The sequence below is a fragment of the Salmo salar genome, chromosome 24, assembly GCF_965601325.2.
Source record: "Salmo salar chromosome 24, fSalSal1, whole genome shotgun sequence".
Lineage (NCBI taxonomy): Eukaryota > Metazoa > Chordata > Actinopteri > Salmoniformes > Salmonidae > Salmo > Salmo salar.
Window position 1 is genome coordinate 17230443 of NC_138314.1, and position 60948 is coordinate 17291390.

The 60948-nt window shown below is 42.3% G+C and overlaps 3 protein-coding genes across 10 annotated transcripts in view; all 3 read left to right on the forward strand.

The window, feature by feature from the left end:
* Window positions 1–1988, forward strand: part of LOC106585006 (transforming acidic coiled-coil-containing protein 1) — a 38705-nt gene extending 36717 nt beyond the window's left edge. For all 3 annotated transcript variants that reach the window (XM_082968535.1, XM_082968534.1, XM_082968533.1), the window contains exon 15: window positions 1118–1988. The gene's annotated coding sequence lies outside the window, so the exon portion shown is untranslated. The remainder of the gene's footprint in view (window positions 1–1117) is intronic.
* A 3457-nt stretch (window positions 1989–5445) lies between these two features.
* Window positions 5446–28089, forward strand: LOC106585005 (pleckstrin homology domain-containing family A member 2). 5 transcript variants are annotated; one of them, XR_006761821.2, is made up of 14 exons: window positions 5446–5684; window positions 7713–7877; window positions 10455–10511; window positions 10617–10665; window positions 15553–15650; window positions 20011–20139; window positions 20245–20346; window positions 20427–20495; window positions 20788–20858; window positions 20958–21021; window positions 21489–21572; window positions 21751–24531; window positions 24828–24983; window positions 27475–28089. XR_006761821.2 is itself a non-coding variant. In XM_014170730.3 (12 exons), the coding sequence occupies exons 2-12, from the start codon at window positions 7737–7739 to the stop codon at window positions 22219–22221; spliced, it is 1335 nt and encodes a 444-aa protein (XP_014026205.2). In that variant the 5' UTR covers window positions 5446–5684; window positions 7713–7736; the 3' UTR covers window positions 22222–24564. The 5 variants fall into 5 exon arrangements, 3 of the variants coding, with proteins under 3 accessions (XP_014026205.2, XP_014026206.2, XP_014026207.2); XR_014382511.1 differs by having other exon boundaries at window positions 24828–28089; XM_014170730.3 differs by lacking the exons at window positions 24828–24983; window positions 27475–28089 and having other exon boundaries at window positions 21751–24564.
* Window positions 28090–29404: 1315 nt separating this feature from the next.
* On the forward strand, window positions 29405–54089 carry LOC106585003 (T-box transcription factor TBX5). Of its 2 annotated transcripts, none has more exons than XM_014170729.3 (9): window positions 29405–29584; window positions 36508–36677; window positions 37519–37613; window positions 44226–44345; window positions 46147–46294; window positions 46840–46992; window positions 49181–49272; window positions 51182–51408; window positions 51580–54089. In XM_014170729.3, exons 2-9 carry the CDS (start codon window positions 36543–36545, stop codon window positions 52134–52136), a joined length of 1527 nt encoding a protein of 508 aa, XP_014026204.1. In that variant the 5' UTR covers window positions 29405–29584; window positions 36508–36542; the 3' UTR covers window positions 52137–54089. The 2 variants fall into 2 exon arrangements, with proteins under 2 accessions (XP_014026204.1, XP_014026203.1); XM_014170728.3 differs by lacking the exon at window positions 29405–29584 and adding an exon at window positions 34699–35107.
* Window positions 54090–60948: the final 6859 nt, after the last annotated feature.

Sequence of the window (60948 nt, forward strand, 5' to 3'; positions counted from 1 at the left end):
ATGTTACTCTTTGCCAACGTTACTACATATTGCATTGTTTACAAGGAGTGCATGGGCGAATTGAGTTATAGCACACGTGCACTTCACAGCAATAGCGTTCCCAAATTGAAATATGCAAATACCTGCTAGAACACGACACTATGATTATTTTGCTCCCATTGAAAACAACACAGATTAACTATCTTTGACTATACACAGCAAAAAGTAGAGCACAGACGTACAAGTGCCGAAATCCACATCGACCCCTAAACTTGCCTCCTATAGACACTTCTGTAGATCTGAAATTATTAGATTGCAAAAATATTAAATTCCACAAAGATCCGCAAGGTATACTTTTTAGACTTCAATTGTATATTATCGGTGTTCTAGCTACTGTGGAACTGACACGAACACATCTTGTACAAAACAGATTTTAAAGCTAAATAAACACGAGTCTTTATGCTACTATACTATTTCACACACTAAATCAATGACCACAGAAATTCGATAATAGAGTACATGTACACGTATTTCTCTCTCGCTTTTGTCAGCAGTCGCTCTCCCTCTCTCTCTCCGCGCCCTGTAATCACTGTGTCATCATCTCTCAGGATTCTGGATAAATTCCCAGCAGTTTTTATCAACCACAATTGGGAGTCCTATAGGGCGGCCCAGCGTCGTCCTTCATTGTAAATCATTTATTTAACTAGACAAGTCAGTTAAGAACAAATTCTTATTTATAATGACAGCTTACCGTGGAACACTGGGTTAACTGCCTTGTTCAGGGGCAGAAAGAGATTTTAACTCAGGGATTCGATCCAGCAACCTTTAGGGTTACTGGCCTAACACGCTAACCACTAGGCTACCTGCCACTAACTGACTTGCCTAGTTAAATAAAGGTTAAATAAAAATTTTGTAAAAAAAATAGTTATGTGATTGCTGTATATAAAAGTACCATGTATGTCAAATGTGTATGTATATGTAGCTGAAAAGCTGTAAAATAAAAAGTGTCCTCCGAAGAGGACAATAAAAAATATCTCATTCCTCACAGCTTTCCTCTCACTCTCCTTCCCTCCCCACTCCTCTCTCCCCTCTCTCCTTTCCTCACACTCCTCTCTCCTCCCTCCCTCCTGTGTTTCAGACACGGTGATGAAGTCATGCTCCTACAAAGCATTCTGTGATAAGGCCCACAGTGGCAACTCTGGAGCCAAGATGGAGTGTTGTTTCACTGATGACTGCAATGGGCCTCATAAGGGCCACCAGCACGGGGAGCACAAAAACACAGCTGGAGCCCTGGGAGCCAGCCCTGCTCTGCTACTTGGGGCTCTGATGCTCCGCATGGCCCTCAGCAGGTTCTAAACTCCTGATCATAAATACATTCATCCCTTTACTATCCATCTATCCATGTATTCATTATTTCATACAGCCCTACCACGAAACCATTTATCCATCCATCCCCTCGGAGTGTGTCTGCAGAATGCTGATGAGCCAGGGTTTGGTGAATCATACAGGGATTAGTAAGAGTGTGTGTGATGCCTGTGGTGGGGGGGTCATAAAAGCACATTCAATCAAGTTTAAAGACAGATGGAACTGATGTATCACTCCATATGACTCAGCTCTGTCAGAGATGTGTGTCCGTAACCAGTCATATGTACAAACTGAGATGTTTGATATGATCAGAGAGAGGATGGAACTCCTGTAGTGTCTGTAGACTCTGGGTGGATGTGAGCCAGGCTGGGGTTAGAACTGTAGATGTATATACAATGTTTATACCTGGGGCAGATCTAAAATGTCACCCATGGTAGCCTGTGTGTATGTATGATACTGTTGGTTAGTGCTGGGCTCCCAGTAGGCCTAGTGTTGGGCTCGTTCCCACAGTGACCACATACGCTAGTGCACTCTTCAGCCTTCAGACTCCAATCATCATGAATTAAATAGGTACTTGTTGGTCCATTGTTAATATTGTTATGCTTCAATACTTATTTATAAATAAACATGCTATTACACCCTTACATTTCCCTTCTAACTCTCAGCAGTTGGTTTTGTTGTGTGTGTGTAGCGTGCTACAGTGTGAGACTGTCAGTGGGTGGCATCAGTGGAAATGTTAAGACCGTAGGTTTAGACTCCCTCCTCCATTTCTGTGACCTCTGACCTAGTTACAGGCCACATGACAGGACGTGAGGTCACACACACACACACATGCACGAACACACACACACATATGCACGAACACACACACACACACACACACACACACACATTTCCTCCTCACACCTCCAGTCTGTCTCTAGTGAATGCTGACTTCTCTGTCTCTGTCTCAGACTGTATAATCACTTGGTGAAGGGAAGGCTTATATAAGGACAGTTGGACAAGGCAGAGAGAACAACTGGTCTAGACAACGATACAGATCGCACCCGCTAATCACCCCATTCAGACAGAATATCTACCCCATTTAGGCTAGTCACAGTAGCTCTGCGCACCGTAGCATACTGTTACTGTAATTTCTATTTCCCTGTTAGCCTAGTCTCTCCTCCGTCTGAGGCCATGTCTCTCTCCCTCCTCTGTCATAAATACAAGTCAGCTGAGCGAAGAGAGAAAGAGAGAGACAGAGAGGGGAGGGGGGGGGGTGAAATTCTGAATCATATGATGTGACTTTGACCCAGTTCCCATAGCAATGCTGCCAGCTGAGAGATGGAGAAGGAAGGAAAGAGATAAATGGTTAGAATATCGCTCTGTTTATGAGAATTTATCATAAATGCATGGTTAAAAATGTAATGAACAAGTAAAACTAACCTACAGTTGAAGTCGGAAGTGTACATACACCTTAGCCAAATACATTTAAACTCAGTTTTTCACAATTCCTTACATTTAATCCTAGTAAAAATCCCCCGTTTTAGGTCAGTTAGGATCACCACTTTATTTTGAGAATGTGAAATCTCAGAATATGAATGATTTATTTCAGCTTTTATTTCTTTCATTACATTCCCAGTGGGTCAGGAGTTTACATACACTCAATTAGTATTTGGTAGCATTGGCTTTAAATTGTTTAACTTGGGTCAAATGTTTCGGGTAGACTTCCACAAGCTTCCCACAATAAGTTGGGTGAATTTTGGCCCATTCCTCCTGACAGAGCTGGTGTAACTAAGTCAGGTTTGTAGGCCTCCTTGCTCGCACACGCTTTTTCAGTTCTGCCCACACATTTTCTATAGGCTTGAGGTCAGAGCGTTGTGATGGCCACTCCAATACCTTGACTTTGTCCTTAAGCCATTTTGCCACAACTTTGGAAGTATGCTTGGGGTCATTGTTCATTTGGAAGACCCATTTGCAACCAAGCTTTAACTTCCTGTCTTGAGATGCTGCTTCAATATATCCACATAATGTTCCTGCCTCATGATGCCATCTATTTTGTGAAGTGTACCAGTGCCTCATGCAGCAAAGCACCCCCACAACAGGATGCTGCCACCCGCGTGCTTCACGGTTGGGATGGTGTTCTTCGGCTTGCAAGCCTCCCCCTTTTTCCTCCAAACATAACGATGGTCATTATGGCCAAACAGTTCTATTTTTGTTTCATCAGACCAGAGGACATTTCTCCAAAAAATACAGTTGCAAACCGTAGTCTGGCTTTTTTATGGCGGTTTTGGAGCAGTGGCTTCTTCCTTGCTGAGCGGCCTTTCAAGTTATGTCGATATAGGACTTGTTTTACTGTGGATATAGATACTTTTGTACCTGTTTCCTCCAGCATCTTCACAAGGTCCTTTGCTGTTGTTCTGGGATTGATTTGCACTTTTCGCACCAAAGTACGTTCATCTCTACGAGACAGAACGTGTCTCCTTCCTGAGCGGTATGACGGCTGCACGGTCCCATGGTGTTTATACTTGCGTACTATTGTTTATACAGATGAATGTGGTACCTTCAGGCGTTTGGAAATTGCTCCCAAGGATGAAACAGACTTGTGGAGGTCTACAATTTATTTTTCTGATGTCTTGGCTGATTTCTTTTGATTTTCCCATGATGTCAAGCAAAGAGACACTGAGTTTGAAGGTAGGCCTTGAAATACATCCACAGATACACCTCCAATTGACTCAAATGATGTCAATTAGCCTATCAGAAGCTTCTAAAGCCATGTCATCGTTTTCTGGAATTTTCAAAACTGTTTAAAGGCACAGTCAACTTAGTGTATGTAAAATTCTGACCCACTGGAATTGTGATACAGTGAATTATAAGTGAAATAATCTGTCTGTAAACAATTGTTGGAAAAATTACTTGTGTCATGCACAAAGTAGATGTCCTTACCGACTTGCCAAAACTATAATTTGTTAACAAGAAATGTGTGGAGTGATTGAAAAACGAGTTTTAATGACTCCAACCTAAGTGTATGTAAACATCCGACTTTAACTGTTTGTAATAGCCGTGCTTGACTTTGGCAGGAGCTCACCGGAGCTGGGTACCGGCTACAGCACCTCAAATTTTCTACTGCTTGAGCTCCTTTTCCTCTTATAGAATATTAGCTCAAAAGTGTTGTGGAGCTCCTGCACCTAAATACAAACAGTACTGGCACCCAACATGAGTACCTGCACCTATTTCAGTCCAAGTCAAGTACTGGTAATAGCCTATAGGTTATCTAAATAAAGTATAGGTCGGTACACAATCTATTTGACTGTATATCAGATGTATAGGAAGCATACCTGTGTATTATGAAGTGAGTGGTACACCTATTATTAATCAATTGTGTAAAAAGTACCCAGTTGTCATACTTGAGTAAAAGTAAAGATACCTTAACAGAAAATGACTCAAGTAAAAGTGAAAGTCACCCAGTAAAATACTACTTGAGTAAAAGTCTAAAAGTATTTGGATGTAAATATACTTAAGTATCAAAAGTAAATGTAATTGCTAAAATATACTAAGTACCAAAAGTAAAAGTACAAATCATTTCAAATTCCTTATATTATGCAAACCAGATGGCGCCATATTATAGTTTTTTTTAATTTACAGAAAGCCAGGGGGCACACTCCAACACTCAGACATAATTTACAAACGAAGCATGTGTTTAGTGAGGCCGCCAGATCAGAGGCAGTAGGGATGGCGCCTTGATAAGCGTGTGAATTGGACCCTTTTCCTGTCCTGCTAAGCATTCAAAATGTAACGAGTACTTTTGGGTGTCAGGGAAAATGTATGTTGTAAAAAGTTAATTATTTTCTTTGGGAATGTAGTGAAGTAAAAGTTGTAACAAATATAAATAGTAAAGTAAAGTACAGATACCCCCCAAAAACACTTAAATAGTACTTGATAGTATTTTTACTTAGGTACTTTACACCACGGCTATTAATGTTTGATGACCCAGCACAATGACAGCCATGAAAACTGTTAAAACCTAAAGTCAACAACAGAGAGATCAGCGGCAGCGCCAGTCAAGAGTCTGGCTACCCAAACTCCTTGCTTCAGCCTGACAAATTCAAGAGTTCATGTCAACGCAGTTCCTCATACTGTAGCTACTGCAAAAAACGACAAGAGACTAGATCATTTCCGGGATTGGTTCATTCTAATCGCGAGCCCTACCAGGAAAGAAGCCTCAGCTGACAGCGGTGTTCGGGTGCCGCATACATTTCAGATAGTAGACAGATGTCAACTAAGAGTAACAACAGATTTAAACGAGACGTGTTTTACTCTTTGCGACACTTGGGACGCACGCACACTGAACAGTAAAACGGGTAAGTTTTGTGTGTCTGTATGTGTGTGTTGGGGGGAGTAGCCTAGGTGTGGCAGACATACCTAGAGTTGTGGTTGGCAGATCGTTTCAGCATTAAACTTTCATGTCATCTCAACCTGATGCTAAATCATGCTTCATTGGGCGGAATAGTTATTCTCCATACAAGTCGACAACTAGTGAAATAACTGACAGAGTATCTAGCCTACAGAACATAGCCCACTGAGCACCTGATCAAATAATAATGTAGGCATATCTATGATACAGGATGGGTTCCACGTGGATCTGATCCTTCTGGATTAGACACACGGTAACAGTGACACTAATACTCAGATTGTTCACTTGTCAAATAAAAAACAACGATTGCAAAGCTAAACAAACCATACAACTCTATGCACAATAACTATTTTTAACATTTTCCACATAAAATTGTACAAAAACACGTTTACTTGAAGAACAGTGCAGATGTAAAGTTTGGTAACAGAATGATGTTTTGTGCTGTCATTCTGTTACCAAACATTACATCTGTACTGTTGGAATGCACCGTGGAATTACCCTCCTATAGTATTCATATGTAGCCTCTATTTCTGTATCTGCTCCTCATTCTGTTTGGGGAATAATAGCTGTGCATTAATAAACAAAACTTTATGATTCACACTAATCAGTAGGGTTGTGACAATTATGGAATTTGGGGTAACAATTAATTGTCATGCAAATGGTAACTGTTGTCGTAATTGTTTTGAGCTTGTGATGCATCTTTTGAAAATTGCCTACTACTTGCCTAATGAATATCACAGCTTGGTGACACCCCTGTCTCAAAACTGGTTTTGACCGCATTGAACTTTTGGAAATGAAGCTTCTCCTCCCGACCGTGCCGTTCTGCTCGTAAGATGACTACCAACTTTACCCAATTCATGTAAAAATGAAAACTGCTATTGGGTGAACTATATCTACTAGAATATAAAGTTGAACCTCCCCTTCTCCTAAAATACATGTATTAAGATTTTTGTTGTTGTTGTTCAGGGTTATTGTCATTAATTGTCGGTTAAACAATTATAGGATAACTTTGCCAGCCCTGCGAATAAGGCCTACATAGACAGCATGGTACCAAACACGAAGCCCTTTTAACCCAATAATAATGTAATGCTAAGTTTAAATGCATCAAATGTCCCATGTCTTGTAAAGATTGAGAACTACTTAAAGTTTGCCATAGATGCCAATATATAGTTTCAGACTTGGTCACTCCTGCTATGCTAAATGCCTGAAACAGATGTTTTTTCTGATGTCAAAGCAGGGGTGTGTGTGTGTGTGTGTGTGTGTGTGTGTGTGCGCGCGCTCGTGTGTGTGTGTTAATTTCTTTCTTTCCTTAAACAACACCATGAACACAATGTTCTTCATATTGCTGTTCCAGAGGAAAGGTTGTGTTAGCATGCTTATGTGACCAGGTAGGTGCATCTACTGTACAAACAGGCATCAGTCAGGATGATGTCATGTCCTCAGCATGTCAGTCAGTCTCTCTGACAAGAGTTAGGTTGTCCTCTAATTAATGTTCATTCCCTTGTCACTCTCTGACCTGAACCCCCCCCCCCCCCCCCCCCACTCTCTCTCTCTCCCTCCCCCCTTTTTCTCATCTCTATCTCTCCCTTCCTCTCTTTCTCTGCCCCCCCCCATATCTATCTGACCAGATGAAATGTGCCTGTATGCAGATCTGTTTAGTAGTCTATAATTTCCAGCTGTGGTGAATCCTCTGGTTAGCAGCACAGCCTGAGGTCTTATGCTTAGCTAGGCTGCCTCAATAACGTCACATGAAAAACTGCTGTGTGTGTGTGTGTGTGTGTGTGTGTGTGTGTGTGTGTGTGTGTGTGTGACATGACTGCTCGCTCTCTTCCTCTCTTTCGGGCAAATTTACTGCCTACTGTTGCTCTAAAAGAGGATTTGGGTTTTCTGAAGAATTAGATGCCTGTGTCATTACTGTGCAAGATTTATTTCAAAATGCCTTACAAATAGACTCCTCCCGCTCTCCATCTCTCAGTGATATGTGGTAGCAGGCAGCAGTATGCCATACGTGGACAGGCAGAACCGTGTGTGTGGCTTCCTGGACATTGAGGAGAAGGAGGGCAGCAGTCGCTTCCAGAGACGCTACTTCATACTGGACACACAGGGCAACACACTGCAGTGGTACATGGACAACCCCCAGGTACACACACACACACACACACACAGTCATTATAGTACCTGTACAAACACACATGACCTCTGATGTGTCTGAGGCAGAGTGTGTTCAAATAGTGTGTGTGTTCCGCCGCTAGCAGGGTAGAGGAAGTGAAACTGGGAGTAGAAGGTTTTTAACTCTGTCTCTGCCTGCATAAGTGCTTGTTGTTAGGCTTGGGCGATACCCCGGTATACGGTATAAATGGTATATTTCAAAATACCGACGGTATGATTTTCAATACCGTTTAAATAAATATACAGTGCATTCAGAAAGTATTCAGACCCCTTGAGTTTTTCCACATTTTGTTACATTTTAGAATAAGGCTGTAATGTATTAAATGTAATTTTTTTCCCTCATCAATCTACACACAATACCTCAATGACGACGCGAAAACAGGTTTTTAGAAATGTTTGCAAATAAATTAAAAACAGAAATACTTTATTTACATAAGTATTCACACCCTTTGCTATGATACTTGAAATTGAGCTCGGGTGCATCCTGTTTCCATTGATCATCCTTGATGTTTCTACAACTTGATTGGAGTTCCACCTGTGGTAAATTAAATTGATTGGATATGATTTGGAAAGGCAAACACCTGTCTATATAAGGTCCCACAGTTGACAGTGCATGTCCGAACAAAAACAAAGCCATGAGGTCGAAGAAATTGTCCGTAGAGCTCAAAGACAGGATGGTGTCGGCACAGATCTGGGGAAGGGTACCAAAAATTATCTGCAGCATTGAAGGTCCTCATGAACACAGTGGCCTCCTCCATCCCCCTTCCTAGAGCTGTCTGCCCGGCCATACTGAGCAATCAGGGGAGAAGGGCCTTGGTCAGGGAGGTGACCAACAACCTGAAGGTCACTCTGACAGAGCTCCAGAGTTCCTCTGTGGGGATGGGAGAAACTTCCAGAAGGGAAACCATCTCTGCAGCACTCCACCAATCAGGCCTTTATGGTAGAGTGGCCAGACGGAAGCCACTCTTCAGTAAATGGCACATAACAGCCTGCTTAGAGTTTGCCAAAAGGCACCTAAAGGACTCTCAGACCATGGGACACAAGATTCTCTGGTCTGATGAATGCAAGATTAAACTCTTTGGCCTGAATGCCAACCGGTCACGTCTGGAAGAAACCTGGCACCATCTCTATGGTGAAGCATGGTGGTGGCAGCATCATGCTGTTGGGAGTTTTTTCAGCGGCAGGGACTGGGGGACTAGTTAGGATCGAGGGAAAGATGAACGGAGCAAAGTACAGAGAGATCCTTGATGAAAACCTGCTCCAGAGCGCTCAGGACCTCAGAATGGGGCAAAAGTTCACCTTCCAACAGGACAACAACCCTAAGCACATAGCCGAGACAACGCAGGAGTGGCTTCGGGACAAGTCTCTGAATGTCCTTGAGTGGCCCAGCCAGAGCCCGGACTTGAACCCAGTCGAACATCTCTGGAGAGACCTGAAAAAAGCTGTGCAGCGACGCTCCTCATCCAACCTGACAGAGCTTGAGAGGATCTGCAGAGAAGAATGGGAGAATATCCCCAAATACAGGTGTGCCAAGCTTGTAGCGTCACACCCAAGAAGACTCGAGGCTGTAATCGCTGCCAAAGGTGCTTCAACAAAGTACTGAGTATTGGGTCTGAATACTTATGTAAATGTTTTTTTATTTTTTTTATTTTATCGTTTAAAAAAAAAAATATATTTGCAAACATTTCTAAACCTCTTTTTGCTTTGTCATTATGGGTATTGTGTGTAGATCGACGAGGGGGGGGAGAACTATTTAATCAATTTTAAAATAAGGCAAAATGTCAAGGGGTCTGAATACGTTCCGAATGCACTGTGTTTGGTATACTGTACCAGTCAAAAGTTTGGACACCTACTCATTCAAGGGTTTTTCTTTAGTTTTACTGTTTTCTACATTGTAGAATAGTATTGAAGTCATCAAATCTATGAAATAACACATGGAATCATGTAGTAATCAAAAAAGTGTTAAACTAATCAAAATATATTTGAGATTCTTCAAAGTAGCCACCCTTTGCCTTGATGACAGCTTTGTACACTCTTGGCATTTTCTCAATCAGCTTCACCTGGAATGCTTTTCCAACAGTCTTGAAGGAGTTCCCACATGTGCTGAGCACTTGTTGGCTGCTTTTCCTTCACTTTAAGACATGAAGGTCAGTCAATCTGGAAAATTTCAAGAACTTCAAGTGCAGTCGCTAAAACTATAAGTTATGTATAACTGTAATATATATATATATATATATATATATCCAGCTCAGGGCCACAGCTCTGCATTTGCTTTGGTAACTTTCTAGCAAAGTGGCTAGATGTAAAGGTCAAGCTTCTTGGTTACAGCAGAGACATTCAATCCCCTCCTGGATCAAGATCCCTGTTGCCTAAATTGTGTTGTGCGTCCCCTCAAAAAAGTATATATACAGGTATATTATTTTATTATTTATAGCAGCCCTTGTGTGCACATTCGGTAATACCGTATACCCCGGTATGGTACAGAAACGGTTTGACGGTATGAAAATCTTGCTATTACACTATTGTTGTGTTGTATGTCTGCCTCTAGAACCTGCCTAGTGGAGCAAACGCAGTTGGGATTCTGCAGCTGACGTACATCTCCAAGGTAACAACACCCTTAAACAGACTACTTAGTAAGGGCAATGTTTTTGACTGATTCCAGACTCTCATCTCCTCTCTCATCTCATCTGCTCCTTCGTTCGGTGGTTAGGTGAGCGAGGCCACGGGGAAACAGAAGTCCAAGACTGAGTTCTGCTTTGGTGAGTCAAAGTGTTTGTTTGAGTGCTTCTGTTTGCATGAGTATGAGAGTGTAAGGTCTTCTCATGGCCCTGGTGAAACACCTTCAGTTGTGTGTCATCTGAATCGTTCCATGTCATTTCAACAAGCCATGACACCCACCATCTCAGATTGTTCTGAAATTGTTTCTGTCGTTTGAAACATTGGCATTCTTCAAAGTGTTTGGGAGAGATTGAGATACATTGTCTAGATAAAGTAAGATATCGTCGGCGTATAATGACATGATGTTATCCGTAGAATTGAGAGAGATTGGTGTAATTTATTTTGATTGCCGAACTGCCTGGGCCAGTGGCTCCATAGACAGGTTGGTTGTTTAGCAACAAAACCGATGTGTGTGCAACAATGGGGCAAAACAGACAGGGTTTGTTTAGATTGTTGACAATATACAGTTGAAGTCAGAAGTTTACATACACCTTAGCCAAATACATTTAAACTCAGTTTTTCACAATTCCTGACATTTAATCCTAGTAAAAATTCCCTGTCTTAGGTCAGTTAGGATCACCACTTTATTTTAAGAATGTGAAATGTCAGAATAATGATGATTTATTTCAGCTTTTATTTCTTTCATCACATTCTCAGTGGGTCAGAAGTTTACATGCACTCAATTAGTATTTGGTAGCATTGCCTTTAAATTGTTTAACTTGGGTGAAATGTTTTGGGTAGCCTTCCACAAGCTTCCAAATTTTCAATGGGATTGAGGTCAGGGCTTTGTGATGTCCACTCCAATACCTTGACTTTGTTGTCCTTAATCTATTTTGCCACAACTTTGGAAGTATGCTTGGGATCATTGTCCATTTGGAAGACCCATTTGCGACCAAGCTTTAACTTCCTGACTGATGTCTTGAGATGTTGCTTCAATATATCCACATAATTTTCATGCCTGATGATGCCATCTATTTTGTGACGTGCACCAGTCCCTCCTGCAGCAAAACACCCGCACAACATGATGCTGCCACCCCCGTGCTTCACGGTTGGGATGGTGTTCTTCGGCTTGCAAGCATCACCCTTATTCCTCCAAACATCATGATGGTCATTTTGGTCAAACAGTTCACCGGTGTCGAGGTAATTGAGGTAATTATGTACATGCAGGTAGGGTTGTTAAAGTGGTAATAACAGAGAGTAGCAGCAGCATAAGGGGGGGGTTGCAAATAGTCTGGGTAGTCATTTGATTAGCTGTTCGGGAGTCTTATGGCTTGGGGGTAGAAGCTGTTTGGAAGCCTCTTGGACCTAGACTTGGCGCTCTGGTACTGCTTGCCGTGCGGTATCAGAGAGAACAGTCTATGACTAGGGTGGCTGGAGTCTTTAACAATTTTTAGGGCCTTCCTCTGACACTGCCTGGTATAGAGGTCCTGGATGGCAGGAAGTTTGGCCCCCCCGGTGATGCACTGGGCCGTACACACTACCCTCTGTAGTGCCTTGCGGTCAGAGGCAGAGCAGTTGCCATAGTTGCCATAACAGGCAGTGATGCAACGAGTCAGGATGCTCTCCATTGTGCAGCTGTAAAACCTTTTGAGGATCTAAGGACCCATGCCAAATCTTTTATTTTATTTACGTCCCTTCCAAATTACTCTTTGTGGCTGTATTAATCATTTCGAGTAATAGTTGATCTAATTGGTTCCAAAATATTAAATAGACCTCAGAAGGAATACTGTCCCAACCAGGTGATTTGTCTTTATTCATTCTATCCAATGCCCTTTTTAAGTTCGTGGAGAGAGATTTGGGCTCCCATCAAACTGGCTTCCTCAGTTGAGAGAAAAAGAGTTCTTACATCTTTAAAAAGGACTCCGTCTGGCTTGGAGTGGATTTACAATCAGAGGGGTACAATTCTTTATAGGAATGGCCTCTAGGTCACCAGGCTGCTCGTTATGGCGCACACCTGTTACCATCGTTACGCGCGTCTTCAGACTCACCTGGACTCCATCACTTCCCTGATTACCTTCCCTACATATGTCACTCCCTTTGGTTCCTTCCCCAGGTGTTATTGTTTCTGTTCCTGTGTTGTCTGTGTGCCGTTAGTGTTTCTCATGTTTTGTATTATGTTTATTTATTAAAACACTCACTCCCTGAACTTGCTTCCGAACTCTCAGCGCACGTCGTTACACTTTAGTTGATATAATTTGGGTTCTGATAGTAATTAACCTGATTGAGTTTCAATGGTTACAATATCCCTTAATTACTGCGACGCTTGTTAGCCAGAAGACAACTGTGTCGATTACCATGAAACTAATGCTAAAGTTTATCTCCACAGATGGAATATTCTGCTCTCTGTCTTATCAATAGATTTAGTTCTGTCTTGACTTTGGAGAGAGTAGTTGCACTGAAAAAAGTATTTGTTGAGAACGCTCTAACTTCGTTAACAACTTTTCCAATTCTGATATCTTCTTTTAAATGTGATTTATTCAGCCCAGAAGCAAATGTAGTTGCATTGATTTTAATAAAACCTTTGTCCCATAAAATCAGAGAATCATCAACTGAATTTTTGTTCATAATTATGAATTCGTTCAATTCAATTTCAGGTGTGTTTCTCGGAGCATTGCTCTATCAATGTGGTTTTAAACTATCAAGATAGTTAGAATGATAGAACTATTAAGGCCTTTCAAATTCCACAAGAGAATAGCTAGTGTTGCCATTGTTTTACTAAAATGTAATTGTTATCTTTAATGTTGATTAGCCCATGGATGTAAAATAAAAGCAGGACCCACAGGGAAACCCACCCATTGGTCCGCTCCCCACATAGAAGACCCTCTCTATAAACCATTGACACTACCTTATGGTAAATAATGCAAGCTACTTCAATGACTAATTTCTTTGAACAGGGGAAAAGAAACATGACCAGATTCACAGGGAATGCATTACAGTCGTGACCAAAAGTTTTGAGAATGACACAAATATGAATTTCCACAAAGTTTGCTGCTTCAGTGTCTAGATATTTTTGTCACATGTTACTATGGAATACTGAAGTATAATTACAAGCATTTCATGTGTCAAAGGCTTTGATTGACAATTACATGAAGTTGATGCAAAGAGTCAATATTTGCAGTGTTGACCCTTCTTTTTCAAGACCTCTGCAATCCGCTCTGGCATGCTGTCAATTAACTTCTGGGCCACATCCTGACTGATGGCAGCCCATTCTTGCATAATCAATGCTTGGAGTTTGTCAGAATTTGTGGGTTTTTGTTTTTCCACCCGCCTCTTGAGGATTGACCACAAGTTCTCAATGGGATAAAGGTCTGGGGTAGATTTTGTTCCCCGAGCCACTTAGTTATCACTTTTGCCTTATGGCAAGGTGCTCCATCATGCTGGAAAAGGCATTATTCGTCACCAAACTGTTCCTGGATGGTTGGGAGAAGTTGCTCTCGGAGGATGTGTTGGTACCGTTCTTTATTCATGGCTGTGTTCTTAGGCAAAATTGTGAGTGAGCCCACTCCCTTGGCTGAGAAGCAACCCCACACATGAATGGTCTCAGGATGCTTTACTGTTGGCATGACACAGGACTGATGGTAGTGCTCACCTTGTCTTTTCCTGACAAGCTTTTTTCCGGACTCCCCAATCAATCGGAAAGGGGATTCATCAGAGAAAATGACTTTACCCCAGTCCTCAGCAGTACCTTTTGCAGAATATCAGTCTGTCCCTGATGTTTTTCCTGGAGAGAAGTGGCTTCTTTGCTGCCCTTCTTGACACCAGGCCATCCTCCAAAAGTCTTCGCCTCACTGTGCGTGCAGATGCACTCACACCTGCCTGCTGCCATTCCTGAGCAAGCTCTGTACTGGTGCCCCGATCCCGCAGCTGAATCAACTTTAGCAGACGGTCCTGGCGCTTGCTGGACTTTCTTGGGCGCCCTTAAGCCTTCTTCACAACAATTGAACCGCTCTCCTTGAAGTTCTTGATGATCAGATAAATGGTTGATTTAGGTGCAATCTTACTGGCAGTAATATCCTTGCCTGTGAAGCCCTTTTTGTGCAAAGCAATGATGACGGCACGTGTTTCTTTGCAGGTAACCATGGTTGACAGAGGAAGAATAATGATTGCCAGCACCATCCTCCTTTTGAAGCTTCCAGTCTGTTATTCAAACTCAATCAGCATGACAGAGTGATCTCCAGCTTTGTCCTCGTCAACACTCACACCTGTGTTAACGAGAGATTCACTAACATGATGTCAGCTGGTCCTTTTGTGGCAGGGCTGAAATGCAGTGGAGATGTTTTTTGGGGATTCAGTTCATTTGCATGGCAAAGAGGGACTTTGCAATTCATCTGATCACTCTTCATAACATTCTGGAGTATATGCAAATTGCATTCATACAAACTGAGGCAGCAGACTTTGTGAAAATTAATATTTGTGTCATTCTCAAAACTTTTGGCCACGACTGTACATGGTATGGAGAAGCAAGCCACAGCTTCATACTACTTGTCAAAAATAGAGAACTGATACTGTATACTGGTTGTTGGGGTGGGATTGGCATGGAGTGTGAGGGTTCTGTGGGTGGCTTAAAAAAAAATATACAAAAATACAATTCCTCTTCTTACTAATTGGTAGGAAGACGTTTGGTCCGAATCGGATGTTGGGTACTATATTAATTGAATATTATCTGAATCCTATACATTAAAATGGCCAATTTGGGTGCAATCAGTTAGGTTAAGTTCTCATAGATTAAATTATATTTCAACAAAATGTTTCAGAAATGCTAATTGTTTCTTTTGCTAAGAACAATCTAACATGGTGGGTGTTAACCCTCTTTCTGGTGCTTTTTGAGGTGGAACAACCCATACCTGTTGTGTCCTTCTTGCAGTGATCAGTGCTATTATAACCTCTGTATTTATGTTCTGTATTTCTGTATATCACTATGTCTGCAGTGATCAATGCAGTGTCTCGGCGTTATTTCCTCCATGCCAACGATGCTGCTGACCTGAAAGACTGGGTCCTCGCTCTGAACAAAGCTACCAAGATCACTGTGAGTACCTCAACTCCTGTAGCTAACGTTACCATTAACATATGGTAACATTAACATAACATATGACTCATCTAATCATTACACGTATAACCAGGCGTGTAACTTGCGGTCATGAGAGACAGGTCAATTTGCCCTTATAATAATTAACAGCCTTGGTTTCTCAAATAACTGCCTCGCCTGGTTCACCAACTACTTCTCAGATAGAGTTCAGTGTGTCAAATCGGAGGGCCTGTTGTCCGGACCTCTGGCAGTCTCTATGGGGGTGCCACAGGGTTCAATTCTTGGGCCGACTCTTTTCTCTGTATATATCAATGATGTCGCTCTTGCTGCTGATGATTCTCTGATCCACCTCTATGCAGACAACACCGTTCTGTATACTTCTGGCCCTTCTTTGGGCACTGTGTTAACAAACCTCCAAACTAAATGCATGCTCTTCAACCGATCGCTGCCCGCACCCACCCGCCCGACTAGCATCACTACTCTGGACGGTTCCGACTTAGAATATGTGGACAACTACAATTACCTAGGTGTCTGGTTAGACTGTAAACTCTCCTTCCAGACTCACATTAAGCATCTCCAATCCAAAATGAAATCTAGAATTGGCTTCCTATTTCGCAACAAAGCCTCCTTCACTCATGCTGCCAAACATACCCTCGTTAAACTGACCATCCTACCGATCCTTGACTTTGGCGATGTCATTTACAAAATAGCCTCCAACACTACTCAGCAAATTGGATGCAGTCTATCACAGTGCCATCTGTTTTGTCACCAAAGCCCCATATACTACCCACCACTGCGACCTGTATGCTCTCGTTGGCTGGCCCTCACTTCATATTCGTCACCAAACCCACTGGCTCCAGGTCAGCTATAAGTCTTTGCTAGGTAAAGCTCTGCCTTATCTCAGCTCACTGGTCACCATAGCAACACCCACCCATAGCATACGCTCCAGCAGGTATATTTCACTGGTCATCCCCAAAGCCAACTCCCCCTTTGGCCGCTTTTCCTTCCAGTTCTCTGCTGCCAATGACTGGAACGAATTGCAAAAATCACTGAAGCTGGAGACTTATATCTCCCTCACTGACTTTAAGCATCAGCTGTCAGAGCAGCTTACCGATCACTGCACCTGTACACAGCCCATTTGTAAATAGCCCACTCAACTACCTCCCCATATTGTTATTTATTTTTGCTCTTTTGCACCCCAGTATCTCTACTTTCACATCATCATTTGCACATCTATCACTCCAATGTTTTATTATTTCGCCACTATGGCCTATTTCCTTACCTCCCTAATCTTACTACATTTGCACACACTGTATATATATTTTTCTATTGTGTTATTGATTGTACATTTGTTTATCCCATGTGTAACTCTGTGTTGTTGTTTTTGTTGCACTGCTTTGCTTTATCTTGGCCAGGTCGCAGTTGTAAATGAGAACATGTTCTCAACTGAGGTGAAATACAACATTTACAAATTTGATTGATAGGGGAAATAAGTTCCCTCCATAAAGCACCAGGCAGCTACTTGATTTCTGTGTCTTGACACCACACAGTGCTACTCCTTTCCTCATTTTACGATTGCCCCCACCCCACCGCTAATTATGCTTTTGGTTTGGCACGCTCACATACTCTCACAATCTCTCATCTATAATATGAGGAAATGGTGAAACAGGACAGCATGATTTGTGTTTCGAGGTTTCACAGAGCACATTCCAGCACAGTGTGTGTTGAATCCTATATTCAGCCTGGTGGTGGGGGGGGGGGGGGGGGCTTTCCACACATACACTGTTTATATATAATACTCTATATACCATTTAGCAGATGCTTTTATTCAAAGTGACTTACATTCATGTGTGCATACATTTTATGTACATGTGGTCCTGGGAATCAAACCCTATCTTGGCGTTGCAAGTAGAGGTCTTCACGGAGCCGCTTGTACCCGAATACCCGAGACCCGATCCGAGACCTGAGCAAGTCCGGATCCAGAATTCTAAATAATGTCACGTGTCTGGGCCGGATCGAATTTGATTTTCACGGGTCTCAGGTATGTGTAGTTTTAACTGTTTTGTCCAGAAGGACCCATACAGATCAGAACGCGACTGCTGCATTAGAGAGAGAGAGAGAGAGAGAGAAATCCTATAATTTATGCTGCCGCTCTTTACTTTTCACAAGAGTGGCGCGTGAAGCTTGTTGTTGGCCAATCATAAGTCATCAAAGTGACAATAGGCTACAGTCAGAGCCTCCGTGTGTGGCAAAAGTTAGGACATATCTAATCAATGGAAGATGGAATTTAAAATGAAGGAAAGTTAAAGGCGAAGGATGAGCTACAACAACCAAGAGCCAACAGATAGGCTGCTACTTTATATTCTGAATGGTGTTGTTGTTGTTTGTAACTGTAGGATGAGAAGGCGCATGCAGCTTCAATTAGCCTAGATGGTTAGTTAACCAGGTTCTCCTGGTTTGATGCAGTCAAGACGGGTACAACGTAGTCATATTGGATGATAAATAACCTAGCTACAGTATGGCAGCTATTAGTCTACTATAGTGCGAGTCAGCTTGTTTGGTTGCGGTCTCTCCCTCCCTGTTCCCGTGTCACACACTCACCACACACACACACACACACACAGCACGGCCCCTGCTAGAGCGTCACCTGTCCCTCACTTTATCAGCTCCGGTTAATAAATGACCTTAAAAATATACTTTTCTGCTGCTTTCCTCACTCGGATCGGACCGGGTCTGGATCTGACCAGGTCTATACGAAACTGGTCTAGTTGTCCTTGGGTCCATTTGGAACGGGTCTCTATACAGTGGGGGAAAAAAGTATTTGATCCCCTGCTGATTTTGTACGTTTGCCCACTGACAAAGAAAGGATCAGTCTATAATTTTAATGGTAGGTTTATTTGAACAGTGAGAGACAGAATAACAACAAAAATATCCAGAAAAACGCATGTCAGAAATGTTATAAATTGATTTGCATTTTAATGAGGGAAATAAGTATTTGACTGGCCTAGCCAGTCTCCGTTTCTTTTTATCCCAAAAAAGAGTCCTTGCCGATGACAAGCATACTCATAACATGAAGCAGCCACTAGCCTACTTTTAAATCTATAGTGTGGTACTCAGTGATATGTTGTTGGATTTGCTCCAAACATAACGCTTTGTATTCAGGACATAAAGTTAATTTATTTTATTTGTTATACTTTAGTGCCTTATTGCAAACAATGCATGTTTTTCATATATTTTTGTTCTGTACAGGCTTGCTTCTTTTCACTCTGTTATTTAGGTTAGTATTGTGGAGTAACTACACTGTTGTTGATCCATCCTCAGTTTTCTTCTATCACAGCCATTTTACTCTGTAAAATCACCGTTGGCCTCATGGTGAAATCCCTGAGCGGCTTCTTTCCTCTCCGGCAACTGAATTAGGAAGGACGGCTGCATCTTTGTAGTGACTGGGTGTTATTGATACACCATCCAAAGTCGATTTAATAACTTAACCATGCTCAAAGGGATATTCAATGTCTGCTTTTTTTATCCACCTACCAATAGGTGCCCTTCTTTGTGAGGCATTGGAAAACCTCCCTGGTCTTTGTGGTTGAATCTGTGTTTGAAATTCACTGCTCGACTGAGGGACCTTACAGATGATAATTGTATGTGGTGGGTGAGGTAGTCATTAAAAAATAATGTTAAACATTATTTCACACAGTGAGTCCATGCAACTTATTATGTGACTTGTTAAGCAAATTTTTACTCCTGCTCTTATTTAGGCTTGCCATAACAAAGGGGTTGAATATTTATTGACTACATTTTTAACTAATTTGTAAAAATGACTAAAAACATCATTCCACTTTGACATTTTGGGATATTATGTGTAGGCCAGTGACACAAAATCTCAATTTAATCAAATTTATATTCAGGCTGTAACACAACAAAATGTGGAAAAAGTCAATGGGTGCGAATACTTTCACTGTAGCAGTCATTTTCTTTCCAATCCATGAAGGGAAGTGTCACACTTCGGGAGGAAGGAGAGATTATTGGAACCTGTGTCAGAAAGGTCACCACTGTCTGTGGCTCTGTGAGGCTGAAGTGTGGTGCTGCTCTGTTTCTTCTCTATTGTCACCTGCCCTCACACAACTCTCGCTCTTCCACTTCCTCTTTAACTGCCCTGTATTCCCGTTGAAGAAACCCTGTGTGCCTTATGAGCCTTGTTTATCTCACATTTCTTGTTTATCACTCCATAAATATGTTGTAATGCATTTATAGTTTCATAGGATATCAATAAGTAAACCTGAATGGTAATGTGTTGTTAGCTAAATGCCAACTGCTAGCTGTGTGTTTGACTTATTGCTCAAACTGTTGTTCGCTGTAGGTCCCAAAAGCAGGGCCTCTCCAGCCCAGATCAGAGGTTTCTACGGTAACCGGTGAGGCAGGGGGTAAGGGGCTGGCCTACAAGACTGAGATCATCGGGGGAGTGGTGGTGCACACACCCATCTACCAGGTACTATGGTCTAGACCAAATACACCATTGCCACGATGACAGTGAAGATGGCGATGATGATGATGATAGTTGTGAGGATGATGATTGTGTGTGTGTGTGTTGCAGAATGAGGGGGAGGAGATGGAGGTAGGGGACAGGAGGGTCTCCTCTGTAGGCAGTAGACCAGGTGTACTGAGGTGTGGCTATTGTGTCAAACAGGGTAACGTGGTGAGTCCCCACACACCACACACAGCACACATGCACGTACACACACACACACTTTTGAACTAATCTGTTGTGTGTTTCAGAGGAAAAGCTGGAAGAGACGTTTCTTCACACTGGACCACAATGCTGTCAGTTACTACAAGTGTGAGATGGTGAGGTCATATCCTCTCCTCTTCTCTCCTCTGTGTGTGGCTCTGGGTGGTAACGCTGTTGCTGTTTAGACCTCAGTGGGGTGTAATTACAGATGTCCTCAAATGGATTTGGGATAGGAAATACAAACCAAGCCAATACATTGTAGGAAAAAACATGTGTCCTCCATGTTTGTCTTTGGTTCTGCTTTTGTGTGTTTAGTGTTCTGTGTGACAGATATGTCAGTGGAATAGAGTAAAGTGGTGTTTTTCTGATGTGCGTTTGCGTGAAACCTGCATTTGATATGTATTTCAGGATAAGGAGCCTCTGAGAGCTGTTCCTCTGAGAGACATTCAGAAGGTCCATGAGTGTCTGGTGAAATCTGGGTGAGAGTCACACACCTCTCTTTCTCTCGTTCTCTTGACACCAGACACAAACACACACAAACACAGAAGCTCAATGTCTTACCCACTCATCTCTGTCAGGGACCTGCTGATGAGAGATAACCTGTTTGAGATCATCACCAGCTCCAGGGTCTTCTACGTCCAGGTAGGGGGGGGTGTGTGTGTGTGTGTGTGTGTGTGTTGTCGTCCGTTGGGCTTCCATCTGTGTTGACTCCTCTCTGGCTTGATGCTCTGTTGCTCATGTGTGGCCTTACTTCTGTTTTTGGAGAAATGGACAGGATGTTTTTTGTGAATTGGAGGAGAACTTTCCCAACACTTAACCATAAGAACAATAACATCCCTTGTCCCCCCATGGGAGAACAGCTGACTAGGGGCAGGGGCCTCAGATCACAGAGAGGTGTGTGTGTGTGTGTGTGTGTGTGTGTGTGTGTGTGTGTGTGTGTGTGTGTGTGTGTGTGTGTGTGTGTGTGTGTGTGTGTGTGTGTGTGTGTGTGTGTGTGTGTGTGTGTGTGTGTGTGTGTGTGTGTGTGTGTGTGTGTGTGTGTGTGTGTGTGTGTGTGCTTACTGAGTTGTTTAAGCGTGATGTGTAAGCATGTGCTGGTTGTGTTGCAGACAGACACTCCAGAGGACATGCAGGGCTGGATCAGAGACATTGAGTTGAAGATACAGGACTTCAGAGGCCCTGCCAAGGTAAAGGTAGATTTAGATACATACGAAAGCCTCATATCACAACTCCTCAGAATATGACCTGACGGGCCGACTAGCAATTCAGACCAGTACTATTAGTGGTCCTTATGGCATGCTCAAATGCAAGCGTGATTCAGTGGGGGAATTGGAAAAATCTCTCTCTCTCTCTCTCTCTCTCTCCTCTCAGGGTTCTGTATTTACGTTTGCCTCCTCTCTGTATCGCCATGGTAACTCCTCCCACCCACCCTCTGTGTTCCGTGGTCGCCAGGGAGATGACAGGAGACCCCCACTAGTGAAGTCGTGTTCTGTGGCCCCGGGGTGGCAGCCCTGGACCCCCGTACCCCAAAGAGAGGCTCCCGCTCTGGGCACACTGGACAAGGACAGTCCCTTTAGCAATCTGCCCTCCAGTCTTTCCTCTCGCTCCACCTCCTCCTCCACCTCCTCATCTTCATCCTCCCCCTCCACTCCCACTCTCATCCCACAGGGGGTCCCAGCTCCAGCCCTAGCCAGTGGTGTGGGGGTCCCAGCCTGCCCTGGCCCCATAGCTCCAGACCCCTCCAGCAGCCGGAGGAGACACCGCTCTCAGCCTCAGCCCCCCAAAGACCGCAGCTTCCCTTTCAGCCTGGACGATGATGGCATCCGCACCACCGACGTCTAGAACCAACCACGTCTAGAATCAACCACTTCTAGAATCACCAAAACTCTGGATCCAACAATATATAGAACTACCATCTAGAACCAATGTGTAGACAAACAATGACACTTGTTTGAGTGTTTTCTACTGTTGAAAGGCTGAACCTCCCTCCCCCCACCCCCTTCTCCTCTACTCTAAGAGTTTCACAGGCCTGCTGCTGAAGCTACGTCTGCTGTGGGTCTGTTTGCTGAAGTAGCCCTGGTGGGAGAGGGTAGTGATGTAGACTGGGGTTCCTGGATGCGTTCTCTCACTGAGGGGTGTGTCAGTAGTGGCTGTGGGCTTTTGGTATAGAGGGTGACTCAGAGAGAGCAGTGTTGGGCAGACTGGGAGGGGTTATCAGTATTAGAGTGTCTGGTGGAATGTGAAGGATATGTTATATTTTATTGTACGATTTCCTCTTTAAACTTGAATTTAGTCCACCCAGGTACTGAGATGAAGGAAGGTGGATGCTGTGGTGGAGCCTGGTCTGTCTACCGAACACCCTCCACGAGTATAAGTCAGCTGGTCTTTTGCTTGTATTAACCAAGGCTACGTCCCAATTGGCACCCACTTTGGGTCTTGGTCAAAGGTAGTACACTATATAATGAATATGGTGCCACTGCCAATTGGGACCGAACCCAAGGGTCCCATTCAATCAATAACCTGGTCATGGAACATGTTAGTGTCTGTGGCTCTGCCTGTTGGTAGACAGTCCTGTTCCCTTGTTAGACTGCATCCAATTGCTACATCAGCAGCACATTTTGTATATACGCTTTTAGCGTATTTCTGCACGTTCTTCCACATACCGGATTCTCTTGCTCAAATGTAAATTATCCACTATGGTGTTGTGTCATGTCACATGTTGTGTTTTCCCTTGCCTGTACCTCACCGACCCAGGTCCAGGTGTGCTTTTCCTTTGCCTGTACCTCACCGACCCAGGTCCAGGTGTGCTTTTCCCCTGCCTGTACCTCACCGACCCACGTCCAGGTGTGCTTTTCCCTTTCCTGTACCTCACCGACCCAGGTCCAGGTGTGCTTTTCCCCTGCCTGTACCTCACCGACCCAGGTCCAGGTGTGCTTTTCCCCTGCCTGCACCTCACCGACCCAGGTCCAGGTGTGCTTTTCCCCTGCCTGTACCTCACCGACCCAGGTCCAGGTGTGCTTTTCCCCTACCTGTACCTCACCGACCCAGGTCCAGGTGTGCTTTTCCCCTGCCTGCACCTCACCGACCCAGGTCCAGGTGTGCTTTTCCCCTACCTGTACCTCACCGACCCAGGTCCAGGTGTGCTTTTCCCCTGCCTGTACCTCACCGACCCAGGTCCAGGTGTGCTTTTCCCCTGCCTGTACCTCACCGACCCAGGTCCAGGTGTGCTTTTCCCCTGCCTGTACCTCACCGACCCAGGTCCAGGTGTGCTTTTCCCCTGCCTGTACCTCACCGACCCAGGTCCAGGTGTGCTTTTCCCCTGCCTGTACCTCACCGACCCAGGTCCAGGTGTGCTTTTCCCTTTTCTTTAAACTTAACCGGTCATGTTTCTGATTCTTTACATAGACTCCTGTTATAAATCACAAACATCAATATCTGCTTTGTGTGTGTCAGACATGGGTTCAAATACTATTTAATGTATTTTAATACATTTTCAATACATTTGAAACATGTATTCAGATACCCTTTATTTGGAGAAAAAAAAACAAGTAGTTGAAAATTGGAATGTATTTCGACATACACTTGGAAAGTATTTGAAAATACTCAAATACACTCCCATACATTTAACCCAGGTATTTGAAAATAGTATTTGAAATAAGTATTTGAATATACTTTTAAAATACAATTTGGTCGACTATTTGGTTTTTACAAATAACTCAAATAAAAGTACCTGTTTTGGGCTGTGTATTTGAAAATACTGAAATACATAGAAAAAGTATTTAAATAACAAATGCTCAAATACACATGTATTTGAACCCAGAGTGTGTGTGTTATCTGTGTGTGTTGGGTTCATCATGGTTGACTGGCTGGTCAAACATTTTAGAAACAGGGTAATGTTTGTTTTTAAGTTAAGGCATCTTTGATATCTGTATATGTTCTTTTAGCATTTTGCAGTACTGCCATTCCGGAAAGAGAATGGTTAAATTCTCATGTCTGCTATTTCTAATGCAATTTCATGTATTTTGCTCTTCTGGTTACTGTTTTCTCTGATTAATTCCTGTGGTACAGTATTTCAGATGTAATGGACTGCCTTCTACCTCGTACCTGGTGTCCACTCACCTACCTGATCATAATGGTGTTGTTTTTTAACTTGTAAGCAAGTGCATTAAATAATAAGACAAAAGATTTTTAGTTCTATTGTAAAGTTGTCTGATTTGAAACCAATCTAGTTTTGGCCAGTACTTTTGATGTGAAGTGAGTGTATGACCCGCTCAGTCCTACTATAATAGTTAGTTTGTCATCCTGTGATCTGACAGTGTCACTGGTGCGCTGGATACAAGCAACACAAAGAACTTAACAGATGGTGTGAGAAAAAGACAGACAGAAATACCGTTTTTCTCTCTCCTATTATATCTCCTCCTCTTCTTTTATTCCCATCTCTCTCCTAGAGTTGAGATGAAGTGACCCCAGACCGTCCACCCTGGCCGGCCCCGCCAGAGGCTGTGTTAAGTGAAGTCTTTCACACGTCCAGTGCTGAAACCTGTGACCCAACGCTAACCCAGACCACCCTGCCTGGGGACATGCCTCCTGAGCTCTGTACCATGGTGGGGAAAGGTGTGAGCCACAGTAAAGGCCACATTAACACAGTAAAGGGCCTTAGAGCATCACAAATGTCAGCTGTGTTGACATGAGTTTTCAGCCTTTAAAGACTGACATCCCAGAAGTGATAAAGTCTCCAATTGGAAGGAAGTGGCTTTTTAAAGGGAGCATTTAAACAGGACTGACTGATGGAGGACGAGGAAGGTTGAGGAGGAGATAATGATGTCTAGGAGAGGAGGAGATAATGATGTCTAGGAGATGATGTCTAGGAGAGGAGGGGAATAATAATGCCTAGGTAAGGAGGAAAGGAAGAGGAAATAATGAGAGGCGAGGAGGAGGATAATGTCTAGGAGAGAAGGATAATGATGTCTAGGTGAGGAGGATAATGATGTCTAGGTGAGGAGGATAATGATGTCTAGGTGAGGAGGATAATGATCTCCTTGAGAGGAGGAGGAGATAATGATGTCTAGGTGAGGAGGAGGATAATGATGTCTAGGTGAGGAGGAGGAGGTAATGATGTCTAGGTGAGGAGGAGGAGGATAATGATGTCTAGGCGAGGAGGAGGAGGATAATGATGTCTAGGCGAGGAGGAGGAGGATAATGATGGCGAGGGAGGAGGAGGATAATGATGTCTAGGTGAGGAGGAGGATAATGATGTCTAGGTGAGGAGGAGGAGGATAATGATGTCTAGGTGAGGAGGAGGAGGATAATGATGTCTAGGCGAGGAGGAGGAGGATAATGATGTCTAGGCGAGGAGGAGGAGGATAATGATGTCTAGGCGAGGAGGAGGGTAATGATGTCTAGGTGAGGAGGAGGAGGGGAATGATGTCTAGGAGAGGAGGAGGAGGGGAATGATGTCTAGGAGAGGAGGAGGAGGGGAATGATGTCTAGGAGAGGAGGAGGAGATAATGATGTCTAGGTGAGGAGGAGGGTAATGATGTCTAGGTGAGGAGGAGGGTAATGATGTCTAGGTGAGGAGGAGGGTAATGATGTCTAGGTGAGGAGGAGGGTAATGATGTCTAGGTGAGGAGGAGGGTAATGATGTCTAGGTGAGGAGGAGGGTAATGATGTCTAGGTGAGGAGGAGGGTAATGATGAGTAGGAGGATAATGATGTCTAGGAGAGGAGGAGGGTAATGATGTCTAGAGGAGGAGGATAATAATGATGTCTATGAGAGGAGGATATAATGTCTTGGTGAGGAGGAGGATAATGATGTCTAGGAGAGGAGGAGGATAATGGTGTCTGGGTGAGGAGGATAATGATGTCTAGGCCAGCGAGCAGTATATGGAAAATATGAGGTCTTACTACATAAAGTAGTTCATATTGTAGTAGTTCATTTATGATTAAGCTCTAAGCCATTCTCTGTCGCTCGCTCTCTTTCTCTCCATCTCTCATATGTGTGTGTGAGTGGCCAATGGCCATCAGTGCGTAAAGAAGGTCACTTGTGTTTAGTAACACTTCAGAGTGACGCCTGTGAGTGAAATGTTCCTCTCGGGACATACACCCAGGCACAGAGGCTGGTATCCTAAATGTTAATGTTACCACATGGACACCTCTGTGCCCCCCTCACCCTAACCCCAGACCCTTTCTGTCCCCTCTAACTCTGCACCTGCGACTTTATTGGTCAAATGCCAGTGGATAAAATAATGGGCACTTTTCTGCAGAGAAACTCTGCCGTCTGTGTGTTAGACACACTGCCGTCTGTGTGTTAGACACACTGCCGTCTGTGTGTTAGAGACACTGCCGTCTGTGTGTTAGACACACTGCCGTCTGTGTGTGTGAGCATGTTAAGAAGAGTTTAGGAGTGTGTGACCTGATGGTTTGGAACTCCTCAGAGTGAGTTTAGCACCGTGTTCTGTGTGCTATTGTGATGTTAGTCCCTGTTCTGCTGTGTCTGTCAGAGCAGAGGGCCAACACTAGAGGGCGATGGAGGGCCAGACACATCTCCATCAGGACAGTGACCCTAGAAGAGACTAGCCCTGTCTGAGGAACACACTGTACACACAGTCTAATGATAAGAGTAATTTACAGTAGTGATGTTGTTTTATTGAACAACAGTCGTGTAGTGTGGGCTAATAGACAGTAGAGTGTGCTAACAAAGTGTGTTTTGCAGCCTGGGATCTGGTGCCAGAAAGCTATGTCCTGCATTCCAACCCCAATATAAAGTAATAACACAGTGAAATAACACTTCCTTGAGTCTCTGTGCCATTCGGCATCTCTCATTGGAATCCAATCAGGACAGCTTGTAGTTATTCTTTATGTAGTTTATCATGTGAGGGTCCCTCTCTTTTCTACAAAATAGGACCTGAGCGAGACCACCTGACTGAAGGGGGTGGGCGAGATGAGAGAGGGGGGGAGAGAGAGAGAGGGGGGTAGGAATGTGACTTACCATGTGTGATGTGATTGTTTGCAGAGAAATGGGTTGACCTTGTCCATTGCTACCACATAGGCATACACACACACACACACACACTCATTCCCTTTGGTCTGGCTGTAGGTGTGTGGGACAAAGCTGTGGAGTGCTGGAACACTTGGAACCACTTCCTCCATACAGACCTAGCGGTTAAGAGCATTGGACCAGTTACTGGTGTAACCGAAAGGTCGCTGGTTCGAATCCCAGAGCCGACTACTTGAAAAATCGATTGATGTGCCCTTGAGCAAGCCACTTAACCCTAATTTCTCCTTTAAGTCGCTCTGGATAAGAGTGTCTGCTAAATGACTAAAACTTTTTTTTTTAAATCACTTGATAGAGTAAATGTAGAAGTAAGGATGGGACAGTGTAGTCCAACCATGGCCACAAAAAGGCATGTATTTTACCTCTGTCTATGTCTCTCTCAGCTTCTTAGTAATATAATGTTAGTTCTAACATGGAGGAGAAGTTTGTTTGGTTACTCAGCTTCTATACTCTCACTGTTGGAGAGTAGAAAACATGCCTACTGGAGTGACATGACATAGGGCCTATCACATAGGCCTGACCTAACCTTCCTTCTATTTATCTACTGAGATGATGTTCTAGAAGTCTTAAGTAAAAGAGAAATATGACAAGTTCAAAACAATCAAATTCTGTTTGAGATGAATATTTGTGATAAAGTCAATAAATAATTTGAATTGATTAATTTGCCTTTTTTTTCAAACAATGTAGCCTTCAACTATTAGTGTACTTTATTAGATTTCTACACACAGAGACGAAATATAGGTTATATTATCTGCAATTATAAATTCCTAAACTAAAATATCTTTAAAATCATAGTATTTTAGATATTGCTTAAGACGAATAAATTGTATAAAACAGCACTTGAGTATTAGAGAAGATTTTTCAAAAATGCTACGTGGCATTCAAGTTAATAGGCTTTCTACATTTATGATTTGGTTATGGGATTGTTTAAATAAACACATTGCATTAATATATATACCTACATTTAAAAATATAGCTGATAAAAAAAAAAGTTTAGGCCTAATTCCTAATTTAATTTTCTTTAAGATACCTCTTTGAATTTAGTGATAGTCCCCTACATTCGTTTATAACAATCTGATATATTTGTAACATTGAAGTTATAAAGAACAACGGTTTTCGAAACATAAACAAACATTTTATAAAACATAAATTATTAAAAAGATGAATTGGAAATGCGTGTCCCTCGGGCCAACACGCATGTCAAACTATAGCCTACCAAAACATTCTCACAAACAGTTGCTGTTCGAAATGAATGTTTTTGTTCGAAATTAGATCAAAATGTGATTACACATGGAGGCCTACAATTATAGCTATGAATTAAAACAGTCGGTCCAGAAAGTATTGAGAAAGTATCAGACTTTATTTCATTTGAATCATCCAAATCATACACGTTCACAACTGTACATGCAACCGCAGCCAGAAATGACGACCGACCATCACTTGACCAAACATGAAATAGGCCTATTCTATAAATATACTGTGAGTGTAGGCCAACTATCTCGAAACTATTGTTTAACGGAATTCTAAATATTATGCACAAAATATTTCAAGATTTTTTTTATATCTCACACCGAGGCTGATGTTTCTGATTCGCAGCGCAGGATTAGGATTTTAGATGTTAGTGGGTCTCTATCTCTTTCTCAGGGCCCAAATATAAAAGAGAACACGTACAAGTCAGAGGGCATGAGGAGAGAGGGGTGAGACAGAGGCCTGAGTTCCACTGCACATTAAGTTTAGAAACAGTTGTCGTCTGATATTCGCAGAACACCATCACATCGCCCGGTTATCAATAGAAGGTTGATCTTTGTCCATCAGTCATTTCTCTGGCAGTTGAAATGCCACATATTGGTGGCAGTATAGTCTAGGCCTAATGTTTGACTTTATATCTTTGTGATTATTCACAGTGGGGTCAGTTATGTGAGCAGTGACGTGTGTGGTGCACGCAGCGACGGAAATCAATGCCAACTCCACAAGAGCCACAATCTCAATGCCACTACACGACAGCACATGCTCTAGGCATATGTGCATGCCCCGAAGCACATACGCATGGATTGCTTCATATGAGACCATTGAGGACTGTTGACACACTAGGCCTCGGCTACTGACCGAATAGACAGTAAATGTCCCAGCGCGGAACTGCCACCTGAACACGGTAAAATACAACAATTGATGAAATAACCGACTACTGATCTGTTTTGGAGACCATGCATGACCGACTGGCTATAGGCGTTTGTCTTCTTATTTGTGATTTATAAAAAATAGAGGTCAAGCCTTTTACTAATATTCCCAATATTAGCCTAAATTATATGCTAGGTTATCACTTTCTGAAATAATTGTTGGATTTGAAAACCTTGCGCTTTAGAGCACTCGGGACACTGCATGCGTAAAAGCCAAAATTCTGGTGACAATCCTGTAATAACGAGTTTATTGCTGTGACAAATAACCGTTTTGAGGAACAAGATCATTATCGAAGCAGAATGTCAAGGCTACAGAGTAATCGTCGGTAGCCTATGAGCGGTAGCCAAGAAAATGTGAGAAAAGCAAATCAGATTAGGTTATAATTAGGCTATATTTACGCGATGTTGACCTATTTTCATACACCAATGAGTCCAGGCTCTAATTTCACACTATTGTAATAGGCTGTATCGCTGCAAGCCTATCCTATTTCAATATGTGTGTGTGTGTGTGTGTGTGTGTGTGTGTGTGGTCGTGGATTGATTATTTGATTAAAATTTATTTGGGAAGGGGGCAGTATTGAGTAGCTTGGATGAATTAGGTGCCCAGAGTGAACTGCCTGCTACTCAGGCCCAGAAGCTAGAATATGCATAGATGTAGATTTGGATAGAAACACTCTAAAGCTTCCAAAACTGTTAAAGAAGGGTGACGAGCACGACGCATTTCGTGACAAAAAATGTCTAAATATTCCATTACCGTACTTCGAAGCATGTCAACCGCTGTTTAAAATCAATTTTTATGCAATTTTTCTCGTAAAAAAGCGATAATATTCCGCCCGGGAATCTGCGTTTAGGTAAAAAGACGAAAGAAAATAAAGCATGGGGTCGACTCGTGCACGCGCCTAAGCCCATTGTCCTCTGATCGGCCACTTACCAAAGGCGATAATGTGTTTCAGCCAGAGGCTGCCTCGATATCATTCAGCTTTTTCCCGGGTTCTGAGAGCCTATGGGAGCCGTAGGAAGTGTCACGTTACAGCAAAGATCCTCAGTCTTCAATAAAAAGAGCCAAGAACTTGTCAGACAGGTCACTTCCTGTATGGAATCTTCTCAGGTTTTTGCCTGCCATATGAGTTCTGTTATACTCACAGACACCATTCAAACAGTTTTAGAAACTTTAGGGTGTTTTCTATCCAAAGCCAATAATTATATGCATATTCTAGTTTCTGGGCAGGAGTAATAATCTGATTAAATCGGGTACGTTTTTTATCCGGCCGTGAAAATATTGCCCCCTAGCCATAACAGGTTAACCTCTCTAGGCTAGGCGGGACGAATTCGTCCCACCTACGTAACAGCCACTGCTATCCTGTGGCGCGATTTTCAAAACCTTAAAAATCCTATTACTTCAATTTCTCAAACATATGACTATTTTACAGCCATTTAAAGACAAGACTCTCGTTAATCTAACCACACTGTCCGATTTCAAAAAGGCTTTACAACGAAAGCAAAACATTAGATTATGTCAGCAGAGTACCAAGCCAGAAATAATCAGACACCCATTTTTCAAGCCAGCATATAATGTCACCAAAACCCAGAAGACAGCTAAATGCAGCACTCACCTTTGATGATCTTCATCAGATGACAACCCTAGGACATTATGTTATACAATACATGCATGTTTTGTTCAATCAAGTTCATATTTATATCAAAAACCAGCTTTTTACATTAGCATGTGACGTTCAGAACTAGCATACCCCCCGCAAACTTCCGGGGAATTCGCTAACATTTTACTAAATTACTCACGATAAACGTTCACAAAAAGCATAACAATTATTTTAAGAATTATAGATACAGACCTCCTCTATGCACTCGATATGTCCGATTTTAAAATAGCTTTTTGGTGAAAGCACATTTTGCAATATTCTAAGTACATAGCCCAGGCATCACGGGCTCGCTATTTAGACACCCGGCAAGTTTAGCACTCACTATAATCATATTTACTATTATAAAAGTTTGATTACCTTTTGTTGTCTTCGTCAGAATACACACCCAGGACTGCTACTTCAATAACAAATGTTGGTTTGGTCCAAAATAATCCATCGTTATATCCGAATAGCGGCGTTTTGTTCGTGCGTTCCAGACACTATCCGAAATAGTAAAGAAGTGTCGCGCGCATGGCGCAATTCGTGACAATAAAATTCTAAGTATTCCATTACCGTACTTCGAAGCATGTCAACCGCTGTTTAAAATCAATTTTTACGACATTTTTCTCGTAGAAAAGCGATAATATTCCGACAGGGAATCTCCTTTTCGGCAAACAGAGGAAAAAATCCCGAAGGCAGGGGCGGTCGGGGTCACGCGCATAAGCCAGTGTCCCTTGATCGGCCACTTGAGAAAGGCGATAATGTGTTTCAGCCTGGGGCTGGAATGACGACATTCTGTTTTTTCCCGGGCTCTGAGAGCCTATGGAAGACGTGGGAAGTGTCACGTTAGAGCAGAGATCCTTAGTAAATGATAGAGATGGAAAACAAGTTTTGGTCAGACAGGCCACTTCCTGTAAAGGAATCTCTCAGGTTTTGACCTGCCATTTGAGTTCTGTTATACTCACAGACACCATTCAAACAGTTTTAGAAAATTTAGGGTGTTTTCTATCCATATGTAATAAGTATATGCATATTCTAGTTACTGGGTAGGAGTGGTAACCAGATTAAATCGGGTATGTTTTTTATCCAGCCGTGTCAATACTGCCCCCTATCCTAAACAGGTTAAAGACAAACTTCTCCTTAATGCAACCGCTGTGTCAGATTTCAAAAAGGCTTTACGGCAAAAGCACACCATTCGATTATGTTAGGTCAGCGCCTAGCCACAGAAAACCATACAGACATTTTCCAACCAAGGAGAGGTGTCACAAAAGTCAGAAATAGCGTTAAAATGAATCACTTACCTTTGATGATCTTCATCTGATGGCACTCCCAGGTCTCCATGTTAGACAATAACTGTTCGTTTTGTTCGATAAAGTTCATCTTTATGTCCAAATACCTCCTTTTTGTTCGCGCGTTTAGTCCAGTAATCCAAATGCACAAGGCGCACTCACAAAGTCCAGACGAAAAGTCAAAAAAGTTCCATTATAGTTCGTAGAAACATGTCAAACGATGTATATAATCAATCTTTAGGATGTTTTTATCACAAATCTTCAATAATATTCCAACAGGACAATTCCTTTGTCTTTAGAAAGGAAAGGGAACGGAGCTCGCGATCATGGCCGTGCGCGATAAACTCCTCAAGGCTTTCAGCCAGACCCCTGGTTCAAACAGCTCTTATTCGCTCCCCTTTCACAGTAGAAGCCTGAAACAACATTCTAAAGACTGTTGACATCTAGTGGAAGCCTTAGGAAGTGCATACTGACCCCATAGACACAGTATATTGGATAGGCAATCACTTAAAAAAATCTACAAACCTCAAATTTCCCACTTCCTGGTTGAATTTTTCTCAGGTTTTTGCCTGCCATATGAGTTCTGTTATACTCACAGACATTATTTTAATCGTATGTTAAACACTTGTATCTTTCATCAATGTTTATGATGAGTATTTCTGTCATTTTATGTGTCTCTCTGCACTTTCACCGGATGTTTGTTTGAGACAATGCATTTCTGAACATAACCCGCCAATTTCAAATGAGGTTTTTGGACATAAAGATGAACTTTATCGAACAAAACACACATTTATTGTCTAACATGGAGTCCTGGAAGTGCCATCTGGTGAAGATCATCAAAGGTTAGTGATTAATTTTAACGCTATTTCTGTCTTTTGTGACACCTCTCCTTCTTTGGAAAATGGCTGTATGGTTTTCTGTGGCTAGGCGCTGACCTAACATAATCGCATGGTGTGCTTTTGTCGTAAAGCCTTTTTGAAATCAGACACTGTGGCTGGATTAACAAGAAGTTTATCTTTAAAATGGTGTATAATACTTGTATGTTTGAGGAATTTTAATTATGAGATTTCTGTTGTTTGAATTTGGCGCCCTGCAATTTCACTGGCTGTTGGCTAGCGCCCCACATATCCCAGAGAGGTTTTAAAATCACAGTCAAGTATATTCCGCCAAACGGAGAGAGCAGAGCTCAAACGAGCGCCTGTTTACCTCATGCTGACCCCTTCAACTCCGGTTGACTCTGCTCAAGAGCTGCACGGTAATGGATGCGACGGTTGATTATCTCGATTCTTAACACAGACGCAGCGCCCTGCAGTGAAATGCTGTGTGAAGGATGGTAGCCTTTGAGATAATATACATGTAGGTTATCCTAGCTATTATATAAGAAAGGGAAAGAGTCTAATTAAGCAATAAGGCCTGAGGTGGTGTGGTATATGGCCATTATACACACGACGCAAAGCGGAGTGCCTGGACACACCCCTTAGCAGTGCTATATTGGCCATATACCACAACCTCCCGAGGTGCCTTATTGCTATTATAAACTGATTACCAACGTAATTAGCAGGAAAAACAAATATTTTGTTATCCCCGTGGTATATGGTCTGATACCACAGCTGTCAGCCAATTAGTATTCAGGGTTCAGACCACCCAGTTTATTATAGTATTTATATCCTGAGATCATGCATGCATGTATTTACAGAAAATGTTGCTCCTCTCTTAAATAGGGATTATAGTACCTTCATGCTCTTTACATCAAACCAAATCCTCATAAACCGACCTCCATTTTCTCAAAATAATCCCTGGCCATGCAGGGAATGAATTAATCTCTCTCTCTCCATCTCTCGGTCTGTCTGTCTCTCAGATTCATAGCATCTTTATTAGCATGAATGACAAGGCCACTGTTGCTGAAGCTCTCTGTCTCTGTCACTCTCTCAGATTCAGATTCATAGCATCTTTGTTAGCATGAATGACAAGGCCACTGCGCTCTCTGTGTCTGAGCGAGAGGGGGGTGGGGGGTGGGAGGGAGGGAGGGAGGGAGGGAGGGAGAGCAATCTTATAGGTCTACATTATTTCAGTAACTGGCTATGACGCGAGGGTACGATGGGGGTGGGGGCTGAAAAGCGTAGGGGGTGCCTTGAAATGGGTAATTCCTGATTTGAGGGTCAAACCGAGCTCCAGCTCCGCACACTATAGACACTGCTGCATGGAGATAGAGGGACAGGAGTGGGGAAGGCGGGAAAAGACTGGGGGTCTCTGGTGGACCAGGCTGGCTTCGGCAACCGTCAACGGTCAGAGTCATAGGGAAATTCATCCAGACGTATGGTACAATCCAGTTTTAAAATACTAAACGTATATAGCCTAACCTTCGTCCAGTGTGATTATTCACCGTAATACTACGTTACTGACGGAGGTCTGACGGAGTGTTCAATTTAATTCGTTGAACTCTGTGGGTCTGCGTGTTTGGAGAATTTCGGATTAGGTGACACAGCGACTCTGGACACTGATCTAACAAACACACACACCAGGATGACCGTGGAACTGTGGTCTCCAGGACCGAAACAGAACAGCGCATGAGGTACACAGACCCGAAGAGTGTGTGAGGAGTGTTTAAGTGAATGTGTGCGGCTGGATGTAGTGTTGTTTAGTCTCAGCGTCTTGGCTTTAGACGGCTGTCTCTATGTCTTCGCTGTTCCGCTCCAGAGTTGATGTAGAATGCAGACCTGGGTTCAAATTCTTTGAAAGTAATTGAAATAGCCTAAAGACATTTCGAAGTAAGTATTTTGATAATTTTTCTTTGAAAATATAAGTAGGCTATTTGAATATTGGAATGTTTTTGGAAACACTTGGAAAGTATTTGAAAATACTCAAATACACAGACAAGTGTATTTTCAAATACAAATATTGAAATACTCCATGCATTTTAACCAAGGTCTGTTTGGTCCAAGGGGTATTTGAAATAATGGAAACAAGTATCCTATTTCAAAATACTGTAGTTTTGGCTATTTACATGAATTTACTTGCGTATACTTTCAAATAATTCCAATATAAGTAGCTGATTTGGCCACATTATTAGAAAATACTCAAATACACAGAAAATAAGTATTTAAATAACAAATAGGCCTAGTAAATACGCATGTATTTGAGGCCAGGTCTGGTACAGTGAGAGGTGCAGTCCGGGATTTGACCAACAATAAGCCAAACTGGACCTCTCTTAGCTCGTCTAGAAACACTGTTTGGATTTAGTGTCACGGTACATTTTATTGTCAATAATTTATAGAAAACAAAAGAATGTTTTACCAGTGGGCCCTGATCATTCACAGCGTATAATAAAATAGCATCCTTATATAACCGTCTATCTATTAGCTTACTAATAGCATATTTAATCACTAGTAGGATATTGTTACGCGTTATTAGTAACGATATGCTACATACATTATTATGATCACTAAGCCTATTCCTATTATTGTTATCTTATTATTAATTATGACTGTTATTCGATTATTATGATGATGATGATTATTGTTATTATTACACGTTAAATATGCACACGCTGTGATATAGCCAGAACACAATTTTAAATAATAGATTAATAATAGATAAAGCCTGCTGATATTTAACAAGACTATATGTTGCAGATGACTATCTAAATAGACACTTAAATGTTTATTTAAATATACATTTTAATTATGCTTATTTTTTCTAATTTGTTTCATTTGATTATCTAGACCATTTATGCATGAGCTTATTTCTTTAGGCCCAAGATGTTTTCAAATGCACAACACAGCTTATTTTGTAATATAGTTAGAATTTGGTCATATTTTCTGTGATATGAGACTGAGGTGTATATTGAATTCAAGTCATTATTATCAGCTCTGTTATCCCAGGCCTAATAGGTTAATAATAAAGTATTAACATACTGTATTTTAGGCCTATCAGATAATAGTGTGTGTGTGTGTGTTGTGTCTATCCCGTCAGTGTGTCCCTTGGTGTCAGGTACTGTAGTGTGTGTCATGGCTAACGGCGGGGACCCGTTCGTCATCCCAGAGCGCATGGACACAGACACGGACTCACCGAAAGAGAACAAACCGGAGAATCACACTAGCTCCAGCTCTCCACCGTCACCGGAGACCACGTGCACACAGCAGGTAACTTCCCGGGGGGGGTGTGTGTGTGTGTGTGTGTGTGTGTGTGTGTGTAAATGTAACATTTTTCAAAACATGAAAACGATGCACTTGTATATTTTTTTAAATTGTGGGTGATCACGATTTATGCATGATTTTCTCTTCTAAAGCGAAGTGGTAAAGTAATGATTGAAAATAATGTAATTAGGTTAATAGTCTATAGTAGGCCCATAGCCTATTGAAGAGAGCAAATGAAAATACTCGGAATAATATAGGCCACTAATTTAAACGATTATTCCCCCAATATAAAAACTAAAGTTGGCGAAGTAGCGCATTTAATTTCAAAGCAGAAACAAATAGCCAATTTTAGGAACGCGGGAGCTGAATATGACCTAGATTTGGTTTCTAAACAGTCGGTTGGTTACCTAGAACATGCCCAGAGCAACACTGACTGACTCTCTGGTTAAATCTGTGTCAAACTCCGTTAGTGAAAATATCGGGGTTTTCTTATAAATTTGAAACATTCAGTAGCCTATTTAACAGTGTGGCCCTATGCAGCATCTAATAAATAGGCTTACAATAGTTATTGTTATTAATATAGGACCAAACGTATTGTCATTTTAATCAAACCGTTCCAATAGTACAACAGTCTCATTAAAATAAAATATATTGTTATTGGTAAGGCTGTAAAGGCTTATGTTTGTTTGTTTTAAAAAAAACTGTTTTGACAATGTTCAATTAAGTTTATGTAGGCCTATCGGTAGGATATTCTCTCAAGGAGGGATCGGGACTTTGGTTTAAATATTTAGTATATATATATATATATATATATATATATCTTATCTTATTTGTTCTCTATTCTCAGGGGATGGAGGGAATAAAAGTCTACCTGCACGAGCGCGAGCTGTGGGAGAAGTTCCATGAGGTCGGAACAGAGATGATTATCACTAAAGCGGGAAGGTAAATGCGTGCTCTATGTGTTCTTGCATTAGAGGATAAGGAAAATTCGTGTCCATTATAGGCTACAATTATACCTGATAAACTAGTAAATATTGTTTTCTCTCTTTTTACGTTAGGCTTAGGCTATAGGTTTTTTGAGCTTCCGTTAATTAACACTGAACATTTAGGGTAAATAAACATGTGTCCACAAGACCTAGACCTGTTAAACATGTCACATTTTTGTGATTAGGGCTAATGTTTGTAACGTTTGTATTTATAATTAGGCCTATAACAAGTAGACTAATGGCCGGGTACACATTTTCACGTAACATAATTTTCTCATTAGCCTAATAAATGATTGGCGGTGGCTATGAATATGGAGTTTCGCACTCGCCCCAACCCCTCTGGAAAGCCCTTTCTCAAAGCTACGCATCCAAATCACCTCCTGTACGTGTTATTCTACGCACACATTTTTTGTTGCTGCTCACACTTCACCTCCCTTCACGTTTCTCTCTTTACTCACCCTCTTCTGATCGAACCAAGATGATGTATCCTCCCACTGGGCACAAACTGGTTGGTTCAATCAACGTAGCTAGTAACTTATCAATGTATTGTGACGTGGAATGAACGTGAAAATACATAGGATTTGAAAAAAAGTCATCAATGGTTGTTTGGAAGGTGAAATTTCAACCACGGGATTATGTCATCATTGTAACCAGTTTTCAACATAGACAAACTTGTACGAAATATGTTGAATTTGTACCTTTGAAACAACGTTATCTTCAACACATAGACAAACTTGTTTAAAATATGTTGACTATGTACCTTTGAAACAGCTTTGGAGCTTCAATTTACAGTGAGCTCCAAAAGTATACAGCAATATCAATGGAATACATTTAACTCTGAAAGTGTTAAACGTACACTAATTTCAGTGAACATATGAGTCCCGGTGTTAAAATAACACTTTTGAAAGCGTTAAAGATTTAACTCTGTTACAGTGTTCCCAATTCAACACTTAAAGTGTTCAAATGAACTTGGTTGTGGTGTTTGCACAGCTCTACTGTAGAGTAATATGCACCTACAGCGTAAAACATAACACTTCATTTAGAGTAAACTGGACTCACTTTGCTTAGTGCTGATGCTGTTACACTTTCTGTGTAAGAAATGAACACCTCTAGTGTTACAGTAAATACTTTTTAGGTGTTGTTTTAACACTAGGGTGTAAAGCCTAATTTGCATATGTCCCGGGTGCCTTTTCTTTTTGAGTGAATTATAGAGTTTCCACCCATGACTGTATTTGTTACTGACAGAGACATGGTTATTGAATGATTTCATTTTAAAGGCCTGTGGCATTCACCAAGTGAGTACCTAGTCAAATGTGATCATTAAAACTAAACTCTATGACAATACAATACATATATCATAAGGCCTTACTTTGATGTGGTGTTAGGATACTCCTGGTTTACAGGCCACGTCAGGCCTGCAAGTCACATTATGCTGGCTTGCAAAGTGATGTGTAATTCCTATTGGAATCCAATCAGAGTTAGGATATCCAACAGCTGGAATTTTTAATCACCCACAACCTGCATTCAGAATGACTTTCAGGGTTAGGAAAGTTGATAAGAAGACTACCTAAACCATTTAAACTGGAACAACCATTTCAGTAACGGGTATAATAAATCAAACTAATTGATTGTATTAGTTTAGAAAAATGTATGTTATTTATCTTTGTGTAGCATAAGATTAATCAATCAATCAAAACCAAAAGCAAAAACACAGATATTAAAAACAATCCTAAAAAATCTACCTGCAGTAGAGAATGCTTGGAAATAGGATAATGATAAGCAGGGTTTTGATGGGACTGTTTTACTCTCCACACTGTACAAAATAACTCTGGTTATTAACACCAACGCTGGGGGTTCTTTTACACCACTTAGGGTTAATTTCACTCTTACAGAGTGAGTTTAACTCCTGAATCAACAGGAACATTTTTACACTGAAAAATCATAGTTGGCCAATTTGCTGTGTATTGGGACTGTGACAAATCTTTGTTGTTTTGGCACTGTGCTCCAGCACTTTGGATTTGAAATGATACAATGACGATGAGGTTAAAGTACAGACTGTCAGCTTTAATTTTAGGAAATGTTCATCCATATCGGGTGAACCATTTAGAAAGTACAGCACTTTTTGTACATAGTCGCTCAATTTTAGTGGACCAAAAGTATTGGGACATATTCACTTATGTGTATTAAGGTAGTCAAAAGTTTAATATTTAGTCCCATATTCCTAGCACGCAATGATTCCATCAAGTGTGTGACTCTACAAACTTGTTGGATGCATTTGCTGTTTGTTTTGGTTGTGTTTCAGACTATTTTGTGCCCAATAGAAATGAACAGTAAATAATGTATTGTGTCATTTTTTTACTCACTTTTATTGTAAGTAAGAATATGATTCAAAATACTTCTACATTAATGTGGATGCTACCGTGATGACGGATAATCCTGAATGAATCGTGAATATTGATGAGTGAGAAAGTTAGAGGCATGACTACTTTAATACACAAACATATAAGTTAATTTGTCCCAGTACTTTTGGTCCCTTTTGGAGCTCACTGTATATCCACCATCAGAAAAAAAAACTATAGGCTGAGCACCACTTCCTACTGGAGAGTTGTTCTATCTAGAGCTATTAATTTGGTCTCCCATCCAGAGTTTTAACCAAGCCCTGCTTAGCTTTGATATTTATCACTGACTAATACCAATGTACTATCGTGAGAATGGCTATTGAGAGGTCTCTTAATAACAAAATTCACTATACCTATCAAAGTCATTCCAAAGGGTAGGTTTAACAGAGCAAATTAAATGTAACCATACTTTAGAGATCATCAATGATACTATTTAGGCCTATATAGCATTTGCGAAGTCATCTAGAGCTATGTTTCAATTCAACCCAGGGTTCAACAAAAAATTTACAATACATACAGTGCCCTCAAAGTATTCATACCCCTCAACTTTTTCTATACACAAAGTGTGATTAAATTGTCCTTTTTTTTGTCAACGATCTACACAAAATAATCTAATGTCAAAGTGGAAGATTCCTTAAATAAAACACTAATATATTTTGATTAGATAAGTATTCAACCCCCTGAGTCAATCCATGTTAGAATCACCTTTGGCAGCAATTACAGCTGGGAGTCTTTCTGGGTCTCTTAAGAGCTTTGCAAACCTGGATTGTACAATATTTGCCCATTTATTTTTGAAGAAATTCTTCAAGCTCTGTCAAGTTGATTGTTGCTGGACAGCCATTTTCAAGTCTTGCCATATATGTTTCAGCCGATTTAAGTCAAAAATGTAACTAGGCTACTCGGGAACATTCAATGCCATCTTGGTAAATAACTCCAGTGTATATTTGGCCTTGTATTTTAGGTTATTTTCCTGCTGAAAAGTGGATTTGTCTCCCAGTGTCTGTTGGAAAGCAGACTAAACCTTTAGGACTTTTCCTGTGCTTAGCTCTATTGCATTTCTTTTCATCCTAAAAAACTCCCTAGCCCTTGCCGATGACAAGCATACCCATAACATGGTGCAGCCACCACCACGTTTGAAAATATAAGACTGGTTCTCAGTGATGTGTTGGATTTGCCCCAAACATAATGCTTTGTATTTAGGACAAAGAGAGTATTCATTTTCCACATTTTGTGCAGTATTACTTTAGTGCCTTATTGCAAACAAGATGCATGTTTTGTAATATTTGTATATTCCAAAATACATGTAGGTTAGTATTGTGGAGTAACTACACTGTCAGTGATCCATACTCAGTTTTCTCCTATCACAGCCATTTTACTCTGTAAAATCACCATTGGCCTCATGGTGAAATCCCTGAGTGGTTTCCTTCCTCTCCGTTAACTGAGTTAGAAAGGACACCTGTATTTTTGAAGTAACTGGGTGTATTAATACACCATCCAAAGTGTGAAAAAATCATGTTAAACAACATTATTGCACACAGAGTTGGTTCATGCAATTTATCTGACTTAAGCACATTTTTACTCCTGAAGTTATTTTTGCTTGCCATAACAAAGGGGTTGAATACGTGTAACTGATGTGAAATGGCTAGCTAGTTAGCGGGGTGCGCGCTAATACTGTTTCAATCTGTGACGTCACTCGCTCTGAGACCTTAAAGTAGTTGTTTTTGTGGAGCGATGGGTAACGATGCTTCGTGGTAGGCAGTTGTTGATGTGTGCAGAGAGTCCCTGGTTCGAGCCCAGGTAGGGGCGAGGAGAGGGACTGATGCTATACTGTTACATACGTATTGACTAAAGACATTTCAGCTGTTCATTTTATTTATTTGTAAAAATGTCTAAAAACGTAATTCCACTACGACATTATGGGGTATTGTGTGTGACATAGCATCTAAAGAAAGGTTAATCCATTTTAAATACAGGCTGTAAAACAACCAAATGTGGAAAAAGTAAAGGGGTGTGAATAAGGCCCTATATAGGCACTGTGTAGGCCTAGGGTTTCAAGCTTTGGTTGATTTCAAATGTAATCTTCAAATTAATCATTGGATTCAAGTCTCCATCTTAACCAAAAATCAAGGCTAAAGAATCGGACTAAATCAAACTTTATTTAAAGTGCATTTAAAGTTTGATTAGATTAGATTTAGTCCTATTATTTAACTTCGATTTTTGGTTGAGGTGGAGACGTCTATATCAATTATTCATTTGTAGACAATCTGGAAATTTAATTGTGCCAACGTAACCAAATATCAACATTTGAAGGAGATGTATCTTCTGCTTGGTTAGTTCCATCTGTGCCACTGATTTAGTCTAATTCCAGTTTGTCTACAAATTACTAATTGATATGTTGGATTCACTTCTGCATCTCAACCAAAAATCTAAATTAAACAATAGTACTAAATCAAATCAAATTTGAAATACACTTTAAATGAAGTTAGATTTGATTTAGTCATGTTCTTTAACTTTGATTCTTTGTTGAGATGGAGATGTGAATCCAATTGATCAATTAGTAATTTGTAGACAAACTGGAATTAAAACCAGTCTAAATCAGTGGCACAAAAGATTCAAATGTTGATATTTGGTTGCGTTGACTTTAAAGAATAGGATTAAGGCTGTGGCTCAGATGAAACTATCCAAGCATTCAATATCCTTTAAATATTGATATTTGGTTGCGTTGTCAATAGCCTAAAGCTATTTTAGAAACTAATGTGACAGTATTTATTCAACCTTAAAATGGCCACATTTTGAGCTTAGCCTAATGTAACTATACATTTATTTTTATGTAATCTTAGAAAGCGTGCATGATCAAGATAGCATGCAAAGGTTGCAGGTCTGTGGAGATCTTTGCAATTGCTATAATAACCTGCACAGAATCTCGAACAGCATTGATCACTTGCACTATGCGCTTTTAATGTAATCTCAACTGCAATCCAGGTCATTTGGTTGTGCTATGAGATACATATTCAAAATATCTGACATTGTATTCCCATTTGAACTTTGTTGTGCTTTTAAATGGTTGAAAGTGCAGCGATAACACATGTAGATGAATACTAAACCAAAAATCTGACATTGTTTTTCCATTGGAATTTGGCTGTGATTTTAGAAGTGTTGAAAGCATAGTGATGACACATTGGGAATTCAACAAACTTCTGGCTGTCTTTTTGAGTGGGTGAATAAAGGTTGAAATCTCATTGATCAACACCTCAACCAAATATTACCCACATTTCCACATTGAAGTGGCGTGGTGTGCCCAGTGGGCTATGTTTCTGCCTCATACTTCTGAACAGTTGAAATAAAAACCCTGCAGTGATTTATGAAGACTGCCTACAACCATATCTGTCTGTTGTGTTGGATATTGCAGTTGTACAAGAGGGACGCAGTCCCTACACATTGCATTGGAGCAAAAACAATCTGCTTTTTGTGTTCTGATGGAGGCTAACCTTTGTAATTGTCATACGGTAGCCACTAGCCAGAGTTGCTGAAAAAAACACTGCTACTTTGACTGCCTGTCTGCCTCCTGCTTAGCCAATGTTTACAATGATGATTGAAAAGTACTTTAAATCGCTAATTGGACTGTGACTGTGTCTTGCTTGTGTTTGATATGCTGCCTAGATAGCTGCATGCAACTCCCAACTTGAGTTTTGACTGGAGTTTGTACGAACATGTTGATCATGTCTTTTGTGTTCGACATGTAAATAGCTGCATGTAGCTTAACTCCCCTCCTGAAAAAAAAAAAACATGAAATCATGCTTATGCTTAATATCCTACTGAGGCATGGAATTCAATAGAGAGAACATGTCGACCATATCCTTTGTGTACAACATGAAGGTTGTAGGCTACACCAGACAGTCGTTCATTGCCGATTAAGGAGGGGGAAGCGGCAGCAGAGCAGTGGGCAGCAGCTTCATATTTTGTTAGGAGGGCAGAAATCTCAGTATCTTTAGCCAGAGCAAATTGGGCCTCCAGAAAATCCGGAACCGCAGCCACTCCGTAAATTGTTTAGATGTTTCTCGTTTTGTTTCGCGTTTTGCTCACAACTGCAGCAATGGCTGCTATGACTTTGTGATAGGCTACTGATATTGCTATGATCCTGACTGTCTGTGGTGTTGCTGTCTCGCCAGGCGGATGTTCCCCTGCTACAAGGTGAAGGTTACGGGCCTCAACCCTAAAGCCAAGTACATCCTCCTCATGGATATCGTGCCAGCGGATGACCACCGCTACAAGTTTGCGGACAATAAATGGTAAGCTAGTTATATATCAAAACGTTGTATATTTAAATCGCCTACGCTATGTGTTTTGTGCTGCTAAAAATAAATAGTAAAACGGAATATATTTTAACAGCATTATAGAGAAAGAAACATAACACAGAGCAGGGATGTGGATGTTTAGGCCTGCTTACACGCTGCCGTGACATCATGGTCCCGCTCGGTGCTCTGTGGCCTAGTTTCTTGTGTATGCCTGCTGCCCGCGCATCACACCTCCTGCCCCTGACTGCTGGTTCAGTCTCAGTACCATGGGTTCATGTGGCGGGCAGATTAAAGGCTAGGTTTCACTGAGGTCAGCACCAGGCTGCAGGGGAGATGTCGTAAACCCATAAACTCAGACATTTCCAACTTGCTTACTCGTTGTAGAAAGCTCTTACCCGAGTTTCGCTCTTGGGAAGTATCAGATACAACCAATATGAAACTCTACTCAAATAACTTACGCTCATTTTAACTAGGAGGTCCCAGGTTTCCAACATGACGTGAATGCGGCGTAAACCCTCTCGTGCTGCGTAAGTCTCCTCTCCCTGGTCACATGACGGAGCCCCGTGGCACCCTTAAGGACACGTCATTCATCTGATACAATAGAAGATGGGCGCTCCATTTTCAGTCATATGTTTAGACAAGGGACTATGTTAATGCCTAATGTGAATGTTGTTATGCATGGGTAGATTATTTGTTTGTAAATATCAGCGGTGCTCTGTCATTTCCCTGCCATATTTGACAGAAGTGGAATAGCTTCAGTGAACATGTTTGCTAACTCGGTCCAGTTGTTGCCAGTTGGAGGGCATTCTTCTCTGACAAATTCCAATTTAAGGAGTCATACACATGACAACAACACGCACACACGTCATAGGCTATTGTCATTAAAGTGGCAAGGTTGGGATCAATTCCGTCTCAATTCCAGTCAATTCAGGAAGTACACTGAAATTCCAATTGTCGTCAACGCTTTTCAATAAGGAAAATGTGGAATTGGAATTTGGTTTACTTTCTGAATTGACTGGAATTTAAATGAAATTGACCCAAATACTATGAAACAAACCAGAACATTTTGCATGTTTTAAATATACTGAACAGAAATATAAACATGCAACAATTAACAATTTTACTGAGTTACAGTTCATATAAGGAGATCAGTCAATTTAAATGAATTAATTTGGCCCTAATCTATGGATTTCACATGGGCAGTGGCGCATGTTTTTGGAAACATGTTCACATGGTTGGAATTTGCTTGTACCTCATCGCTCTGATTACCACCTGTATTGGTATGAACATATCCTGATGTAACAGACAGGGGCCAGCGGAGTCTCTTTGTAATAAAAGCAGTTGAAGCATGAGGAGGATGTTGGTCTAGTAATAATAATAGATACAGCCAGCGGTGCACCATGGCGTGTCAGATCTATGTGTCTCCTATGCCAGTGTGACAGCACGACGAACACAGTAAATAGCATGGCCAGGTTAGGTGTGTGTGTGTGTGTGTGTGTGTGTGTGTGTGTGTGTGTGTGTGTGTGTGTGTGTGTGTGTGTGTGTGTGTGTGTGTGTGTGTGTGTGTGTGTGTGTGTGTGTGTGTGTGTGTGTGTGTGTGTGTGTGTGTGCGTGTGTGTGTTTTTGCGAGCGAGAGAGAGAGAGAGAGACACACAGTATGAGGTGCAGGTAAAAGGGCAGGGCTGGGTCAGACCAGGGCCAACTGACTCTCACATTAGCATCCAATTGTGATTGATATTTGGTTGAGTTGTCAATGTGTGAATTGTGTGTGTGTGTGTGTGTGTGTGTGTGTCAGGTCTGTGACGGGGAAGGCGGAGCCGGCCATGCCAGGCAGGTTGTATGTCCATCCTGACTCTCCGGCCACCGGAAGCCACTGGACACGTCAGCTTGTCTCCTTCCAGAAACTCAAACTCACCAACAACCATCTGGACCCCTTCGGACACGTTAGTCCTCAACCTCTCTACCCTGTGTGTGTGTGTGTGTGTGTGTGTGTGTGTGTGTGTGTGTGTGTGTGTGTGTGTGTGTGTGTGTGTGTGTGTGTGTGTGTGAAGGGATAGTGCTGCTGTCTGCTGTGGTTCTGTTAGAACAGTGGTAACCTCAATAATGATGTTAGGTATGTTAAGGGTCATTAGCTCATCCATGCCTGGTGGGACCGTCACACCAATTAGGATTAGGCCTCTCGATGAACGCACACGCACGCACACACACACTATTATCTGCTTTCTGCTAGGCCTATTATCTGTTAATACTTTACTATTACACACAGAGCATGGCTACCAGAGAGGGAACAAAATCACTGACACGACAAACATATGCACAGTGCATTGGTACATAAAGACAAGCATTTGGAAATAAACAATTTAGCTTCAGCATAGCATGCGTCCAGACACAAGGGCAAATTTATGGAAAGGCCTATTGAATATATCCGTCTACAAGTGGGATGGAGTTAGAACATTGGTTTAATGTATTTGTTTTTGTTGTATTGCAGATCATATTAAACTCCATGCATAAATACCAGCCCCGCCTCCATATCGTCAAAGCAGACGAATACAACAGGTTTGGTTCCAAGAACACTGCCTTCTGCACGCATGTGTTCTCAGAGACCGCCTTCATCGCCGTGACATCATACCAGAACCACAAGGTACCGAAACACTGAACACGCAAAATAATTTAGGATTATTATGTAATTTTTTTAAGTCACATTTTTGTTCATCTTATTTGATCAGATATTTCTGGATTATTTTGGCATAGGTACAGTTAAATTGTCCAGGTCCTGTTGTACAGGCCAGAGTTGTCTTATGGGTATATAGATTTGTGTTAGCCATGTGAATCAGTGCATTTTCCCCCGCGATCACTGTTCTCAACTCAACATGTCCAGTTTGATTACATCCCAGTGTTTACGCATCACAGGGCAGCTCTGACCTGTTCCTTTCCTTTGATCATATATGTTATGGTTTCAGCGCCATAGAGAAATCACTCTCACACACATACAGGTAACTGCCAAAATAAAGGAAACACTTGAGTAAATGAGAGATACAAAGTTTATTGAAAGCAGATGCTTTCACACAGGTGTGGTTCCTGAGTTGATTATGCAATTAACATCCCATCATGCTTAGAGTCATGTATAAAAATGCCCAGTTGCCCATTATTTCTGGCTACCATGGCTAGAAGAAGAGATCTCAGTGACTTTGAATGAGGACTCTCAAAGGACCATAGGGGGTTTAAATGGTGTGTGTGTGTGTGTCTCAGTCACCAGATCTCAACCCAATTGAACACTTATGGGAGTTTATGGAGACAGCGTTTTCCACCACCATCAACAAAACACCAAATGATAGAATTTCTCATTAAAGAAAGGTGTTGCATCCGTCCAATAGAGTTCCAGACACTTGTAGAATCTACACCAAGGTGCATTGAAGCTGTTCTGGCGGCTCGTGGTGGTCCAACACCCTATTAATAAGACAGTTTATGTTGGTGTTTCCTTTACAGTGCATTCGGAAAGTATTTAGACCCCTTCACTTTTTTCCCCATTTTGTTACGTTACAGCCTTATTCTAAAATGGATTAAAAATATATATATATCTCATCAATCTACACACAATACCCCATAATGACAAAGCAAAAAGAGGTTTTAGATTTTTTTGCAAATTGATTACAAATACAAAAACGAAATATCACATTTACATAACTATTCAGACCCTTTACTTAGTACTTTGTTGAAGCACCTTTGGCAGCGATTACAGACTCAAGTCTTCTTGGGTATGACGCTACAAGCTTGGCACACCTGTATTTTGGGTGCCAAGCTTGTAGCGTCATACCCAAGAAGACTTGAGTCTGTAATCGCTGCCAAAGGTGGAAACAGGATGCACCTGAGCTCAATTTCAAGTCTTATAGCAAAGGGTCTGAATACTTATGTAAATAAGGTATTTCTGTTTATTAGTTTTTTAAACGTGTTTTTGCTTTGTCCTTATGGGGTATTGTGTGTTGGTTAATGAGGACATTGTTTTATTTAATACATTTTAGAATAAGGCTGTAACGTAACAAAATCTGGAAAAAGTCAAGGGGTCCGAAGACTTCCCGAATGCGCTGTATTTTGGCAGTTACCTGTAGTTTCTCTCTCTCTCTGTCCTCTCACACACACACGCACGCGCGCGCGCACACACACACACACACTGAAACACATGAAATACAAGTTCAAATTATGTACAATACAAAATTCTAAACTATTGAATGCAAATTGAATTCCTGAACACAAATTCAAAATTCAATTTCTGTTGGCATTTATATCGCTCCATAGTGAAAGCCCACGTGAACTGTGATAAACACATCACCACGCCTAAAAAGAAAAACACAAACCAACGGCAAGTTTCCCGCCGTGTCATTGTCAATGAAAATATATATTTTTCACCCCAAATGTTCCTAGAACAACTATATTTGACTTAAGGACTTTAAAGCTGGAATCCTTGGTGAAACTGCTTCGTTCATTTTGGGATATTACAACAACAAAGAAATTACAGCAAACATTGTTTAGTTCTTTTCCCCTCACCTCTGTTTTGTCCATAAAACAATAACAAAGGTGCTGGGGCCGACAGCGGCGCTGTTTCTCCTAATGCGGATTCCATCTTTAAACAGTTTACACTGCTATTCTGCTGGTTCAAAATGAATACTTTCAGAACATGATCAGTGTCTGTGGAATGTCCATGTTGCGTTTCAGAATCTAGCAACTGTTCAGGTCCAGATTCAACATTTAGTGTCTCATGGATCAGCACAGTAACACAAAGGGCGGGGCAGGGTGTTTGGTGATCTAAGGCAGTGTGTTGTGTCCCTTCTCAGATCACCCAGCTGAAGATAGAGAACAACCCATTCGCTAAGGGCTTCAGAGGCAGTGATGACATGGAGCTGCACCGCATGGCTAAGATACAGGGGTGAGTACAGACTCTCTCTCTCTCCCTCCCCCCTCTCTCTCTCTCTCTCTCTCTCTCTCTCTCTCTCTCTCTCTCTCTCTGACTTTTGCTCCAGCCTGTCTGGAAAGGACAGTCTATTTTGTGCATATTGTGTGAGGCGGTTTGAGTAAGTGTCCTCTCAGAAATCGACAGTAAACTTAGGAGAAGGGAGGAGGAGGAGAGGGGATGAGGAGGGAAGACTGGGGAGTCACTGTACTGCTCTAGGTGTAGATTGAGGGAGGTGAAAATAAGAGAGGGAATGGACTGGGGTGTTAGAGAGATTGAGAGAGACGATGAGAGCAGAGAGAGAGATGAGGGAGAGTATCTGAAGTGGCATGCGGATGAGAGTTTATTTTTAGAGTAGCATATTATCTTTCAGCAGTGTGTGTGTGTGTGTGTGTGTGTGTGTGTGTGTGTGTAACAGCAGGGTGAGAGGTAGAGAGCCACAGACCAATGTCCCCTACATACCACTGAGAGGCCAGTGTTCAAGAGAGGGAGAGAGTAAAATTACATCATAACATGCACGTCTATAATAGAAAAATAATGATCAAACTGGGAGGGAGACTACAAAAAGAAAGGAATACTGAGTGTGTAATTGAGGTTTTTGAATCACAAGTATGGAAATATACAGTATATGGAAGAACAGGTGGAAGTCAATTATTGTGTAATATTTTGGCAAGCAGCTTAGACAATATTTTCAAATCTACGTTAATTAGACTGTTTGCCTAAAATATATTCATATATCTGCTCACTGGGCACACACTGGTTGAATCAACGTAGTTCCAATGTAATTTGTCAACGTATTGTGACGTGGAATCAATGTGGAAAATACATTTGGATTTGAAAAAAGTCATCAACCAGCACTGTTTTCATCTAATTTCAACCAGCATTATAAACATTGAAATTAGGGTAAAGCTTCAACTTAAATACATTGACTTAACCTGAATAACAGATGGCACATCAATAAAAGTGTATTATTAATATCATGAATTTGGCATCCATATAGGGTTAATGATAACTACTTCTAAACTTTCAAAGATCCAATCAACCATGGATAAATGATAGTATACCTACCTACATGTAGAAATGACGGTGTCCTTTGTTGGGAAAATCAGATGTCAATGTAGTCTACATAAATGCAACCTCACTCCGAATTTACTTTCACACACAGATTGCGTAAGGAAGGTTAGAGGAGTTACTTTCAACTATTCAATGTTATTTAGGTAGTCTACGGAAATGAGTATGGAAGCGGATTGTCTAAATGTGTTGAAACGACAGCTCAGCTGAAACGAGCTTGTTTCCAAGGCTAAGCAGGGTACATAGAGGTAGGCATCTGGATGGTAGACTTGTTATCAAGTGCATTACCCCTCATATACCATTTAAAGAGTCACTGTTCAGGCTTTACATTTTATTTCAATATACCTCTTTATTTAGGTTGATAGCTTAACCGTTGAAACAATGATGTTTATTCAAACATACCATTTTACTATCATTGAAACGAGGTCAAAGGCAATTTAAATGTATACATATTTCTGATGATTATTTTGAAATTAGATTGATGTAACAACCTGTTAGTCAGGTTATGTCAATATATTTAAGTTGAAGTTTTACCCTAATTCCAATGTGTATAATGCTGGTTGAAATGAGATAAAAACAATACTGGTTGATGACTTTTTTCAAATCCAATGTATTTTCCACATTGATTCCACGTCATAATACATTGATAAATGACATTGAAGGTTGATTTAACCAGTGTTTGCCCAGTGGGTGGTGGTTTAGTTTTCTTAGTACTGGAGGCCTGTCTCATTACTGTGCTTGGACTAAAAGATGATTTCAAAATGTGTTGCAAATGGTATAAATCTCTCTCTCTCTTTCTCTCTCTCTCTCTCAGTAAGGAGTATCCGGTGGTTCCTCGTAGCTCAGTGCGTCAGAGGGTGTGTCCTAGTGGGAGTCCGTTTGGGGGGGAAGCGAGGGGGTTGGGTTTGCACCCCTATTCCTGTGAGAATGGGGTGAGCAGCACCACCCAGGACCTCCTCATCCCTCCTCCATCCCCCTACACCCTCCCCCAACCAGACACACACGAACACATGCAGGTGTACCACTGCAACAAGAGAAAAGGTAAGCTACGCTGCATTTGTACGATTACTGTCACTCTAAACACTGGAGCAGTTTGTATTGCCTCTTTGTCTCTGGAGTGATTTGTTTCTATGATCGTCGTTGCTAGTGGAAGACCAGTCCCCTTTATAGTGTGTTACTCAATCTTACACCCCCCCCTCTCTCTCCCCACAGCGGATGATAGCTGTCCTACAGCAGAGAATCACCAGTACAGAAAGCCCTACATCGACAGTTCTCCCAGCAACGACGAGTCTTACTATCAGCCGTCTGCTTACCCTCATCCCCCTCTCCCTCCCTCCGTCCCTCCCCCTGGTCTCTCTGACTCCCCATACAGGTCAGAGGTGGGGCAGCGGCAGGCGTGTATGTTTGCTGGCTCAGAGCCCAGACTGGACAACCTCAGCTGTACATCCTGGTCCTACAGCTGCCCATTGACTCCTCCCATGGCCCCCATGACCCCTACTGACCCCTACACAACCTTCCCCCACCAGCCCTACTCCTCCAGTCCCCGGAACGCTCAGCTGAGCTCCATAGCCCACCAAGGCTCTCCTCCTCTGGGGGACTCTCTCTCTCGCGGCCAGACCCAGAGCTCCAGACCACACCAGACACCCCAACATCCCAGCCCACCCCTCAGAGAGTACCACCGCTACCCCTCCTCCCCATCTCCTCCTCACTACCACACCCTTCACACACATGTCAGGGGAGGGGTCCCAGAATGGAGCGAGCCCACCTGATTGGACCACAGGTGTAGGGGAAAGACTCTGATTGGTGGCTTGGGGTTATGTTTATGTGAGGTGTTGTCATTTTATGTGTGAAGAGATTTAATTGGCCAGTTGTGTGTTTCCCTGTGCCATCGGTGGAACGTTAGATCATCTGTGTGTTGCGTTTAAGTCCATCCTCCTCTGACTGGGACCTCTCTGGAAGGAATTGATGTTAGAGGAACTTGGGGGATAAGCATTCAAACTAGAGGGACAGGAAGAAAGATGATGCCATCAACTAACACGTTCCACGCTTCATTCCTGAGACTGTTTTTAATACAGTATGTGACCTGTCTGTCACCCTGTCACCCTGTCCCCTGAAGATGTGAGACTGTCTCTCTGTGGCCGTGGTTCCCAGTTGGTTTGTGACCCACCGAAATCCCTGTGATCCAACAGACAAAACCATATTTGTAATCTGTGTGTGTGTCAGCTCAGCTCAGGGCTGCTGTGAGTTAATGTCGGCTGAGAGGGGCTGCGGTGGCCACAGGCAGAGCAGAAGAGAGATAAACTGTTAGTTTACACCAGGCTGCAGGGAGGAAGACCTGCACACACACACACACACTGACAAACATAGAGAACTTGTTTAGAGGCTGCTGCATGGCAGAAGACCTGTAAACACTCCCATTGCATTTTGGGTATACGCACATCTCATCATCATGCAGCTGTCACTGCTGGCCTCTCCTTTACCCCTGAACTGACCCAACAAAACTCTCTGTTTCTCTGAACTGACCAATCAACACTCTCCGTTTCTCTAAACTGACCTATCAATCAACACTGTCCTTTACCCCGAACTGACCAATAAACACTCGATCAACACTACATTTCTGTCTCTCTCTCTGCCCCTCACTCTCTGTCTGTGTTTCTAGCCCCCCCCCCCCCCTTAAAGCCAGTAGAAGGGAGTCATATTATAGTCACACTTTTAAACATATACTTTAGACATCATATGATTATTGTTCTTGTCTAAATATTGTTTTATTTTCCTTGAGAGTCAGTGGGTGTGTTAGTTGGAACCAGGTGATGGCCTGGTGTTTTACACTAACATAGGAAGAGTTCATATTGGTTCACAGAGGATCAGTACGTAAGCACTGCATGTGCAGAGCGAGAGTCATTCCTGTGTGTGTGTGTGTGTGTCTGTGCGCCAGCGTGCGTGTGTTTATGTGAAAGCAATACTTTAAAAAGAGACGTCCTGTGATCATTTGAGAAGTGTTTGTACTTTATTGTATTGTTATTGTTTATAGTATTTATTGGCCTTGAGATTCTGGCTGGTTTTGTTGTAATTACACAGTGCTGGTTTTGTTGTAATTACACAGTGTTGGTTGTAATTACACAGTGCTGGTTTTGTTGTAATTACACAGTGCTGGTTTTGTTGTAATTACACAGTGCTGGTTTTGTTGTAATTACACAGTGCTGGTTTTGTTGTAATTACACAGTGTTGGTTGTAATTACACAGTGCTGGTTTTGTTGTAATTACACAGTGTTGGTTGTAATTACACAGTGCTGGTTTTGTTGTAATTACACAGTGCTGGTTTTGTTGTAATTACACAGTGCTGGTTTTGTTGTAATTACACAGTGCTGGTTTTGTTGTAATTACACAGTGCTGGTTTTGTTGTAATTACACAGTGCTGGTTTTGTTGTAATTACACAGTGCTGGTTTTGTTGTAATTACACAGTGCTGGTTTTGTTGTAATTACACAGTGTTGGTTGTAATTACACAGTGTTGGTTGTAATTACACAGTGCTGGTTGTAATTACACAGTGTTGGTTGTAATTACACAGTGCTGGTTGTAATTACACAGTGTTGGTTGAATTGTTCAACTTGTTTGTTTCCCATTGAAGTTTATTTATTTTTTGCTTTCCTCCCTCCCGTCTCCTGTCATTTCCTTTTGAATACAATATTTAACATGGTTGTAATAAATGGCTTGTTACTTTTTCTGTTCTGATGTGTGTGTGTGTGTGTATATATATATATATATACAAATGTATTTACAGAACTTAAATACATTTGAAGAGAATTTCAAATAACTCAATCTGTTGTCATGTTTATGTTCCTTCTGAAGAGACATGCATCGCACGCACACACACACACACACACACACACACACACACACACACACACACACACACACACACACACACACACACACACACACTAAGGCTGAGTAGGGAGTAACTCCATCAGTGCAGGTTAAAGAACATTGAGCTGAGCTGTGTTGATAAAGGAAGTTAAACAGAGTAGTCTAGTTCGAGTGCAGCTGTGTGTGTGTGTGTGTGTGTTTTCTCTTATCTCTGACAGTTTGTTTGGCCTCTCCAGTCTCCTCCAGCTGTACCCCCTCACACAGATGACCTGCTGCCCAGAGAGTAGTGGGGTTGACTGGGCAGGAGCGGGCATCACCATGAGGACTGTTGGTGGTCCTCACTCTCTGTCCCTCTCTCTTGCCTCCTGAAGTGATTCTCGTTAAGGTGTCGTGTTTCTGCTCCTCAGTGGGGTTAAGGACTCCTCACACCTGCCCACAGCTCAGGGAAAGGATGAGACCGTTACAACACACACAAAGACACTCAGACACACACAGTGCATGGTAGAGAAATGTGTATGTACGTGCATGCATGCGCACCTGCGTGTGTGTCAGCTTGACTTTCCCCAGCTTTCTCTGCAAGACTTCGCCACAGCCAAAATGTAAACTCTCTCTCTCTCTCTCTCTCTCTCTCTCTCTCTCTCTCCTCTCTCTCTCTCTCTCTCTCTCTCTCTCTCTCTCTCTCTCTCGGGTCGGGGTTAAGCACACAGCTCCTTTGAAGGTCCGTACCTCCTTAACCCTTCCTCTCCTGTGTTAGAGAGTGCTGAAAGGGGGAGTGGAGAGGCCCCTGATCCATCTGTTAAACAAACACAGTGGAGATGAATCACCCTACCACAAGCTCCTAGAGGAATGTTCAGTACACTACCGTAATAATACAACAGGGCTCTCCAGACAGCGATAAGAAAGAAACAACCAGATTATGAATGAGAAATGTCTCTGTAACTGTTGAGACCATCAAAGATTGTGTGTGTATATTATAAAAGCTGAATGTTCAGTCTGGAGACTGTCTTATGATCAAAGAGCCTAAGTGGTGCTTATCGGTATCTCCAGCCAGGTCACCCGTGATACAAGTCAGTATTCGACGTTCCTCCATGTCTGAGGATGTCGGGAGATGATATGGAAACCAGCCACTAGGGGCAACAGTGAGCACTGTTACCTTCAAATAGATGTTGTATTGTGGCTGGGGATGGTGGATGGGTGTAAGCAGTTAGAATCCAATGATAGAAAGTTGTTTTTTAGATTTTGTTTTAAGCCTATCCCAAACCTTAACCATTCAGAGTTAATGACTAACCTTAAGATTTAGAAGTTAATGCCTAAACTTAACCCTAACCTTAAAAATTCGGAGTTAATGCCTAATCTTAACCTTAAAGACCTCAAAATTTGACGTTTCCAACAACATAAAAATTTGACGTTTGAGAAGCATGGATGAAAGTCTAATTCTGACGTGAGACAGAGCTAGTTGGTTATCTCTCCCTGCCTCTTCCCTCCCTTCCTCGCTCCCTCTTTATTCCCCTCTCCCTCCATCCTCCCTTACTTCTTCCCTCTCTTTCTTCCCTTTTCCCCCTCTCCATTCCTCCTTCATCCCTCTCTCTCTTCCCCCTCTTCCCCTCTCTCTGTCCCTCTCTGTCTTCCCCTCTCCTCCTTCCTTCTCTTTCTTCCCCTCTACTTCCCCCTCTCCCTCCTTCCTTGGTTTTGGTTTTACACAAGTATTAGATCTAATTATAATCTGACATAAATATCTTCAGTTTTACCCATCCTCTTTAAGAACACAGGCATTTGTGCGATGTTCAGTCCTTAATGACATCATTTGGGGGAATAAGTCATTAGAAATGGAGTGTAATTGAAAAAGCTGATTATGTTCCACTTACAGCAGTAGGTCCTAGGAGTCAGTCACTTACAGAAGTAGAGTGGTCTGGTGGTCGTCTGGCTCTGGCGTCTAACTCAGGCTCTGTGTGTTTAAAACATGGAATTAGCATGGATAGAGCTTAGGAGAAACAGGTGTGCTACAGTAAGGCTGGAACAAAAGTAACTGCTCGTAAGTAAATTGTATCTGCCAACAGTTAACCAGGCTACATTAGCTAGCTAGTAGCTATACACATATTTTACAGTTAGTCACTACAGCTGCTGCATGCAACAATGATATCCTACTTACAGTACCATGACCACGGCAGTTCCACATCATTCGACCCAACATTCCAAACGGTATGTATCAAATATGGTACACCCACCAGGCAAAGTTGATTAGAAGGATAATGTCTGTTCTATAAATTCTAATTCCATGGTTTAAAAGCCCTGAGAGTGGTAATGTCATTAAGCTGTTCATAGTAACGAGCCCCAGACTCAGGCTAATAACCCCAAATGAGACTTTATGGCTGAAATAGTCTTGGTTGTTCTGGAGTAGATCTTCATATGGATACAAAGCTGTCAGGGATAAGAGAGGGCAAAGAGCACAGGGGTGGGTGTACACACAAGCAGTTGTCATTGTGCAAGCAGGCGTGCATGTGTATTGTAGCTGTACTGAGATATGATGCAGATGGACGGATGCACTGCGCCCTGGCAGGGAGACGGGACTTCATTTTCAGACTTTTAGCTCCATTACAAGATGCTCATACAGCAGCTCTCGTCTATTTGTGTTTCTGTGAGTAGGGTTAATGGGATCGTTCGGGATTTTGGCAATAAGGAAATCTACTTGCCTAGAGTCAGATGAACTCGTGGATATCATTTTGCGTCCAGTATGAAGGAAATTAGAGGTTGTTTTGCAAGCCAATGCTAACTAGTGTTAGCACAATGACTGGAAGTCTACAGGAACAGCTAGCATGCTAACTGTTCCCATAGCGCAATGACTGGAACTGGAAGTCTAATGGTAATTAGCAGTTGCGCTAATGTTATTTAGCATCTGAACACAGATACATAAAAATGATATCCATGAGTTCATCTAACTGGGGAAGTAGAAGGGGCTTCATTGCCAAAATTCCAAACTACCCATTTAAGGATAAAGACACACACAAACACACAAAAACACAAAACATAGTGGTGGTGAGATCTGGTAAATTGTGCACAGGATAGATAAATACTGATCATCATTACGCTGAACTCATCATTAGTCCTCCCCCTCTCTCTCTCTCTCCCCCCCCCCCCCCCCACACACACACACACCACACACACACACACACACACACACACACACACACCACACACTGTGAGACAATAGGAAGGGTTGCAGGTCAATCAGACAGGTCAGGGAGGTCAGACTAACTTCATTAGAGAATCTAGAAAGGCTGTTGTAAAACCTCACCACTGGTCTAGTACAGTGGTGGTCACTAAATACCCGGGCTGTGACGTGGTTGGAGTTGTCAACAACGCAACATGACAGAAATATGGTGCCAAGTTTTAGAACTACCGGTAGTTTCTTTGAGAAGATATACACTGAGTGTACAAAACATTAGGTACACCTGCTCTTTCCATGACATAGACTGACCAGGTCAATCCAGGTGAAAGCCATGATCCTTTATTGATGTCACCTGTAAAATCCACTTCAATCAGTGTAGATGAAGGCGAGAAGACAGGTTAAAGAATGATTTTTAAGCCTTGAGACAATTGAGAAATGGATTGTGTATGTGTGCCATTCAGAGGGTGATTTGGCAAGACAAAAGACTTAAGTGTCTTTGAACAGTGTATGGTAGTAGGCGCACCGGTTTGAGTGTGTCAAGAACTGGAACACTGCTGGGTTTTTCACACTCAACAGTTTCCCCTGTGTATAAAGATTGGTCGAGCACCCAAAGGACATCCAGCCAACTTGACACAACTGTGGGAAGCATTGGAGTCGACATGGGCCAGCATCCCTGTAGAGTCCATGCCCCGACGAATTGAGGCTGTTCTGAGGACAAAAGGGGGTGCAACTCCTAATGTGTTCTTAACGTTTTGTACACTCAGTGTATAACGCGATCTGGGCATTTGAACAACAGCATAAATACACCTATTTCTCTTTTGAATGTCAAACCCCGAATGACTACTGCTGCACATGCTGACACTGTTTTGAACAGATTAGATTATACTATTTAGAATGAGCAGCCAGCTCACGAATAAACGAGTGCACAAAGGAGAACGCAACAAACATGCAGATACAATAATTGAAAACACATTATCTAACTGGGGATAGCTAGCTAACATAATGTCACAAATCATGATGACCTAGCCAGCTAACTTTCATTCTGAAATAACTTCATATGTCCAAGTTAGTCAGAGTCAAGACTTGAAATTGGCATGTGCGCTAACTAGCTAGCAAGCTACCAGATAGCTATAGCTAGCTAGCTGCTTATCAAAGGTAGATAACTTGTTATCTCAAATTTTGCAAACTATTTCTCAGTGTTTCTCAAAATTACTGTAGCTGGCTAATTAATTGATCATGCTTTGTGATACACCTGGTTTTATGCTGTTTTAGTCCACACATTATGTTTGCCTGTCACCTACAGTAGAACCTGATAAACAACATGGGGGGACACAATATAATTGGCCTGCCACCGTCATGTTTTTCTGTCCTACTAGATCCGCAACGAGAAGGTTCCAGCTATTGTATCCCTCTGTCTTTTGACTCTTGTTGGATGTAGATGTCTGGTTTATCAAGACCCAGGCTCCCATGACTGTTATGATTATTCATTTACAAGTAAATTACAATTAGCTTTTTGCTTTAGCGCCATCTGTACCTGATAGAGCAGATCTAGTCTCACATGCGGAAGGAAGTAAGCCATCTGGCACGAGAGACTCATTTGGAGGGAGACTAGAGGAGACGTAGAAGTTCTGATTGAAAGCACATTTGAGCGTCCCAGGATGGTCCTTTTACTTTGTACTGCTATAATGTATGCTATGAAATCCTGTGATTTCATTGTGACAGTTCCCACTCAGAGCAAATAGCTGGCAAAACAATCCAAGTAATGTCCATCCAAGTAATGTTCTCACGGCCTATGCGCCCCGGAGGCAGAGCTGCTGCAGCCAGTCACTGAGGAGCAGAATAGTAAGTAACGGAACAGCTTGTATTGAACAATATCGTTTTGAAATAGGAAAATGTACACATTTCCTGCACTTTTCTGAGCATTTAAACATAATCCATGAATTATCTAATATATATATATATTTTTATATATTTGTACTTTTCTTTTACCAATCACAAGTGGGGCGCCACCCCTAATGCCCTAATGGAGCAGGCCGCCACTGGTCTAGTGCTGTATATAGTCCATACAGTCTGCAGTATAGATCCATGTATGTGTTAAACAACCCTAATCCTGGAGGTTTAGAGGATCAGAGGCTGTTCAGGTGGTGGACAGAGATCCATCCTAACTTCCCATCTGTTTGCAGCATGGAGCTCTGTGAGAAGGCCCAGTGACCAGCCTGCATGTCTCCAGTGCGGCGCTCCATGAGGAGGCCCAGTGACCAGCCTGCATGTCTCCAGTGCAGCGCTCCACGAAGAGGCCCAGTGACCAGCCTGCATGTCTCCAGTGCGGTGCTCTATGATGAGGCCGAGTGACCTGGCTGCATGTCTCCAGTGCGGCGCTCCATGAGGAGGCCCAGTGACCAGCCTGCATGTCTCCAGCGCGGTGCTCCGTGAGGAGGCCCAGTGACCAGCCTGCATGTCTCCAGCGCGGCGCTCCATGAGGAGGCCGAGTGACCAGCCTGCATTTCTCCAGTGTGGCGCTCCATGATAGAGGCCCAGTGACCAGCCTGTATGTCTCCAGGGAGGCGCTCCATGAGGAGGCCCAGAGACCAGCCTGCATATCTCCAGTGCGGTGCTCCATGAGGAGGCCGAGTGACCAGACTGCATTTCTCCAGTGCGGCGCTCCGTGAGGAGGCCCAGTGACCAGCCTGCATGTCTCCAGCGCGGTGCTCCGTGAGGAGGCCCAGTGACCAGCCTGCATGTTTCCTGCGTGGCGCTCCATGAGGAGGCCCAGTGACCAGCCTGCATGTCTCCAGTACGGCGCTCTATGAGGACGCCCAGTGACCAGCCTGCATGTCTCCAGTACGGCGCTCTATGAGGAGGCCCAGTGACCAGCCTGCATGTCTCCAGTACGGCGCTCTATGAGGACGCCCAGTGACCAGCCTGCATGTCTCCAGTACGGCGCTCTATGAGGACGCCCAGTGACCAGCCTGCATGTCTCCAGTACGGCGCTCTATGAGGAGGCCCAGTGACCAGCCTGCATGTCTCCAGCGCGGTGCTCCGTGAGGAGGCCCAGTGACCAGCCTGCATGTCTCCAGTACGGCGCTCCATGAGGAGGCCCAGTGACCAGCCTGCATGTCTCCAGTACGGCGCTCCATGAGGAGGCCCCCTGCTGCACAAAAAGACAAACCACCTCTAATAGAGTCATGCTCTGTTCACCAGCCCAGAAACTCAAACAAACTACTATTAGACCTGAGAAATGTCCCCTCTCATAAACACAAGAATGCCGCGCGCGGCGGCGGCAGGCAGGCAGGCAGCAGGCAGGCAGTCAGGCAGGCAGGCAGGCAGGCAGGCAGGCAGGCAGGCAGGCAGCCCCCCCCCCCCCACACACACACACACACACACACACACACACACACACACACACACACACACACACACACACACACACACACACACACACACACACACATATGAAAGCGAGGAAAGGGGAGTAGAGACGCACCCCCCAGTGAGTAGTTGGAGGGTTGGGAGTCGACGTGGAGCCAGTGTCCAGTCTCATTACAGAC

Coding starts and splice junctions, on each gene's coding strand:
- LOC106585005 (XM_014170730.3), top strand. CDS start 7,737: ATGCCATACGTGGACAGGCAGAACCGTGTGTGTGGCTTCCTGGACATT. Junction 15,651..20,010: donor ACAAAGCTACCAAGATCACT/GTGAGTACCTCA, acceptor TGTTCGCTGTAG/GTCCCAAAAGCAGGGCCTCT. Junction 20,496..20,787: donor GTTACTACAAGTGTGAGATG/GTGAGGTCATAT, acceptor TATGTATTTCAG/GATAAGGAGCCTCTGAGAGC.
- LOC106585003 (XM_014170729.3), top strand. CDS start 36,543: ATGGCTAACGGCGGGGACCCGTTCGTCATCCCAGAGCGCATGGACACA. Junction 46,993..49,180: donor CATCATACCAGAACCACAAG/GTACCGAAACAC, acceptor GTCCCTTCTCAG/ATCACCCAGCTGAAGATAGA. Junction 51,409..51,579: donor CCACTGCAACAAGAGAAAAG/GTAAGCTACGCT, acceptor CTCTCCCCACAG/CGGATGATAGCTGTCCTACA.